A 72,089-nucleotide genomic window follows, 5' to 3' on the forward strand; every position below is an offset into this window, starting at 1 on the left:
ATCTCAGAGGCAATATGTTGCACTTTTTACTCGACTACAATGATTTGAAAACTTGAGTTACTATAGTTACTTTGAAGATTATTATTATTACAAAACATACATTGACCATGCACTTCAGTCTAATAATTTGGCAATTTGAAAATAGCCGATCTACTAAGCTCACACTGCTATTGTAATTGTATAATATTGTCATGCATTTGAAAACTTGTGAAATTCTACATAATGAGTACTTTCTGCTTTTGGTACTTTTTTTTAATACCGCTACTTTTGTACTTTTACTCAAGTACATTTTCAATTCCGGACTCTTACTGTACTTGCAATGAGTACTTCTACATTGCAGTATTGACAATATATGTGAGTACTTTTTTCCACCACTGGGAGCTTGTCTATACTCCTCTCATTTCCCCTGCCAGCCATCCTTTGATCTAGCTGTGCTCCCTCCATCATCAACATGTCCGTATGCGGACATACGTGTCAAAGACTTGGTCTTGTCCGTAGCAATTTCTTTTTTACACGCTATTATAATGTTCTTATTTTGATCTTAGCTCCCAATTACTGAATGTCCAGGATTTCTTCGATTTCCACTAGAGCAGGGGTCTCAACATTCATTTTAATGGCAAAAAAAAAAATCCAACATATTTTTATTGTCCACGCATATAACATTTGTCCTTTTAAAATATTTTCTTTCACATTGCTATAATGATCATTAGACTCAATGAAAATACCCCACCTATCTCCCAGACTGTAGAACGTGCAGGATGCAATTAGCAAACAAATGTGAGGGACTTCATTCTAAACCAAAAATGCCTAAGGTTGCCTATACCCTGCACTACAGTGCTGTAGCCTTGATTTTCTCAGACGGTATACAGTAATTAGTCCCTGCACGAGATACTGTATAGGTATATAGCACACGTATAGGCAATACACTTGCACGTGGTCAATATATATATTCTTTTTTTAACTTCGGCATGGCATGCTACGTACTACAGCTCATAACGGTATACTGCACCACTGGTTCTTAATGTTTTGTTTGCCAGGACCAACATAACTCTGAGAGTGTACAAATTCCTTCCATTTGTATACACTCTCAGTTACAGATCTGTTATGGTCATTCAGGGCTATAGCTCTTTATGTGTTTCGTATGGGAAAAAAAATATTTTGACAATCAGTAAATCACTCAATCTCTTTCCACCATGACTACCAGCCAGCATGGCGATATATGACCATTTGCTCCAGTCAGTCACTATCTCTCCATCTTTCTCCATATAGCGCTCTTCGCCAGCTCGGCCTGCTATCTCCAAGCTTCACCAATCTATTCACCTCTTTATCAGTCCATCGCTCTCTCGTTATCAGTTCATAGCACTATACTGTGCCACACTAGCACCCCACCCCGCTCTCCACATGCTGAAAGCAGCTATATCGTTGCCAAAATAGGACGGACATGCTATGCTTGAATGGAACAAAGGTTCACAACACAAACATGCATGTGCACAGTGCGCACGCACGCACACACGCACACACACGCGCGCGCACACACACACACACACACACACACACACACACACACACACACACACACACACACACACACACACACACACACACACACACACACACACACACACACACACACACACACACACACACACACACACACACACACACACACACACACACACACACACACACGGCCTTGTGTGTTCTCTTATTTACTTAATCACCATGATCTCTCTCGCATCCTGCATGGTTGCCTTCTTTCCCACCATCCTCCAGCAACTCACTCTCTTTCTCGCTCACTGTCTTTCTCTCTCACTGTCTCTTTCTCGCTTGCTTGCTCGCTCGCTCACTCACACACACTCTCTCTCCCTCCCCTCCCTCTCATTAAACCTCATTAAAACGAGACACGTTAATTCTCCATGTATCAAAAGTTGACTCATCCCTTGTTCTCATGCGTGCAGGAACATCCAACATATGTTGACATTTATGTGCACGCACAACTAGAAATATCCCCCACCCCCAACAACACTCACTCACACGCACGCACACACATGCACACGCACACACACCCCTCACACAAACATACGCATGCGAGCGTATATGTGCGTCAGTATAATATGGACGTGCTCATCACCTGAGGGTCTTTTCATGCAGTGTATAGTGAAGGTGCAGTGTAGCTCACTGCATGATGCTAGTCCAGCATCCATTAATAATCTCTATTTCTCTATGGAAAATACAGTAGTATGCCTGAAGAAAAAAAATACTTTTGAGAGCTATTGAGAACATTCACGTATGTAGCCTACAGACCACAGACATGTATACCGTATGCCTGCATTCATTGTCTCCACCAGGCCGAAGACATGGGAGAGAGTATGTTTTGCACTCCGTCCGTGTGTGTGTCCGTCCGTGGGTGTGTATGTGTACGTCCGTCCGTCCGTCCGTCCTTCCATCCGTCCGTCTGTCTGTCTGTGCACAGCTAATCTCCGGCACCGTTAACCACCGTGTTATAGCGCCACCAGGAGGCCGACTTTTGTAAAACACATGGATTTGTTTGGATATTACTCCTCCAAATTCTGTCAAATTCCTGTAAATCTATAGTTATGTGTTCAAGACAGATCTGTCCGATATTTCATATTCCATCCTAATTGGCTAACATTGGCTTTCAAAGTTTGCAGGATTGGCCCGTTTTGAACAAAAAGCCTCAAATCATGAACACGGCGTCCAATTTACGTGAAATCTTTCACAGACTTTCCTACTAGGCTGAGGAATGTATCCCACCCTTTTCACATTGGCCTGTTATAGCACCACAAACAGGTGGATTTTTGCAAAACACATTTTTGGAACAAAATGCCTCAAATCATCCAATTGCCATCCAAGGCGTAAGAAGAAATGGCACCATTTTCACATTGGCCTATTATAGCGCCACCAGGAGGCCACAACCTGACCTGCCCTGGAGGAGACCTGTACCGGAGGGGCACTTTAACTAGTTTATTGTGTTTTCTTCATAGTAGCCAATAATAATGAATTGCATTTTTATAGCGCTTTTCCAAGTGCTCAATTGCTCAAAGCACTTTACAATGGTTCATTCATTCATACATTGGGAGGTGAAGCGGCAAACAGTCGACGCCAGCGTCCTCACTTCCGACATTCACACACCAATGGTGGCAAGCTCACACCATTGGAGGCAATGTAGGGTTCAGTGTCTTGCCCAAGGACACTTCGACATGTGGATAGGAGGAGCCGGGATTCGAACCACCGACCCAGGGATCATTGGACGACTTGCTCTACCTCCTGAGCCACAGCCGCCCATTGGCTCTATCCACATAGAATAACTCTTATTAAACCAGAAACAGGACAGTCATTGCGTCAGCACGGATGTATAGCCTCGGAAATTTTATTTCCAGCACGGAGGTGGGGGGGTGGGGGATATCGTTTGGGGATAAAGTTTGCGCGCTTCTATCTGTTACTTCTCTGACACTGCGCAGTTCAAATTCAGCCAGTCAACAGTGGGACACAGCTGCAGTTAGGTTCTTAATTAAAGGCGCGTTCTGAATGCAATGCAAACTAATAGGCGAGTGCGCTCCGGTGCGGTGTATGCAAAGGGAAAGAACTTCTGTCCGTGACAATAATCAATGCTACAGTTTGAATTCTGTAGACACGCACACATAGAGCAAAATTATGATGGCCTATGGGGAAAACAATTGATTCTTTTTTTTTCTTTTTTTACTTTAGACTTCTCCTAATCTGAATTGACTTGTGTTAATGAAATCGATGCATCATTTTTTTTTAGTGACTGCCCTACATACACACACACACACACACACACACACACACGTGAATATTATAACGTGAAATGAATGGACATATTAAAAAGGAAATACAACGTGTGTTCTGATGCTTAATAATATCATTTTCCATAACTATCTTGGTTGATGGGGGCTGATTTGGAAATCATGGCCTTTTGACAGTGTGCAGCAAGTGCAATAACGTTCACATTCATAATCCGGTCATTCACACATGGCACCTGTGAAAGAAATACATGCTTTTCTATATAAAGACAAGTTTATATACCAGGCTGGCCGAGGCCTCTCTCTCTCTCTCTCTCTCTCTCTCTCTCTCAGTGCACAGGCCACAGTACCTGTTTGATTTTGCATTGTTTGAGTTAATTGGTTTCAGTTCCGTTGCTTTTTCCACTTGCACATACAGTATGTGTTCATGCACCCAGCCATATAATATACACTTTACACTACTGATACCACTGACCGTTCACATTTTATTGTATGCACAGTTTATGTCTTTATTTTAGTTAAACATAAAATAACGTTAAGTTTACGCCTGTGTGTTGCTCCCTTTTGTCATGATGTGAGCCAGGTCATGACACACGTAAAAATAGCAGATCTACAACCTCACAAAGACACGTCACAATGATGAATACAGAAGTTGTACACGCACCCTCAGATCCTCAGGTCTGGCCCTCCTGGAAGTTCCCTCGACTCGCTTAGTCACTATGGGCAACCGGGCTTTTGCTGCCCGAGCACCCAGACTCTGGAATAACCTACCTCTCGCTCTAAGGCTAGCTAACTCTGTGTCAACATTCAAATCACATTTGAAAACATATTTGTACACTAAAGCCTTTCCTTAGATTCATCATATTGCTCTTTTTTTTCTTTCATGTCCATGTATGTACTGTATATGTTCTATTATTGTCTTACACTGTTTATTTGTATGCATTTTCATTTTGATTGTTGTTTATCCTTTGACACTGTAAAGCACTTTGTAAACATTGTTTTCGAAAAGCGCTTTATAAATAAAGTTTATTATTATTATTATTATTACTTCTACATTGTGGCCTGCATGACTCCACTCGATCGATGCCGCCTTTGAGCAAGACAGAGAGTGCGGTAAACCTGTGAAACAGAAGCAACAATAACTTCCACTGCACCGTCCCTCCGCTCCCTCGGATGTGAGGAAAGCAGCCGTACATACTGTAGGAGCTTGTTCTGTTTCATCTCTTCCCGGGTTTAAAAAAAGGGGGTTCATATACAGAGATATACTTCCCAGTAAGAGGCTTAGAGAGTGCAGACGCCAGCAACTCTTCGTGCTGGCAGGACCCGAACATGCTCCCAGGCAGCTTTCAGCTATCCGCTGATATCCTGCTATTAGAAGTCACCCACTCTTAAATGTTGCGCTCAAGCACTTAATATGTGAAACACAGACTTGCTCGGAATACTGTAGGGAAGGGGGGATGCTCCTGAGACTTGTTTAGAGGAACAAAACCAAATTGGAAACTATATACCTGGACCTCGGTTGTTGGTCATAGTGGATTTAATGAGGATTGTGGAGAATGACAATGAAGTCCTTGGCCGACGAATGGATGGTGATCACTCTCCTATTAGCACAGCAGAGTTGGGTTCCTGGAGTATTTCCAATTTCCAATACATTAACTTCTACTCCACTCTCAGAGACAAATATTGTCCTTTTACTCCACTACAGTTATTTGAAAACTTGAATTACTAGTTACTTTATTATTAAAAAAACATACATCAACCACTTCAGCCCTACATTTATATACAAGCGAACTTGTATATCTGCTACTTTCAAAAGATTTGTATACATTTGAAAACTTGAAATGGGACATTCTGCATTATGAGTACTTTTGGTACTTTAAGTACATTTTGATACCAATGACTCATTGGCATCAAAATGTACTTAAAGTACCATATTGCAGTATTGATACTTTTACTTATGTAAACAAATGTAGTACTTTTTACACCACTGGAGAATAACACCTGCAACACTCCAGGAGAGACTACCAAATCAAATATACTGGAGTGCTCGACTGGTCTACTCTGCACATATAGTTCTTTGCCGTTACGTATTACTTCTCGCACCACTGAAAGAGAAGGGGAAGATGTGTGTGTTTTGCCAGTGTTGTGCTTTGTGGGAGTTGCCCTCAGGACGTCTGAGGGAACTTTGTAGTTGTAGTATTTTTGAAGCGTGTGGAGGCGGCCGTAGCCATGTTTGACCCGTTTCAATGGAAACCCCACCCACCCAAAGACCGCCGACTGAGTCAGACGCGGGCCCTCCCGCTGTGTAAAGTCAGCGACTGAAACACAAGATTAATTATTCATCTGCGCTGTGCTCGTACGGTAACGGAATCATCCGATTCATTCTTCTGGTTCTTGCTGTACCCTATTTGGCAGGCAAAGTCAGAGTCTCACTCGCAGATATTTTCAGGATGTGCATGGAATCCTGAAACCCGATATCTTTTTTTCTTAAAGTTATATTTGAACATAGGCTACTGCCAGAGTTTCTCTAGCTAGAACAATACAGCTAGTTACATTTTCACCAAAAAAGGCTGTCTGCATGGGAACAGAAAGCAGAGAACATTTTTTTTTTTTTACATCCTATACAGTCCCATCCCCTTCGTCTGTTCCGGGCTGACATCTGTAGGTACCTATCAATGTCAGTCAGCCCAAAAATACCTCTGGTAGCCACACCTCTGTTGGGTGGGGTTTAGCCTTAAGGGGTGTGTTTTTTCACCCACTGTGTAATATAATAAATGGACAGTAGGTCTGTGGGTGTGTCAGAGGTACAGAGGTACCTCTGGGTTCTGATAAATGTCACTTTGAGACTGAGGAAGAAAGATATGGGACCCCACTGTATTCCTATAACATTAGACTGGACATATATATATATATATATATATATATTTTTTAGATCACATTATTTCCGGGTGTACTCTTCTTCGTACTGTAAGTCCTAGGATCACTCGCAGGTCGCCTTCTATCGTAAGCACTGAAAACAAATATGAAATGCCTTCTAAACAAGTAGTTCTCAGACGTTTTCGTGCCACAGAATAGATCCCAAAAATGGGCAGACCCTTTGTCATACAGATACGATAAAATAGGTGTGATGCAGGAAGGAGCAGGACAGAAGGACAGAAGGCAGTATGAAACAAGTGGCATTCTACCTCCTCACCCCGGGTGGGACTTGAAGACAGGCCTTGGAATACACAGGCCAGACCTATGTAGGTTATACACAAGAACACATTTTCCAAGAATGTTGAATTATGAGCTATGTTGAATTATATGGTTCCATATGATACTTCAGTTCCAATATGGCAGCATATGTGGGGGTCCCCACGGAACCCCCGGGGACCCCCACATGGTAACTCTGTCATTTCTCGACCGTTTCGGACGTGGGGCGGCTCGCCGGAACCGGGCCGGCACCCTGGGCACGTTCCTGGGGGTCTGGATGTTCTGGGGACCCCCGCACAGTACACTACATTGACTGCAATACAGTACAGAGCACAGTAGAGTACAGTAACTATAACAATAAATGTATAGTTGCACCGTTCAGTTCACACAGGTGTGATTTTCCAAGTCCAATCCACTGGGGGTGGCATCAGAAGGACATAACCTGACCACTGCTGGACGGTTCTTCCAGCAGTGGCAATCTTAGATGCTAAATAAATAGCGCCAATGCTAGCGAGCTAAAATGAAGCCATCCTTGCTCTAGAAAGCGCCAATTTTCCCATCTAGATCACCGGATAATCAGCAAGGACCTGCGAACATCGCGGGTTTTATCCAAACCATGGAGAGCTCCGTAGATTTCGAGTTATTCAGCTTTTTAGTCAGCCTGTATAAAGGGAGGTGGACGGCAGGTTGCGCAATCCGGTCTAGGATGACTAAAGAAAGAAAGGCCAAGCCAAAATAAATAAATAAAAATAAATCAGCGATCCGGTTTGATATCAATAATAAAGCTCATCAGACGGAACGTTAAGCCAGGAGCAGTTGCCGGTTGGATTCCAACTAGCGGAACCTTCCGTCAGGAGCAGTTCATTTGTTAAGTCTTTTCCCAACCACCATTGTAAATGACAATGTGTTTGTTTTTTACCAGCTCATTCGAAGAATCGGCAGGTCAGTATTAGCATGGGAAACTTGCAACACTGGTAGTCGACCGGTAGATCATTCTGCTGAGTGTTGCCAAGTCTGCATATTTCCAGCCTGCATATTTCCAGCCTAACGTGGAGGCTGCTTAGCTTATTTCTGTCACGACAGTTGGCAACACTGGCAACCATACTGCCGAGTACTTCTGATTGCTCATTGGCTGCCTCGTCTCCAGCAAATTACTCCATCAAATTACTTCACCATACTGCCGAGTACTTCTGATTGCTGATTGGCTGCCTCGTCTCCAGCAAAAAGTCACAAACTCCAAACGCCAGCATTGAAAGCAACAACACAAGAGTCACATTGCCGTTCATTGCCTCGTCTCCAGCAAAAAGTCACAAACTCCAAGAGTAACGCCAGCGCCAGCAAAGCATTGAAAGCAACAACACACTGGGACTGGGAATTTGGCCAACAGTCACATTGACGTTCATAACCACAGGTTAGTGTGACATACATTCCTCCCTTCCAAATGCTATGTCCTGTTATAAATGACACACATCAACGGCGTCGACACACATCAACGGCGCGCCATTATTATGGTATTTACAATTGTACACTTCTCTAGTAATGCATTTCCAAGGGGCTGTGTTTGTGTGTGGTGCGCGTGTGTGTGTGTGCGCGCGCTGTCACGACAGAGGGTGTCGTGTGCATGCGTGTGTGTGTCTCATGGAAATTAGCCATTTACTGCTGTGAAACAATTGATCTACATGCTCACAACACTACACGTGGCCCTTAAATCATACCCATTCCATGCGTAACTTAGCGCGTGCGTGCGCCATTATTATGGTATTATGTACAATTGTACACTTCTCTAGTAATTCATTTCCAAGGGGCTGTGTTTGTCCGTGGTGCATGTGTGTGTGTGTGTGCGCGCGCGCGCTGTTACGGTTTCACGACAGCGAGGGTGTCCGTGTGCATGCGTGTGTGTGTCTCATGGAAATTAGCCATTTACTGCTGTGAAACAATTGATCTACACGCTCACAACACTACACGTGGCCCTTAAATCATATCCATTCCATGCGTAACTTAGCGCGGAGAGGATAGTGTGAGTCTGTCATTATGGACAATAAACGACACACATCAACGGCATGCGCCATTATTATGGTATGATGTACACTTCTCTAGTAATTAATTTTCAATGCCACCTGTGTTTGTCTCTGTGCGCACGGGGAAGTCGAGGGGCGTTTCCATTTGTACACAGAGTTAGAGACCTGTAAGGGGGGGGGGTGTGTGTCACAACACTACACGTGTCCCTTAAATAATATCCGTTAAATGCCTAAATTATATTTGTTAACCCTAGTTCAAATGTGACTGAGATACCTTGCACCAGGAGTGTTATGTTCCTCCACTGATAGTTGTATCGTTTTTGACACAGAGAGCCACACATAAAACTAACCATTATGCCTACAATACTGGGGAGACATTATCTGATCACACTAGTGTGACATTCCTCTCTGCAGATGAACAATATATAATTTGCTAATGTGTGTGTTGAGAGGAGTGGGGGAAGTGGAGAGGAGGAGAGGGGCTTCCACAACTGAGGTGTTTACATGACACTCCAGTCAAACTGTCTTTCAGCATTCCATCTATTCTAGGCTACAATTTGTGGTTACCTCTCATTTCGCCACTTTCTATCATTGGGAATATCTGCTAAATGCCTGAATTGTTACCTCTAGTTCAAAATGTGACTGACTACAATATATTTATATAACTGAACTGACCATAACAAGCTTACCGACCAAGGTTTGTTTACCATCACTAAACGTGTGTGTGTGTGTGTGTGTGTGTGTGTGTGTGTGTGTGTGTGTGTGTGTGTGTGTGTGTGTGTGTGTGTGTGTGTGTGTGTGTGTGTGTGTGTGTGTGTGCGTGACACAAGTTGCAACTTTGATCTGCTAGGTGGTTTGTAATGGCTTATGTTATTACAGTATGATGTACACTTCTCAAGTAATTCATCTCCAATGAGATCTTTGTCTCTGTGTGCACGGGGAAGTCGAGGGGCGCCGGTCCATTTGGACACTGTCAGAGTTACAGACCTGTAAGGGTCCATTTGGTTACATGTGTACATTCTCTCTGTGTGTGAGTGCAGTGTGTGTGCTGTCAAAGGTTTCAGGATAGGGGGGGGGGGGGGGGGGGGTTGAGAACTTATTCAGTCATGGAAATTAGCCATTTACAGTTTATCTACACGCTCACGACACTAAACATTGTTAACTTAAACTCAGTGTGCAAAAGGGGTGAAGTGGCCCTTTCATAACATCATACATACCTAAATGCTCCTCCACTGACAGTTGTGTAGTTTGAGACACAGATAGCCACAAATTTGAGTGTATACATGTGTGCCAATGTTTTATATAATTTCTTACAAAAATATTGATATGTACTGTGGAATCTGGAAATCATAATTCTATCCATAATGTGTGCTACTGTGCTCATAGCATATGGTGATCTGTTTAGTTGGTCAGACTAGCTGGCTGGCTTAATTGGGGTCTGTCTTTGATATTCAAGGACCACCTGGGGACAGGGGTTGTTTTTACTGTGCCTTTTGTTTGAGTCCTGAGATCCTGACTCACACCTAGGGCAATCAAATGCTAAACATGGGTTCAAAGTGGCCACTCAACAAATGGCTGATCAATGCGTAAGCTGGGGTTGACTTCAGGGGAACAGTGAACACGCCTCTATTCTCACCTCTTGTCTGTGGGATTGTACTTAATGTCATGCAATTGAATGTAACCAGTCAGTCAGTTGGCCAGTCACTACCTGGTGGCTGGTCAAGGCCAGCCAGGCCTATGCTATGCTATGCTGTGTACTTCGAAATAAACATCAAGGAACATCTTACTCTGTCTGCTGCCGTCTCACAATTATCTCCGCTCTCCCGTTTTGGTTAAGTGTTTTTGTAGGGTCTCGTGTCATAAGATACGACAGATGGTGCGCGATCCCGACCTTCATGGTGTTTACGCCAGTTAGGAGAAGAACCAGTTGGCTTTTTTATTCAGTCTAATCAGCGAGTTTTTGTGAGAGACGGCGACGACGGGTTCCAGCGGAACGAGGACGAGGATGACGACGGACCACCGCGATGAGGAGTGTTGCGCAGCGACGACGTGCGTCTCTTTCCAACTGGCCAGTGGACAGAGGAGCGGTCGACGAGGAGCGGACAGCCACACGGGGGCCTTCGATCGTCAACTCTACGCAGGGGACGGCGAGCAGTGGAGCGATGCAGCACGGCACGGGGACACCAGCGGAGGTCCACGACGGGGTGAGGCGACCACTCGACGCTTGGCGCGGCGGCGGTTTCCACTTTCCATGGCCGACTGACAACGCAAGCTGAGGGCCTTCACGGGCCTACGGGGTCTGTGATGAAGATGTTGCTTTTCTCTTCGTTTTCCCATCTCTGTTGTTTCAGAGCTGGGAGGGGGGAGGTGATGATGAGATGATTATGAGAACTTTCAGCGAAAACAGCGGTGAACATTTTCTCAACTTGGTCCGTGGCTGAAGCGAACTTTGAGGTAACGGAATGCAGAATACAGAAGAATTTCCTTTGTCCGTACAGAGAAAAGATGGACTTTCCTTCTTTCTGATTACAAAATTGTGCGTCGTGTTTGTTTCAACATGAATTAATAGGCCTCAAGTTGGTATGTTTTGTCGTATAATTAGGTAAGTTGGTTCATAAGTAGCCTAATTGTGAATCAAATAGGTGTTTTCCTAGAGACGTGAAGAGAGTATTAATTAGTTAAATATTGCTTAAACTCTGGCCTGTTAATGTATTTGTTTATGGTCAGGATAGGTCTGGAGACTTATTTTGATTTTGGTCCTGTGAAACTCCAAAGAGAGAGTTTCATGTGATTTGGTGTGTATGTTCTATATACCTTAGTGGAGCAGAGTTTTATTTAAAGCATTATAAACGTATAGATATGTTATGGCACGTCCTAAATTTCCTGAAAGCGGCAATGTCTTGTTTAAACGTCAGCTAATTGTAACTTACTAATCATTTTTCCATTATCCATTGTTTAAGATACTTGTCAGGATAGTGCAATTGGCAGTCGTTTGGTGCCGACAGTGTTAAAAGTCAGGATAGTGATTCAATTACAGGGTAATTAATTGGTAGTCGTGTAGTGCCGACAGTGTTAAAGAGGGTTTAATTTGACTCTGGTTCTCTAGGGCTTAAAATGCGATTTTCTTTGTTTGTGCGCAGACGTACAATCTGAGATATTGGTCTTTGCTTTTGTCGAAGTTGACGAGGTGACGGCAGTTTTCATGTTCATTGTTCTGTAACATTTTTAGCCATAAGAGTTTGAAATAACACAAAGAGAATTCTCCACTGATACGAAATTGTGTTTAACTTACTGTAATGGAAACCATTTATGAATTATCCACTGATACGAAATTGTATTTGTACTTACTGTAAATGAAATCATTTATGTCGAGTTGTGTAATCTTGAATGTCTGTGTTTGAAAACCATTTGGGAAGTTCTGTACTGTAATGCTGTTATTCAGGTGTCTTGAATGTATTGTTAAGCTGAGGGTCAAGGGGGGTGGTAACTGGTAAGAATTATGGTTCCATATTTTTTTATATGACATATATGTCATAAGGGGGGTTATGTGGAATCTGGAAATCATAATTCTATCCATAATGTGTGCTACTGTGCTCATAGCATATGGTGATCTGTTTAGTTGGTCAGACTAGCTGGCTGGCTTAATTGGGGTCTGTCTTTGATATTCAAGGACCACCTGGGGACAGGGGTTGTTTTTACTGTGCCTTTTGTTTGAGTCCTGAGATCCTGACTCACACCTAGGGCAATCAAATGCTAAACATGGGTTCAAAGTGGCCACTCAACAAATGGCTGATCAATGCGTAAGCTGGGGTTGACTTCAGGGGAACAGTGAACACGCCTCTATTCTCACCTCTTGTCTGTGGGATTGTACTTAATGTCATGCAATTGAATGTAACCAGTCAGTCAGTTGGCCAGTCACTACCTGGTGGCTGGTCAAGGCCAGCCAGGCCTATGCTATGCTATGCTGTGTACTTCGAAATAAACATCAAGGAACATCTTACTCTGTCTGCTGCCGTCTCACAATTATCTCCGCTCTCCCGTTTTGGTTAAGTGTTTTTGTAGGGTCTCGTGTCATAAGATACGACAGAACCCAGTGCAGTTATCGACAGAGGTACTAGTTGTTTGCACCAGTAATTGTGTAGTTTTCGAAAGGACATCACATTAGTGAAGTGTCTGGTTTTTCTCCTAGAAGCCAATAAGGACAACCAAATGAGCTTATAACAAAGAGTTTGTTCTAGGGTCCTTTGGTTCCATTTTGTACTAGGCTACACTCACCTGGACAGATCCTGTTGTTGTTTACACACACACACACACACACACACATAAACAGACACAGATATATACATTTCAGATAATAGCACAATTCTGAAGATAATGCATCAGCTGGTAATTAATTGATTTGAATCAATTCTTGTTTATTTGTTTTTAAGATATTTTTGGGGCTTTTTCTGCCTTTATTTGATACTGTACGGTAAGCTGACAGGAAATGAGGGCAGAGAGATGGGTTGATGAAGACATGCAAGTCATTGAGGAGTTTGTAGTACCCATGTACGATATTAGTAGCTCATACAAGGAAGTGAATGAGGCACGACTTGATTTTTTTGCAATAAAGCAGTGATCATGTGACTGCATTCCACCAATAAGTGCTGCTCGGAAGGAACACTGCAAGAGAGCTGCACATATGTGACTAAATTTGACTGAGGGACTGCCATTGGATTTTTTTGAATTTTCTTTTTTCATGTCATATGAAAGCAGAGAATCATAGCTTCAAATTGACATATTGGTTGTTCAGTTTGACCCACCAGTTTTGGAGATGTGGCTTATAGAGTAATGTCTTACAGAAAACAGCGAATTGAGAAAACAGGTTTGAAAGGTTCAACTTCTGTGGTCTCTAACATGACACCTAGCTACATGTTTAAGCATTTATTTCATGTCAATGTCAATTTCAGCTCTGACACTTATTTCAGACATGCTCTAGTATGCACTGGCGGAACTACTTTGGGCCGGGCCCGGGGGAGACAGCATGACCGGGCCTCGACGAACCTGACTCCCAACAGCACCCCCGGGAAAAAAAATATATACATTTACGCAAACAGTTGCTGAGATTGAGCAGGCGTGCATGCACGAGAGAGGAGTTATGTGTGTGAGGAGCTGATCACAGTCACAGATAGAGGGAAAGTGTTATATTTGGCCTATTATTGATTTATGCTATATATTATTGACCGCGTCTGTGTCACAGTCACAGACATTGCGCAGCAGTGCGCACACGAGAGAGAGAGAGAGAGAGAGAGACAGAGAGACAGAGAGACAGACAGAGAGACAGAGAGACAGAGAGAGACAGAGGTGCTGCGTGTTAAAAAATAAATAGGCTACTCATCTTTGTGTTCTGTTTCACCTTATTGCTGAGTGACGCACAGGGAAAAGCAACAAGGGGTTTAGAAGCGAAAAAGTCTGTTGTGGAGAAAAGCAACTCCACACATATGCACTCCTAAGTCCTCACAGAGTGATTAGCCTACTAATGAGTGACAGGTGCTGCCACTTTTGGAGCGTGGCTGAGGATGTCTTTTGGTGAGAGTGTGAGACAAACTCCACGGTGCTTGTGTCCAGCGCAGTACATTCTCATCAGACATGATATTTTGCTAAAGTGTAGGCTATTATAGGCTATAGCTATAAGCTCTGTATCTGGTTAATTGCAGGAGGATGCAGGATTTATCTGTTTTTATTTGTCGTGAGTGACTGTGTAAAAAATCGCCCATCGATCATCGGACAGCCCGGGCCCCCAGGAGGTCCGGGCCGGGGCGAGACCACCCCCCCTCCCCCCCGGTAGCTCCGCCCCTGCTAGTATGTGAATAGTCTGCCTGTGCTATAAACTCATTTTGAAAAAATTAGATGGCAGTCTCTCAGTCAAATCTGGTCACATATATGGGGCCAGTCACTCCTGTGGCCAAGTCCAATCCACTGAGGATGGCAAGAAGGAGAAGTAGTCCGCACACTGTTTTGTAGCTCCCACAGGGATTATTTATTTAATAATATGGATGACAACGTTTCGACCCCCTTATGGGTCTTAGAGATGTACATACTTTCCTTTGGATTCCGTTACCAGGAGGACAGAACCTGGCTTCCATTTTCCACACTGGATGGTTCTTCCAGCGGTGGCCAAATCATGCCAGGAGCTGACACAATGTGGATGTCAAAAGGAATGTTCTGGCCACTGCAAATGTTTTTTTTTTCTTTTCAACATTATATTTATTTTCCTTTTTTACACACAAATGACAATACAAATATACAAAAAACAACAACAATGAACAGTACAAGACAATTACTGAAATAAAGAAAGCAAAACAACAATAACCAAAAACAACAAAACAAAACAAAAAACAACAACAGCACTACTCCTCTTCAGCTCCATCCATTAAATGTGACAAATTATTGTTCTTTATGTATCTTGTAAAACGGCCCCACACCTCCTGAAACACTTCTTGTTTGTCCTTAAGAATGTATGCAATCTTTTCCAAAGGTAAACATAAAGACAATTCTCTGAACCACTGTGTAATACTTGGTTTGTCTGGCCTCTTCCAGGTCAATGCTATCACTCTCTTAGCTTGTAAAAGACATATATCTATAAACATTTGTTCATTACGCTTTATCTTGTGTCCCTCCGGGTATAGACCGAGCAGGAAGAACTTCGGTTCTGGTACAATATTTACTGACAAAATCTTCTGTATTTCCTGCCCGACCTTCCCCCAAAACTCAATACATTTTGGACAGGACCATAGACAGTGGAACAACACTGCAAATGTTTTAAGTCTGGACTCATCAGCACACCCCTATGTGGTTGCAATTGCTACTAGTACACTGGCCTGTTAACTTCCCAGCCACCATCGTAAATGAGAATGTGTTTATAATGACTTGCCTGCCCCCCTAAAAAAACAACAACAAAACAAAACAAGCACTAAGCTTTATAGGATCTGCGTTTGTGTATGTTCACCACATTTAAAAATAAGTCACTACTTTAAAATGTGCCATAATTGGATTCTGTGTATGGTAATTAATATTTCTGCAATTTATCGGCAGCCATATTGGGAAAATATGCCGCCGTATTGGAAACTAATGTTATTTTACTTGGTAGAAATACCTCCAGAACATATTTACATATCAAAATGAGGGGCAGGTATTGGCAAGGGCCATATTAGACCAATGCAGGTGTACTGCTGGAAAAACCTGTCTAAAATGGCCTTGCCAACCATGCAGAGGGAGATGGATTCCCCAAGCACATTTGTGTGTTGGGGGAAGATACATGGCTTAAAATAAACAAATGTGTTGTGGTAATGAGGGAAATACATTTCAAAATCATTAGGGATTCATTCTCTGACTGAAGTGTGCGTACCAGAGTCTTGCTTAGCAATTTATCATCACATTCAGCCAGGTTGTTTCTGAAATGAGCTCGGGTGGGCCCCAGCGGCAGGTTCCTTGCTGGCAGAGTCCTTTATACAATAATCTGGGGAATTATCAGCAGTATAGTGGAAAGTAAGTACTGTACTTAAGTAGGTTACATGTTGAGGTTTTTGTTTTTACATTACTTGAGTATTTACAATTTTCAATATGTTTAAGATACTCCACTGCATCAGTCAAATATTGCACTTACTCTAAAACTTAACTTTAGGCTTTGTAGATTTTGATTTTTTTGTATTACAAAACACATACTAACCACTTCAGCCCTGCATGCTTCGGCTATCTACAAGCTCACAACGCATGTGGATCTGTGGATCCAGTACTTTCTGCATATGGCACTTTAAGTACATCTTAATACCAATTTTGTTGTACCTACTTTTAATCAAGTACACCAGCGTATTTATATACATTGCAGGATTGATACTTGTTGTAAACAAAAAATAGTACATGTTCCATCACTGATTATCAGACAGTGCCTACAGTATTTGATGTTGTGAGAGAATCACCACTTGTCTCGAGACAAGTGGTGATTCTCTCACAACATCAAATACTGTAGCAGATCTGCTGCCTGTTGACTCTTTGTCAGTGCTGAAGGGCAGATGTTATTTTTATTATCAGAATGCGTGCTAAAGCTGAAGGGAGATGGTCTTTTTGTGTATCAGAATGTTAATGCATGCTGAGGGGAAATGGTATTTCATGTTTTTTAAAATGCTCATTGTACGGTACGGTACAGTACACTAGTTGATAACAATGTTGTGGTGGTTGGAGGTGGTGTTTGGAGGTGCATGGCTTTGCCAGCGATAAGGGCATGATTCACTGCTAGCGTGCAGCAGTGGGAATATGGGCTTCATCTATGGGGTTCTGTCTTGTTTCATTTCTTTCACATTCTCTCTTATTTGATATCGTTGATATCTTACGTCCTGCTGTTCTGTTTCTCCATTATAAATAACAGCAGTTGATTGGGGGGGAAAAAGAAAGAAACAGTTACTTTTATCTACCATCTACCATTATCTACTCTGCCATATTTAATGCAAACACAATTCATACATTTCTCATTAGTCTTTGAGAGCATGATGTACAGAACTAGACTTGCAAAGTAACATGTAAAAGCATCCTTTTGCTGTTTGATGGTGGCATCATGTACATGTACTGTATAGGCTACTCATGAATGCTCAAACAAGAAAATGATGAAAAGAGGCATCTGAATGGAGGGAGGGAGACGGGACGAGAGGGTATGGGAGCGAGGAAACAGGGCTTTTGTAGGAGACCAGAGCAAAGATGAATGTGTCTCCTATACAAAAGACCATCCATATGCATGGGCCTGGAGCGAAGAAGAGGTGAGGGAGAATGGTGCAGAGGATAACATTAGTAATTTTGCTTGTTATATTTTCGGAGCGGAACATGGGAGCGCAACCAAACAAGTACAAACAAAGTACAATGACAATGGATCTCTTTTCCACTAGTCCCCGCATTTTAGTCTAGTTTGTGTTTGTTGACAACATTGTCAATGTATTCAGTTTTAGTCATCATATAAGTTTTAATTTAGTCTTTGTCAGTAAAAAGAATCACACCCGTGTGAAGTGAGTGGTGCAACTCCGTGTGGGGGTCCCCGGAACTTCCAGACCCACAGGAACGAGGCCAGGGTGCCGACCCGGTTCCTGGCGAGTCGCCCTGTGTCCGAAACGTTCGAGAAATGACAGAGTCACCGTGTGGGGGTCCCCAGGGGGTCCCTCTACTGTACTGCACTGCACTGCAACTGTACTGTACTGTACTGTACTGTACTGTACTGTACTGTACTGTACTGTACTGTACTGTACTGTCACACCCAAAATCCTACAGTTTGTGTGTGTGTGTGTGTGTGTGTGTGTGTGCGTGTGCGTGTGTGTGTGCGTGTGCGTGTGCGTGTGTGTGTGTGCGCGTGCGCGCACACATACGGAGAGTCATTTCAATGACAGAGTCATTTAATGAAAATCAAGATTTTACGTCCTGTCTCGCTATAGCGCTATCACAACAAACATTTCGCCCTGTGTAGCCTGGCTATTCCTGGGTGTGGCATGCAGAGAGAGAGAGAGAGAGAGAGAGAGAGAGAGATGCGTCCTGTGTCGGTATCGCGCTTGTATCACGGTATCCTGCACGTGCGTGAGATGTCAAAATGAATTGGAATAAAAAACAAATGATGTAGCCTATGTATCACATCTTGGTGAACTCTTGCAGTGTGTGATCTGATCCCTAATCGGCGACCAATCGTTTAGTGTGAAAGCCACAAAAAAATATGACTGTCGATTTAAAAAAAAAAAAGAGACTCCTGTAGTGTGAAATACATAACGATCTGATGACTCACCGACAACTTTAAAACTCCTACAGTGTGAAACCAACCAAACACTATTTTTGTGCTCGGACACAGGGACACAGCCAATCCAGCCAGCCAGAGACACACAAAGCTCCATATAGGAGTGGTTGCACCACTAAAAAAAGGTAGTCGATGAACATTTTTCCACATAGTTTTAGTCCAGTCGACTATATTTACTCGGCCTGTAAGCAACACTTCTTAAATGAATTATCTACGTGTCTTGTTACAGACATGTCTTTGCATCTGGGAGGGAAAAAGAAAACTTACAGTGACACATACTGTATTTCCATGCCTTTCATTTCTCTCGGGGAAATGTTTTGTGCTCCCTCGCTGTGTTCGGAAGATTCAATGATGATGAATCACTTTCAGACAGCACTCCGCAGCGCCATCCATTACTCCTGCACCTCTTCACAGTTAGTCTAAGTTGGCACCTAGCTCCCCTAAGCCCCCCACCCACACGCAGGCCTCAAAAACAGCTCCACTACTCCCTGTCATCACCATTAGAGTAAAGTAAAGTAAAGTACGGTGTAAGTGCATGTACCAGCAAGACGCCCTGAGGGCTTGAAGCAACCTCCCTAAAGGGTGAGGTCGTGCTGAAACAACAGGTCTTGGAATGCTCATATAAGGACATTTTAACGTTTTCAGGCCGGGTAGGGTGGAAAATGTGTGCTAATAATAAGGCCAGGCAGGGCCTCGGGCCAGCCCAGTTAGGGCCCAGGTAGGGCCAGGCTTTAATTTTCGGGCCTGTTGAGAACTCTGCTCTGCGCTAATGACTGAGGCGGGCCCGTATAGTTTGAATGGACCGGTATCATTCAAAAGGGAGACATAGAAGAGGAAGGACGGGTTTAATTAATGAATGGATTTATACGGGCAAAAAGGAACGCGGGCTGCGGGCAGGTCAGGAATTCCCTTCACAATCATATAATATATAAGTTTGCACATCCTGGCGCCTATTCACTATTTCAGGAATAAATTGCCTTACACATGTTACCGTACACAATGGCCTCGGTTACATGCACACAATGATGAATTGTCTATTCTGTAGACTGTACGAGCTCATGGGTTCCAGTGACCCAGCTGTGTGACACTGTATTGTTCCACCACTTTTGCTTTGGCAATGTTTCCTATGCCAATAAAGCCCTTTGAATTGAATTGATACACGTCATAAGTGATCGCGGAATGTGCCGTCGCTTTGAAATGACAGCGTAGTACATTCCGATTCTAGAGGCAAATCCACACCACCTCGCATCGAATCCTCTCCTCCTCGCTGGGGGTGGAGCTAAGGAGCGAGTGGAGGACGCGAGGGGAGTGAGCGAGTGTGAAAGTTGCGGTATTGGAATTTGGCTTAAGGGTTTGATGAGGTCAGATCAACATAGTGCCCGTGAGGTCAGATGAGTTGCTCGCCGGCTCCATAAATATGCAGATCTAGGTGATGATCCAGTCTTCTCCATGTATGGCTATCCATATATGGAGCGTGTCACAAGGCGTGACGGACTGAATGACACAAGGCGTGACTGACAGACATGAAACGCAGGATTTCAGTATTTGTAGTACTGAACTTACGTCCAATTTTGGGGTATTTACAAACACAGGCCCCGTGAGCGAATACTGTCATCCACAGCGTTGAGCGTAATTTATGTGCAAATGACGGGCCACAAAATGGCCACATTACGACATGCTCCCCGACATGCTTTTTTCATTATGCAATACGCAGTCATGCATTTTTATGTGGAACATGTACGCTGTTTCTCCCACACGGTCAATGTAACGTAACGTTTCACTCACAAACTCACAATGTTGTCTACTCTAGACTCTACTCTATACTCAAGGTATGGTTCTTTAATAGTACACTTAATAATGCTCCTTCAAGAACTCATTGAACTCTCTCTCTCTCTCTCTAAGAAAGCCATGCTTATCAACCTAGTGGAGACAAAAACGTCAAAGGCTATACGAAAACCGAGAACTCCAGAACTTCAAAGACATAAATAAATTGTAAGAGGCTGACACAACAAAGGAAAGAATAATGAGTGACAGAAAGCATGGAAAAAGAACAAGACATTATGTCATCATATTATTATTATGGATGCAGACTGTCTTGTTTAATAACCTGAGAAGAAGCTGTGTGTGTGTGTGTGTGTGTGTGTGTGTGTGTGTGTGTGTGTGTGTGTGTGTGTGTGTGTGTGTGTGTGTGTGTGTGTGTGTGTGTGGGGGGGGGGGGGGGGGGGGGGGGGGGTCATACTAAATTTCGATCCATAGTTGATCTTTTACAGGTCAATGACCTGACAAAGGCTATTGACCAAGCAGGTAAATTATGGTAATTAGCCTGACGCAGGTGACTTGACCTGATGAAGGTCGGTGTCCTTGCAAAGACCTCTATGGATCGAAACATTTGATATTTAGTAAGTAATCACTATAGGATTCTTTTTGTACCACTCAGGCCTCATTCACACGTATCAAACACCAATCAAGCAAATGTTTGGTCGTTTTTTTTTTTTTTTTTGGGCCACCACGATGCTTTTCCAATGGCAGTCACATGGTTTGACCAAACATTTTTGTTTGATGAGGGGGGAGGGGCAGAACACCACCAGCAATCAGCAATCAAACACAAATGTTTGACAACCAAACATTTGCTTGATTGGTGTTTGATACGTGTGAATGAGGCCTCACTCCTACGGGTACGAGCAGCAACATGTTTAAAGACGTCATGAGATGGCTTTGTTGTCTCCACCAGGCCGACGGCATGGGGAGAGAGTATGTTTTGCACTCCGTCCGTGTGTGTGTGCGTCCGTCCGTCCGTCCTTCCTTCCTTCCTTCCGTCCGTCTGTTACCAGCTAATCTCCGGCACCGTTGGCCCGATCCATGCCAAACTTTGCACACACACTCCCTGAATGCCAACGACGAACCTCTGCCCCAAATATTCCTCAACGGCCTGTTATAGCGCCACCATGAGGCCGATTTAGGCAAAACACATTTCTGTAGATTACTCGTACACATTTTATCCATACATCACACAATTCGGTATACACTATCTCCATAGTCATGTGATCAACACGGATCTGCACCATTTCCCATCTTCCTTCCTGATTGGCTTCCAATTCGCTTCCAAAGCTCACATGATTGGTCCGTTTCGAACAAAATGCCACAAATCACAAACCCAGTGTGCAATTTCCGTGAAATTATACACGCACATTTCCACTAGGCTGAGGACGATTTTCCAAACCAGCCTCATGGTGGTGCTATAACAGGGCAATTCCTGTTTTTACCTATAACTGCATCGTTCTGTGTACAACTTTGTATGCGCACTCCCTAGACGCACATTTTCCCTGCATCCCTCCACATCTGCCGGTTATAGCGCCACCATGAGGCCGATTTCCGCAAAACACATTGTTTATATTAGTCGCACAGATTTCATCCAAATCTCATGCAAATCGGTATACATGATCTCTGTAGTCATGTGATCAAGACGAGTCTGTTTGATTTCTCAGATTCTACACTGATTGGCTAAGATTGCATTCCAAAGTCTTCAGGAGTGGCCCGTTTTGTACAAAATGCTGCACATGTCCTGCTCATCCAGAATTCTATCCTCAGAGATGCTATGAGTGATCTGACTCTGCATTTCCTCAACACAATGAAGAAAATTGTTGCAAAAAACAAACAAACATGTTTATAATATTACTCCTAAACATTTTGCCAAACATCACACACACTCCTATCCTCCTGGTGGAGACTTTTTCTAGTTTTCCCTCCTTTACACAAAATCTATGAACTAAGCTTGTCGATGAGGCTGTTTTCCTCCAAAATGTAAACCTTTATATGCCGAGTGGCAGAAAGGTGATGCAGCCCATCTGTGTTTGGCTCTCCTGCCGTTTCTGGGTCCTCTCCTGAAGTTCAGCTACTCAGGCTTCTGTTTCAGAAAGTCAGTGGTGGAAACAGTACTCAATTGTTTTACTTCAATCAATCAATCAAACTTTATTAAAGCCACAAGGTCCATAGTGACATAAAAAAAAACATACAAATACAGAGACAAGCAAAAGGCAGACATTGTCTACATAAAATCACAAATGCATACTATACAGGCTTACACGCCAATGGTTCCACAGTTTAGAAACAAACCTGACTGAACTCAACAAAAGGGTTAGTCAGAATAAGAATAATGCTGTTGACAGAACCAGACAGCCTACACATACATTTTGTACATGAGGTTCCTTCAGCACAGCTGAGCAGTTGTGTACGCCGATGCTGACAAACATTCCGCTTGCACTGCTGCAGCGTGGCACTTTAGGCTGCTTTAAGCAGCAGTCTGATGTCTCACTGCTGCACCGTGGCACTTTAAGCAGCAGTCTCATGGCATCATTATAAAAGACACACTGAGTCTCTGGCTGCATACTGCTCTTTTTGTAGCGCCGCCACAAGTGGGCAGTATACATAGGTGTGCAAAAAGATTTAAATAGATGGAGTGCCATGATTTTTTTCCACCCTAAAACAGGTCTTATTGTTATATAAGGAGGATGATTTTTTTCAAAAAAGTGTACAGTATTTGTTAAAATGTCGTTTTTATGTGGGCAACCCCACCAGTTCATTAAGTTTGCCTGGTGATGGGTGGTGATCCACCTGAACTGAAGCTGCACCCACAGCTGTAGTTGTATGATAAAGGGGGAGGGGTTAGGGGAGGGGCTGATAATGTGATGTCACTATATTACTGTTTTTTTCATTGGCACGTTTGACTGTCAAGGGTTCAGCCTCCAGGAAGAAACCCTAAATACAAAGGGAATACATCATTGCACATAAAAACGACTCCAGGGTGTCTAATGAAGTACTGTCACCTCATACACATGAAAATCTGGACAAATTAGAACTAGTAAACTACTAAAAATAGAACTACTCCGTTACAAGTAAAAGTACGGAATTTAAAATGTACTTGAGTAAAAGTACAAAAGTATCGGTATCAAAATGTACTTAAAGTACTAAAAGTAAAAGTACTCATAGGCGGAACCAGGGCGGGTTAAGTCAGAAAGAGCCTGCTGGTTAGTCAGTCAGGGACCAATCAGAAGTCTGACACAGGGTGTCCAAACTTTCCCATCCAATGACAGACAGTCATGTGAGGTGAGCAACTCTTCCACTCATTAGTGCTGATCATGAACAGCTGTGTGGGACCAGCAGCAAGCCTCAAAACCTCTGCTGATGGCCAGTCAGACACTCACTTCTTCAAAACCTCTGCTGAGGGCCAGTCAGACACTCACTTCTTCCTCAGAACCTCTGCTGAGGGCCAGTCAGACACTCACTTCTTCCTCAGACAGTGGCAGCCATGTTAGGCACTTTTGTTCTTGCTGGTCTTCTCGGTCTTCTTGCCCCAGGTAAAGAGCTTTAAATTGCTTTGTTTCCAATGTGCATTTTAATACTAAATTGTTTTAGAAAGTAAAAGATGAATGGACCCACATGTTCATTTCGGTTTATTGGTCTATTTGTACATTTTCGGGTCCTTGGTAGTTTTTGCACCTCTGTGCTACACACTAAATTAACAGAGCCTTAAAGCTGCTACGCTATGCACTTTCCTCTTGTACCCCAGATTTGAACCCTGTTGCTTGTGCAGTAGCCGCGTTGCAACACTTTTTTTTTCAGACAGTGGCAGCCATGTTAGGCACTTTTGTTCTTGCTGGTCTTCTCGGTCTTCTTGCCCCAGGTAAAGAGCTTTAAATTGCTTTGTTTCCAATGTGCATTTTAATACTAAATTGTTTTAGAAAGTAAAAGATTAGTGTTATTTTTTTCCATGTGCTGCTTTCTTTCATTTTAGCAATTTTAGATATTTTTGTGGTGGAGGCATTCAAACATGGGGCTAAATACATGTTTATTAAGTTTTACAGTGATTTCAGTATTATTTACTATAGTCCTACTAGACCCCAGGAAATTATATCTGGCCACATAAGATCATGGGATCTACTAAATGTGACATTCAATAGATCATGTGATCTTTTGTGGCCCGGTGTAATTTTCTGGGGTCTAGTAGGACTATAGTAAATATTTAAAAAATAAAACATTTTGTAAAAACATATACATATTTAGCCCCATGTTCGATTGCCCCCCTGTCAAAAGGCTAAAATCGCTAAAACAAAATAAAGCAGCAAATAAAAAAAATATATATACGCTCTTTACTAACAACCTAGCTGCAATTTGCAACGCTAGATTTTTGTATGATTGGATGAATCTAGAGTTGCAATACCCTCCATTGACTCCCCACTCATCCAATTTGGTTTGTGATCTGCTTGTGTTAAACAACGTTAACCTCACCAACATTGCAGCTGTAGTCCAAGCTTGAATTATCCTCTTTCAATCTGCCGAGCTTTTTTTTTCATAAAAATCCACCATAGAGATGTTATGAGCTACTTCTGTCAAGACATCCTCTGCAGGTGTTGCAGTTTGGAAGCACTCGTTTTTGTTAACGGGCCGTGCTGCTGCCTCCTGCATTGTGTTCAAATTCGAAACAGGTGGTACGCAGGGCCGTTCAGTGACATACGACGAGTGCTTCCAAACTCCAGCACTTAGAAAAATAATCACCTGCACAGAATTTCTTGACAAAGTAGCTCATAACATGTCTACGGTGGATTTTTATGAAAAACAAGCTCGGCAGATTGAAAGAGGATAATTCAAGCTTGGACTACAGCTGCAATGTTGGTGAGGTTAACGTTGTTTAAGACAAGCAGATCGCAAACCAAATTGGATGAGTGGGGAGTCAATGGAGGGTATTGCAACACTAGATTCATCCCATTATAAAAAAAATCTAGAGTTGCAAATTGCTAGCCTGGTTAATAAACCAGACCGAATCAGCCGTTGGCAAAAAAAAGTTGCCTACCAGCGGATTACGGTCTGGCGGCTCAGTAGCACGCCTCTTTCCTACAGCAGAGAACAGGTCGGACCAATCGGGACACGGTATGCAATATAGGCGGGCTTTGGTACAGTGACGTTCAATGCTTGAGACACTGAGAATCAAAACAAAGATGGATGCCGCCATGGACACTGCCATATCCTCTGTAGTAGATGGACTGGAAAATATATCTTCTCTAAAAGAAGAACAAACAATTGCCCTTAAGGCTTTTGTTGAAAAACAAGACGTGTTTGCCGTACTCGGGACAGGATTCGGAAAAAGCTTAATTTATCAACTGGCTCCGCTCGTCGGAAAGAAGTTGGGACTGAGTGAAAACCCAGTGGTAGTTGTAGTATCTCCATTGGTAGCTTTAATGAAGGAACAGGTCAGAGAAGCTACAAAACTCGGACTAACTGCCATTCAACTCGGAGTCCACGACGATGCTGAGATCCTTAGTGGACGCGGACAACTTATATTTGGCAGCCCGGAGCAATGGTTGTTGGATAAGAAGTGGCGAGACCTGTTAAAGTCGGATCTGTTCAACGACAATTTAATGGGAATTGCCATTGATGAGGTTCATCTTATGTACAAATGGTAAGTGTTTGCTGCTAAATGTTCTCATGCCTACGGTATGTGTATTGTGTTGAACTAGAAGCAGCATTAGCTTCGAGTGGATGCTTAGTTAGCATGTCTAAGCTAACGGACTCCTCCATCTCAGCTGCCTGCCAGCAGCAGCTGAGATGTAACAAAGCAATGTTCAGCCTTTTGATTCCCGGTGATACTAGTATTATAGTATTTGCCAACGGCTGATTCGGTCTGGCTTCTTTGTTTTCTAAATGGTCGCACATTCATTTGGCAAAACCAGTTACAATGAATGATTAGACCTATCGTCCCCCATTGTCCCAGTCTGGCTATTCCTAACCATTAACGGTAAACTTTCAAGTTGCCTTGGCCAACAACAATCGAAACACAATTTCGATTGTTTTCACTCGTCATTTCTTTGAAATGACTAGTAAATCTATATAAGCAGACTTTTATCATCAAAGTACATTATTGGATAGTGATAGGCCTGGTCCCAACTTCCAAGGCTATAATGCCATACATACCATTATAAACAAAGCTACAACGAAATTTGTACTGCAGTGTTAACATTGTTTACAAGATATTGTATGAGTTACAGATACTCCTGTGTTGTCCTGTTTACTTACACATATGCTAATTTACACATTCATGGTGAATTGTTGTTGGGTTTTTTTGTTGAGAGAATTAAGCACATAAGCCATAAATACATTCACCTTTTTTGGTACTGTTTAGCCCCTAACACAAGCTAATACACTATCATATCATCTGAGCTTTTTGTTTGTATTCTTGCAAGAAACATCTAAATGTAAGCATTCTATTGTTCTGGTATCTTTCCTAGGGGAGTGGGAAAAGGAGCGAAACCAGCCTTCAGAGAGTTTTTCCAAGTTGAAAGATTTGAGATCGCTCACCAAGCCGGGTCAGTACATTTAATATTTCCTTAACCACTTGAACCCTAGTTTTCCTATTCTGGGAGTTGCATGTACTGTAAATAGCAGAAATACACTCACAGCTCATGGCAATGCACTCTGAGCTTAAAGAATGGCTAATTTAATCGTAGAATGTTTGTGTGACATTAACCCATTTAGACCTATCGTCAAAGAAAAAAAGTATTCTAAATCTGGACAGTTTTCTGAAATACCTATGCTCAATATTTCATGTCAAGGATCCCAAAAATTATATGTAATTGAATGCCGACCCCATCTGAAAATATGTTGTTCCAGTGACCCCCCCCCGGAAGCAAAGATTTGAGTTAAAAACGTTTGCGGTGAATGAATATATATTCAAAGATTTGCGCCACATTTTCTCATAAATAGCAGACCTACAAGCTCGTAGTGCGGTGCTGCGCTATGAGCTTGTAGCTCTGCTATTGTTTCAATAGCTTAAGTATAACATAATGCTTAAAACACAAAGGGGTTCCCGACCCAGGTTAAGACATGATAGAATATGAAAATATTATGAATACAATTTATTTCTTTGCATATATGTAGTTAATTAATTTAAACCATTAGTTCATTCTAATTGGTTTACACAGTACTTAGTTATGTCTAAAAAATGATGTGTCAATGGAGTCTAACATCAGTGCATTCTTTGGTCTTTTCAGGTACACCAGTGCTGGCACTGACTGCGTCAGCTGATAAAGGGTCCAGATCAAGGGTGAAGAAAGACCTTCTCATGGACAATATCAATATGAAAAGTGTGACAGCTAGCCCCAACCGGACAAACATCAGACTTGGAGTGATTTCAGTCTCTGACGAAACGCTGGAGTGCCTAGATTGGGTTGTGAGAGAGGTCAAAGACAAGAACATTTCCATGTCTCACATCCTTATTTACTGCTGCAAAAGAGACACAGTTGCTAGAGTTTTTAACTATTTCCTAGGAGAGCTAGATGAAGACGCATGGATTGACAGAGACCCTGAGCATAAGTCGAAAAATCAACTGATAGGAATGTATCACAGGGACACAGGTGAAGATGACAAAAGCAGAATCCTGTCATCTCTCGGTGGAGAGGGCAATTGCAGAGTCGTGGTTGCTACTACTGTGCTTGGCTTGGGCTTGAACTTCAGAAATGTATCTCATGTGATAATGTTTGGTGTACCAGATGACGTTGAAGCTATTGTCCAGCAAGCAGGCCGGGCAGGCAGAGACGGCTCACAGTCACATGCAGCAGTGTATGTGGTTAGACAGCAAAAATACTGACGAGGGAGTAAAAGATTTGCTAAAGGGGAGAAAAGAACGCTGCTTTCGAGAGGCCCTTTACAAAACATTTGAGGAACATCCAACACGTGTACAGCCTAAACATTTATGTTGCACGTACTGCCACTCCCACTGTTTTTGCACTCCTGAAGGTTGTGAAGAACCGACGCCTATTTATGAGTTGTTGCAAGTCGAGGTTCCTACTAGATCTAGGCAGGTACTGCCAGAACAAAATATGTTGATCAGAGAGAAGCTGGAGTCATACAGGGATAGTTTGGTTCCTGCAAATGCTCATCTGTTCACCTCAAAGAAAGGCTGCACTGGGTTTGGCACAGAACTCATTGATGCTGTTGTAGAACATAGTCCCAAGATATTTGACATGTCATACATTAAACGCAATATCCCAGTATTCTTTCAGCGCTATGCAAATCAAATTCTAAAAACTATTGGCGAGGTATTTCAGGACATTGACGGCTTGGATACCAGTCACTTGGAGACCAGTGACTCTTCTCGCTTTGACGTGCCTGATATGTATTACACTGGTCACTTTGATGATGAGGCAGATGTTGACCAAATCATCCAAATGCAAACATCACCCAGCAGCTCAGATTCTGCAACGTCTATTGTGTCTGCAATGTCAGGACTGTCGCTAATCCATTCCTCTGACTGAAAATGTGTGTATTGTTGTTGCCCTGGTTTTTGTAAAATGCAGCTTCTGGAAATGTGAAAATTGGATAATATGCCAAAAGTTTGCACAAATAAAGTGACAAAATGTTTACAATGTTTTCCTGGATATTTTCACTACACAGACATGGCATCTAATGTGCATTTTGGAGCATGGACTTATGTATCTGATATAAACACAGAGGTTCTTTTACTTTTCCTGCAGCTCATCTGACATTTTAGAGAGTTGTCCTGATATAATTGTTCAGTCGTGATTTTATTTCAATCTAAAACATGTAGATATATTTAAGAACTAGAATATTTTGGTTAAATATGTACAATTATGTTGTGAATTTATTCTAGCCATGTGCAATCCATGGTAAAGTAGCTCATTGTCTATAAATCAATTTTCAATGATTCTTCATTCTAATACTCTAAAATCAGCCGATTTAGAGTACAGAATACCGGTACTTTTAAGGAGCAAGAGGTGAACACGTTCAACTCAGAATATCATCTTTAAGACCTACGAGCTTGTAGCTAAGCCATTTATGGAAAAAGGTTGAAATCAATGATTGTGTCGACAATGTCGAAATTAAAAAAGTCTTCATGACAGTTTTCTGAAAAACCTGTTTCTATATCAGTGGTGCTCAATATTTCATGTCAAGGACCCCAAAAATAATGTGTAATTGGCCACCGACCCCCATCTGAAAATATGTTATTCCAGGAACCCCTCAGAAGCAAAGAGTTGAGTTAAAAACTTTCGCTGTAAAATAATATTCAAAGATTTGAGCCACATTTTCTCAAAAATAGCAGACCTACAAGCTCGTAACGAGCTTGTAGATGTGCTATTTTTCAACAGCTAAAGTATAACATAATGCTTAAAACACAAAAAGGGGTTCCCGCCCTGAAGGGGTTAGTTTAAGCAAACCTTATTAATTCAATGTGTTGCTACCTGGAAAACTACCCTTTGAGATGGAGTCAGTGGCAAAATAGATGTAATTTTATGGGATCCGTCACAAGATTTGATATAATCAGCCTCAGGTCTTAATGGGTTAAAGTAAATACTGTCAATATGTAATGATTAGGACATATTTGACTACAAACTAATAAAGGTAAATACAGTTATGCTATCTATATAGTAAAGTAAGTATATATTTTCCAGCTTTTTCATCCGTTGAACAATGACAGGTGTACTACAGTAAATGTGGCATTATTATTATGCTTGTTGAAAATAATGCAGGCAATGTTCTCAAGGAATTTTTATTCATCTCGTCGGGTACAAAAGCTTAGTATGTCACAGCATTTTCAAAAATCGTCATGTAAAATGAGGTGTACAACAACAAGCAACAGCCGTCAATGTGCAAAGGCGGCCTCACTGACCTGGCCGAACAATATACAACTTTTTTTTTTAATGCTCGGGTAGATGGAGGAGCAGCAGTACTAAGATGTCCAGAAGTATCACAAACTAAATCTGGGTTTTCCTCCACTCTCTAAGCTTGTGCCTCATCCACTTACAGTAGTTGTCGTAGTGAAGGGTTTTCAACAAATCTCGACTGAATTTAGGGAATGCACCAAACTCTCTTCCGGCTTGAGGTCTGAATAAAGCTGCTTCCCTAAAAACCTTTACAAGGGTCAGAATATCTTCAGTGTCTTGTTTTGCTTTGTGAATGCCACTCGGCTTTGTCAGCTTCAGCTCTTTGTCCGTTTGGTCCATCACCCTGAGAGGACCTATGGACTGGCTGATCCTAGCTGCAGCCTGCTCTGACAGATTTGGCCCCAGCCCCTTTAAAAAGGACTTGAGGAAATTATTCTGGTGTTCTAGGTGCAGATCAAGAGGCATATTATTCCCCTGGCCACCCCTACCATTCCAGAAACGGTTCCACGTAAGAGTGAGCTAAGCAAGGAGCTAGTGTGGCCTTGAGCTGCAAAGTCATGAGAAACGTACTGCACGCATACTGTGTGATTAAATGCTTTGTAAAACTTTAGTCCCAGTAGGTACAGTCTCATCAGCCTCTCACCATCCCCCTCTTTCACTGCGTCCAACATGTTCAACAGAAAAAAGCTGAAGCTCAGTCTTGCTTCAGTGTGCTCCGTTTTGTGGTCCCGTTGGAGTGGCGTGGATGGTCCGGGAACTTGAGAAATACTGGGGTCATGGTCTAATTTAATAAACCTGTCAACTATATCTGCTATCATGTCAGAAAGAAACTTTCTTTGATCCTCCATGGTTCCAGCAAGAACCCTCGGCGGAATGAAGTCATCTGGGATTTCTGGTGAAATATAAAATAAATTGTTTGTCAAAAACAAAAAAAGTATTTACAAAATAAACATCACAATACAGAATCAGAATATCTGTATTGTCATTGTTCAGTGAGAACATATTGATTAGCAAACAAGCTCAGTGCATTAAAGACACAAGTCCATCCATAGTGTATAAATGAAAGTGTCAAGTGTCAGAGTTTAGAGATATGACAGCTCTGGTGTAGAAACAAACTTTCAGTATGTTTGTTCCTGCCTTAGTCCCTGAGCAGGGGCGCCTAACTTCGTTTCCAGGTGGGGGAGCACAGATTTGGACTCATGCGCAAAAATGCGCGTGCATGTGCATCGTGCACGCGCATTTTCGCGCATTTTCACAAGGAAAAGTGGCTTTCACTTTCCCTCTCCACACGCAAGTTATATGAACAAACTGACAAAATGCATCATAAAAAGGCATAGGCCTATTTAGGCTACACATGACATTGGCAAGGCGCCGATATCAAAACAAAACATATAAATTATAGCCCTATTATACAACAGACGAGCTGACAGCGCAGCGCGCTTGGGCTCGGCGACCCCGGTGTTGTATCGTCATCATAGATCCCTCCCCGTCAGAATCTAATATCTAACATTAAATTGCAGCAGCATTCAGCAGTTCAGTTGGCACGGGGGCCATAGTAATTAGTAAATACTATATTATTTCTCACTGCAATAGTGACTATTAGAGAAATAATATAGTTAAATTGTAAATGCTTTACCTTAAACCCCAAATGTGCTCTTGCGCTCCGGGGTGGTTAATTCCCTCATCATGGCATTTACTGTATATCCAACGTGAGTTACGTGTCCAGAATGTCATTATGTAGGCTACGTGAGATGGACACTGCTGCTTGCGCTGCTGCTGCTGCTGCTGTTGTTGTTTTTATTATTGTCCTCCTTCTCCTCCAACAACGTTAGCACTCGTTCCCTGCTGAACACTGCTGCTGGTGCCCATGAAGGCCAAGGGTTCATGAACTAGACTTGATTTGGGCTTGGACCCACCAAATAAATCACTCATTCTCTTCTGAGCCATGTTGACAACAACAACACACACATTCAGGCTGACCGGAGAAATTCAAATCCGTGCGCCCCGTGCGTAAAGGTAACCGGAAATAGCGTCAGCAGCAGAGCAGTAGCCTCGGAAACCCAGACGTTTTTATTTCCAGGGAGAAAAAGCAGAGCAGAGACGATGATGAAAAAAAATCAAAAAGTCACACAAATGTAGTTTAAGAATACTATTTATTTTATCCTCCAACCAGTCCACTTTTTATTTATATAAATAATAACGTGACATTATATCTTTTTTAAAATTTTGGTAGGCTACTGCACATTCATGTCATGAATAATAATTTAAGAAATCATAGCAGATTATATGAGTTAAAAAAAAAGGATCTCAATTCCACAGCTGTGGAAAAAACTTCCAGCTGTAGTACAGTCATGGCCGGCCTGTAGATGGCCACAAAAAAAAGAAAAAGCTTATTCTGGTATTTCACACAGGTGTTGCCAAATAACTAATTAACTTGCCAGTCAGCGCATATGACATATCTAGGTCATATCAATTTAATCAGCAGAGCAGTGCTGCTTCTCTCTCTGAGTCTGCACACACTGACTGACCAGCTAAAATGTATGCCTACTTTAAAACATAATATGACAAACCTTGGATTAATTCTTCTGAAAACTAGCAGCAAGCACAAAGTAAGTGATTCACACAGGTGGGCAAGCCGGGCATTATTGGATGCAATGCGCGAATTAGTAGCCTATTTATTTTTTAACACGCAGCATCCCACTCTCTCTCCGCGCGTGCCGCGCTCACGCACACATAGACAAACACCCTCTCCTCCTCTCTCTCTCTCTCTCGCTGTCGCGCACCGTGCGCTTCGAGCGTGGCGGGGGCCGGGGGGGGGGGGGGGGACTGAAAGTGGGGTCGCAATGCCCCCCCTCTTTTTAATCTGGTGTCGCAGCTGCTCCGTTTGCTCCATGGCTCAGGCGCGCCTGTCCCTGAGGATGCAGTTGGCTCTCCTGCTACAATGTGGATACATCTAATAGATATCAAAATCAAATACTGAATATACTAAAATTACAATTATTGTGCTGAGAGAATGCACTGTATGAAAAATGTAATGTACCTTCCATATCCGTCAACCCAAGGTGTTCCATTGCAGCTGCCAGGAACAGTGCCGTTGTCTCTTTGGAAACAAAGTCTTTGTAGGCATTGTATGCCTTCGTTGGTCCCTGCTTAGCATTGCTGCACCTGTTAATCAGAAATTGAATCTTTAATTTCAATCCTAAATGTCTTGGTATCCCTCACTCACCTCACACATAAAAACAGTTATTTGCATCCGTCATTCAGCTTCACTCAGCTCACCGTCTCTCACCCACAAACAGTCTCCTCAGTCACCTTCACTCAATTCACTATCTCTCTCACTCAGGTACACAGTATTTTTATGAAATGTATAACACAGGCAGTTGTTTTCCATTGTGCAGACTTCATGCACTTTACATAAAGGGCATTGCACTCTAACCCCACTATGTAAGTGTATTCCAGAGACCGTTACTTAATACTGTTCCGGGTTTTCTCAGTAAAATTATATTACCGTAATATTATCAAGAACACAAACAAGTATAGTTAATTGAATCAATTTCAATGTTATTTCTATAACTAGAGGGCATTCAAGAGTAATGGCTTTCTTGCCCACAATAACTAGTTATGCCCACTCTTGAATGGGCATAAGCATATTAGCCTCACAATGGCCAGACGTGAATCTGCCGGTGAAAGAAAAATGCTTATAGAAAAGCCAGAATATAAGCATCAAGTTTGGTTTCATCTAATTTACAGTATTTTAGAATGTATGGCATGGACATAAACCCTCAGTATGAAACAATCTGTGTTCTCATTGTCTTCTGCACAAAGTTACAACTGCCCAGTGCCCACATATTTGCTATCCATACCTCCCCAGGCAAGACTAGGGCAATTTCATGTTTGTAGCACTGCATTTCTCGTCCCAGTGTGCAGTACTACAATGCATTCATTATCCAGACATTATTATCCATGTTCAGTTTGCAGGTGACAAAACACTGAACAAAACAATTGGAGTGTGACGTCACTTATACTGATGGGGAAAACAGCAGATCTACAAGCTCAGAACACATGTGTAAAACGTTTGAGTTTATAGATATGTTTTGAAGCTATTTCAAGTTAAACTTACTTTAACATGTTCATGTTGGCAACAAGAGTTCCACGATCCTTTGCTGACGCGTCCTTGAAGAAAATCTTGTGATGGATCTAAAATGACATGACAATGGTTTGTTATAAATCACAGTGGACGTTACAATGGTATCACGCGTACGCCAACTGTACTAGATTTCTATATGTCTATTCCTAGTAAGATGACATTTACTAGAGTTGCGGTGCAGGTTATACTTTACTTTAGAGAGGACATTACAGTTAGAATGATCAATCATGCTATGTTTATGTATTTCACCATAGCATAAAGTAGTTTAACAATTCATTTAAATTGTTTGTAATACAATGGGTTTCCACTTAACATAACAGTTAAAATATAATATTCTCTCTTTAATGACACTCACTTCAAAAAGATTTCTGATGGCATGCCAGTCTTCAAACTTGAAGTGCATGCCCTCCAGTCTTTTCTCCGGGTTGTCTCCCTGATTGAAGGACCACTGTATATTTCGGGAGTTTGCCTCAGACAGCCGATCACCCCCGAAGAACACTGGAGAAAGCCCTCCCGGTACTTGTGGCACATACCTTAAGAAAATACACAAAAAGGAGGGGTTAAAAGTGAATCGACCGTCACACCTCGCTTGACAAAAAGCAACAGTGGAGCCTGATAAGATACTTACTTTTTATGAAGTTGGAACAGTACATCAGTCAATTCTTCAGTTTTATTTTCATTTTTGAAAAAGAGACCCAGGGGATACTGTGAACAAAGACAGACAGAGATTAATGTTTGTCCCCATGGTGTAGGATACACATAATATGATGGGATATATGCAACATTTAGGTTAGCCTGGGATGTCCAGAGAAATGGCAGGCTGCTTTTGTTTCAAGACTACATGTAGGTCGGAGTTCTTACGTCTTTCTGATGAAAAAGTCCAAGTTGTCAAAAATGATGGAATACGTCGGGGGAGGCAGTCGGACAGTGGGCAGTCCGACAGTCATCGTTGGTGGTGGGGGCAGTCCGACAGTCAACAACAGTTCTCCGTTAGTGAGGTCACTGAATGCGGCATTGTCAAGTGGGCTTCGTGTCTCTTCGCCACCCTCATTAGAGTCTGTTGGATAAACACAACAAACATTTAGAAATGTGAACCTTTTAATTTTTGGTTCATTTTAACACTGAAAATAAACCAATTTGAAAACTGTAATCTCACCAAAAATGTCAATGCTTTGAAAGAGGTTCTCCACGTCCTCCACCAACTCTGGGACGACAGCTTCCAAATCCGATCCCTGCTCCTTCTGGTATTCCTCAATGGACAGCTTTAGGGCTTGGACAGCCTCTCCACACGTCTTAGCCAACTCCTTCTGCTTCCCTACAGCACAACTGTGACTGGTTGTGATGGACATTTTGCTCAGCCTGTCAAAGACAGCCTTCTTAGCTCCCCCATACTGTAGTATGCTGTTTAAATAATAAGAAAAAGCTGACATGCGGTTCTCTCTTCCTCTCACAGCTATAGCGGCTGCAGCACAAGTAACAGGCCGAGAATCTTTGGTGACAGTGTTCAAAATGGATAGCAAGAATGGTGATAGGCGTCTGAGATCTGACTCCAAGTGTTCAAAAGAAAAGGCTTTAAGATCCCCAGCTGCTGTCTTCAACAACATGCAACCATTGTCATGCTTACAGAGGGCCTGGCATTCAATGTCAAATGTAAAATCTGTTCCTTGACCTCTTCTGCTAGCTCCTTGTGTTTAAGAATTTGCTTAGCAGCTGTCGTCCAATTTTTATTGGTGATGTTGGTCACAATCCCAGCCTCTTCTGGTTGACTGACCTTGGTAACAGTTTTTGAAGGGAACCTTGTGACCACCTGGAAAAAGATGAAAATTCCATTAAACAACATCCCAGTTTTAGAAATTCCACCATCCTGATTCAATCTAAAATTAAGAGTAAAGCAGTCCAAGTCAGTGAAGTCACTGCCCAACCCCCCCCCCCCCCCCCCCCCCCCATCTCTGAACATGTAAAGAAAGGGAAGCAACACCACCCTCCCATCTCTCACAACAGCCCTGTCCTTTTGTTGTACTGAACAGTTTCTACCTACATCTGCTGTATTATTTGCTCAATTTACCGTTTTTAATAAGAATGTAGGTGGCAACATTTCTATTGTTGCCACCTACATGTTTGATCAAATGCATGTGTAGATACACTGATGTTTTCTTTCCTTTTTCACACATTGTCCCTTTCTTTTTAAATCATTTTAGTCATTAATATTCTTGTTTGTACAAAGACGTTATGGCACAACAAAAGCCAACCTGTGTCCCACACAGGTTGGCTATCATGGGATGGCCACTGTATTGTAGTGTCTTTGTTTAAGTAATAAAACATGTAACTACTAACTACATACAGTTCAAATACAGTAGTCCAAATACAGTAGTAGTTATGATTTTATTTCACAGTATGTAGAATGGGTACGTCCAAGTACGTCCAAGTAAATGTAACACCAAGGATAAGCATACACTAACAAAGAATAATCTTACCTCAGTAATACTTCGCCTTGCGGTTGGTGGGGCTTGATGAGGACTAGGTGGAGTTGGGCGAAGTTTTTTTACTGCCCTGGGCGTTTTGGTTGGTGTCACTAGTAGTCGAGACCTTTTATCTGAAGAAGATAAATCATAGCTGGATGGTGTTGGTGATGGCGAGGCGCCTGATGACAACGCTGGATCCGAACCATAGCTACATGTTGCGCGCCAGTTAGCTGCGGCTTCTTCGTTCGAACCATGGCTAGTTGATGATGATATTGAAGCTGCTGCGGCGGCCGCCACCGGCGCTGCTGGATTCGACGAAACGGATACTTTTTCAGCCTGTTCCCATCTTCTGAAATCCGGTAATGCACTTACTAACCGGTTTACCTTTGTATCACACTTAACACAGGAGCGAAATGACACATCCCGACGTTTCGTTAAAGTCAAGCTTAAACCCTGAAGTCGCTCAAAAATAGTCGTGTCCTTGCCTTTTTTCTCAAATGTTTTTAGAGTGCTGAATTTGTCCAGCGATTCTTAGAGGCGCACTGCAGAAACGACAATAATCATTCACATCCATTGGTCGGTCCATTGTTCTTCTCCAGGTCTTTCTAAGAGCAGACTATTGTAATGTTTTCTCCACGTATTTCTAAGACAGACTAGTAGTGCTGCTTTGTTTACAAGTACATAGTGTAGGGACACCGGCGCATAAGTGTGACGTAGAGGCTGCGCTGCTCTGATTGGTTCTCGCATGGCCAGCCACGAACCAATTGTGGACAAGAGACATTGTATGAACCCGCCCCCCGGGAAATGAAATCCAAGTGGAGCCAGCCCAGACTGATATACCGCGACAGTGTTGTGTGATATTAGTCTGGCTTATTAGCCAGGCTAGCAAATTGCGGCTACTAACAACCTAAAACAAGAACCTTGGTTGAAAAAACTAAAGTTGTCCTAAGCTTTAATTCTAAGAATGGGCAAAGCAGCCATGATTAAATTGCTTCTCTTCCTTCACATGTCTGGCCAAAGTTGCCAATTATAGAGTCTCTGTTCCATTCTGGTCAGAGTCAGTCCTCATTCACACATATCAAACAAATGTTTGGTCTTTTTTTGAGGCCACCACAATGCTTTTCAATGCTGGTCAAAACATGGGACTCCCATTGGAAAAGCATTGTGGTGGCCTAAAAAAACCAGACCAAACGTTTGATCGGTGTTTGATATGTGTGACTGAGGCCTCAGGGTGCTGATATGGTGCATGTTTTCTCACTCCAGGTACCCTGATGGTTCTTTGAGGTGGTTCCAAATGGACCCACATGTTCATTTCGGTTTATTGGTCTATTTGTACATTTTCGGGTCCTTGGTAGTTTTTGCACCTCTGTGCTACACACTAAATTAACAGAGCCTTAAAGCTGCTACGCTATGCACTTTCCTCTTGTACCCCAGATTTGAACCCTGTTGCTTGTGCAGTAGCCGCGTTGCAACACTTTTTTTTTGTTTAAATAATGGGATGAATCTAGAGTTTCAATACCCTCCATTGACATCCCATTGATCCAAATTGCATTTCCCATCTGCTTGTGTTAAACAACGTTAACCTCACCAACATTGCAGCTGTAGGCAAAGCTTGAATGTTCCAAACTGCAAATCCACCAATGTTATCAGCTTCTTTCTGTCAAGAAATTATGTGCAGGTGATTCTTTTTCTAAGTGTTGGGTTTTGGAAAAGCTTGTCGAATAAGTAATTGGAAAGAAAAACAAACCAGTGTTGTACCCTGCCCTTTGTTTGTCAAGATACACCAGCTGAGTTGTTGTGTCCGAGGCTTAAAGGTTTTTAAATACTTTTTGAAATGTCTACGGAAAAATGAATGGGGAAATTATCTCCCGGACCGGTGCCCTCGAAGGGGGAAAATATTGGATGGCTCTAACTTAATTTGTCTATTCCCTTGTTTGTTTTTTTAAGTCATTAGCTGTATTAAAAACTCCATATCTTGTGCCAACAGGATTCTACACGACCATGGTTGACATGAGTGCTGGGACCAACACGACCATGGTTGACGACATGAGTGCTGGGACCAACACGACCATGGTTGACGACATGAGTGCTGGGACCAACACGACCATGGTTGACGACATGAGTGCTGGGACCAACACGACCATGGTTGATGACATGAGTGCTGGGACCAACACGACCATGGTTGATGTCATGAGTGCTGGGACCAACACGACCATGGTTGATGTCATGAGTGCTGGGACCAACGTGGCCTGGAAGGAGGCCTGGATAGCGGTCTGGAATAAAGGATGGAAAAGGGTCGTTGAGGAGACCGTGAAGGCGGCGGAGGAGAAGGCTGAGAATTCGGCGGCCTGGAAGGAGGCCTGGATGGAGGCCTGGATGGAGGCCTGGATGGAGGCCATTAGTGAGACCCCAAATAGCATCGAGAAGGCGTTCTGGATGGAGCTCTCGCATGGGGCCTGGATTGAGGCAGAGGAAGCCGAGAAGGCCCAGAAGGAGACGCCAGAAGACGCCAGGCCCAACGTGGCCTGGAAGGAGGCCTGGATGGCGGGCTGGAATACGCGATTCAATAAGGACGAGGAGGAGATCGTGAATGCGGCTGAGAAGGCAGCGGCGAAGGCTGAGAATTCGGCGTCCTGGAAAGAGGCCTGGAAAGAGGCCTGGATGGAGGCCTGGCTGGAGGCCGGGGTGGAGTGGAGAGGGTCTCACGCCACTGGGGTCGAGAAGGCGTACTGGATGGAGCGCTCGCATGAGGCCTGGATTGAGGCAGAGAAGGCCCAGAATGAGACGCCAGAAGACGTTGAGAAGTGAATGAAATCATGATGAGCGGCCGGCAACATCTGACTTCCTCATCACTTTATTTTTTATTTGTTTTATTTTTTTAAGTTTTTTTTTTTTTTGTGGCTTTCGCCTTATTTTATATTTGTTATGGAGGGACAGACAGTAGGCTGACAGGAAATGGGGAAAGAGATGGGGGGGTGACATGCAGTAAAGGCCGTCAGGATCGGGAGTCGAACCCGCAGCACACTGCCAGACTGGATTACCAGCCAAGGTGCCTGGACCACTGAGCCACGGCCCAGGCCACTTTATCACGATGTTCAGCAATAATCATGTCTTGACTGCAATTAAAGGTTTTTAAACTTATCATTGTGTCCTCCTTCTTCCCCATGTTTAACGTGAGACAATTTACTAAAATGTGGGTTCAAGCTGTAGCATTTGAATATTCGAGGTTGAGTAAATCCCATCTTAAAACGTCCAGTTAACCACTTAGACCAGGGGTGGGCAACTTTGACAATGGAGAGGGCCACTATATTTCCACACTCCCTGCATATCAGTTTAGTTTATTTTGGTCATAGAATGAACATTGACTTCATTCATTTCATTTGATCATCATAACTTTGCATTTAGGATAGGCATTATGCCTATCCTATTTACACCTAGAGACTTGTAAGGGAAGAAATTATAGATTACTGTTGTTGCAAAAATAGCTGATCTACAAGCTCAATGTGCTATTTTTGAATTGGAATCCTGAATAATCTTTTGCTATTTTTGAATTGGAATCCTGACATTTTTTATTTCATTTCAAATGCATTTAGTTAACTTTATGAACTACTGGTAAATACATTGGACAAAAACAATACTAACATTTTAATACTAGTAATTAGCTGAAATCATATCAATGTTCGGATATTAACCTGAGGGCCACATGTGGCCCCCGGGCCGCCAGTTGCCCATGTATGACTTGTCTTGGACCCTCAATACTTAGTGAAATGGTTAGCACTATATACTTAATGCATTTGTTGTCTCCACCAGGCCGAAGGCATGGGGAGAGAGTATGTTTTGCACTCCGTGTGTGTGCGTCCGTCCGTCCGTCCGTCCTTCCGTCCGTCTGTTACCAGCTAATCTCCGGCACCGTTGGCCCGATCCATGCCAAACTTTGCACACACACTCCCTGAATGCCAACGACGAACCTCTGCCCCAAATATTCCTCAACGACCTGTTATAGCGCCACCATGAGGCCGATTTAGGCAAAACACATTTCTGTAGATTACTCGTACACATTTTATCCATACATCACACAATTCGGTATACACTATCTCCATAGTCATGTGATCAACACGGATCTGCACCATTTCCCATCTTCCTTCCTGATTGGCTTCCAATTTGCTTCCAAAGCTCACATTGGTCCGTTTCGAACAAAATGCCACAAATCACAGTGTGCAATTTCCGTGAAATTATACACGCACATTTCCACTAGGCTGAGGACGATTTTCCAAACCAGCCTCATGGTGGTGCTATAACAGGGCAATTCCTTTTTTTACCTATAACTGCATCGTTCTGTGTACAACTTTGTATGCGCACTCCCTAGACGCACATTTTCCCTGCATCCCTCCACATCTGCCGGTTATAGCACCACCATGAGGCCGATTTCTGCAAAACACATTGTTTATATTAGTCGCACAGATTTCATCCAAATCTCATGCAAATCGGTATACATGATCTCTGTAGTCATGTGATCAAGACGAGTCTGTTTGATTTCTCAGATTCTACACTGATTGGCTAAGATTGCCTTCCAAAGTCTTCAGGAGTGGCCCGTTTTGTACAAAATGCTGCACATGTCCTGCTCATCCAGAATTCTATCCTCAGAGATGCTATGAGTGATCTGACTGCATTTCCTCAACACAATGAAGAAAATTGTTGCAAAAAACAAACAAACATGTTTATATTACTCCTAAACATTTTGCCAAACATCACACTCACTCCTATCCTCCTGGTGGAGACCTGTGCCCAGAAGGGCACTTTTTCTAGTTGCCAATGTTTTTGCTAAGATTAGCTCAGAAACATGTGTGTGTTTTTGGTTGACCAATCAAAGTGTCAGCTGATGGTCTAGTCCCCCTCCAGGCTATGGGATCTCTGGACTAGTCTACACTGCACTGATCAGAGAGCACAGCGCAGCTGTGTGCCTGAGAAGAGAGCAATGCTAGTGGCACTTGAGTTGAGTTGCAGTTACTTCCCAGTTCTCAGCTTAGCTGTTTTCAGATACCTATCGTAAAGTACTCTTTAGTTTTAAACGAGTAATGCACCGTCTGGCCGTCGTCTTGAGTTAGATAAAGTACGTACTGTATAGCAGACCAAGAGTGTCTCCCTAATTAAAATCATGTGTGAGTGGAGGAACGTGAGCTATGGGAAACAGGTGAATGAAATCAAGATTAATTTATAGGTATTCATAGGGGTATATCACAAATTATGTTTGCGTTCACAGGAAGTTTATTAAAATTATTAAAAAAAAGAAAGAGAGAGGGAGGGAGGGAGAGAAAGACACTAGCAGAGTTAGCAGAGTAAACTATTAAAACCGGGAAAGCATCTCCGCCATTTTCGATTTTTGGCAGTTAAAACATAGTTTTAGGTTTAACATATAATTCACCTCTAGGGTGATTGACGACCTCCGCTTTGCGTCGGTGATTAAACCCCCTGTCAGTGAATTATCTCCCAACAATGACCACCTAGGCAGACATTATCCCTTACACTGCATATACTACAGGGCAGGCATTATCAGTGGTTGTATGGCATTTTCATTGCATGGTTTCATGTGGAGACACGTTTCTTGTGTACGGTAAATTACTTTCAAGATTATTAAAGAAATGTTCAAAAATAGCAGACGTACAAGCTCACAGCAAGCTTGCATATCCGGTAGGCTATGTTTTAACTGCCAAAAATCAAAAATGGCGCAGATGCTTTCCCGGATTTAATAGTTTAAACTCTGTCTGTGACTTTCTCTCTCTCTTTCTTTCTCTCTCTGCCTCGCTCTTTCTCCCCCCTCTCTCACCCTCCTCTCTCACTCCCCCTCTCCCCCCCGTTGAGGAAGATATTTTCTCACACTAGCTACCTTTCTTTCGTTAGACCTACTGCAGACTGACACATCCAACCAAACAGACATGCTGACTGAGAGGCATATGTGCGGCAAGTGAGAGCAAAAGCGCAGAGAAGAGAGAGAGAGAGAGTCAGAGACAAAGGGTTAAAGGACAGTATAGTTTATGTAATATTTATACAGCACGCTACTGATGAGGAGGTGGTGGAGAACACAGAATGATGATGTGAAGAGATCACGTCAGAGAGAGAGAACGCACCAATATGAAAGAGACCGTGTGCGGGAGGTGAAGGGAAGGATGCAGCCAGAGAGAGAGAGAGAGAGAATGCAGCCAGAGAGAGAGAAGAGAGAGAGAGAAGAGAGAGAGAGAGAGAGAAGGTGCCTGCACTTTTAAAGCTCCATTAATAATTGACCAATTATCCACAGACACATAATCCAGTCCTACAATTATCATCAAATATACTATGACCGCACGCACGCATGCACGCGCGCACACGCACACGCACAAACTTGCACATGTGTGTTCACTGTTCCTGAAGTGTCATGATGTCCAATGGTGCAGAATCCTAATTGGCAAAACGACTTAATAGCCCCTATAAAAGACTAAATTGTGTGTGTGTGTGTGCATGTGTGCGTGTGTGCGTGCGTGCGTGCGTGCGTGCGTGCGTGCGCTCGTATCAAAGTGTTGCTGGAGGCTGGTGGAATTTGTAGAGTAGACCTCGAACTCACACACACACACTCAGAGATAATAACCCTATTGTAAATAAATAAAAATGTCTGTCATTCTGTATACATTTAACACTAATACGAATTTTTACCGCTTAAGCCCCTATTAACTATTTGCAGACCGCAGCCATCTTGCCATCAGAGTTTGGAAGCACTCGTTTTCATTAAAGCAACGTCCTGCTGCCTCCTGCATTATGTGCAGGAGGCACAGGTGGTACGCAGGGCAGTTGAGTGATATCTAACGAGCGCTTCCAAACTGCAACACTTAGAAAAATAATAACCTGCAAGGACAGAAAGAAGCTCATAACATGTCTACAGTGGACTTTTATGAAACAAACACTTTGAGGATAGAAAGAGGATAATTCAAGCTTTTCCTACAGGTGCAATGTTGGTGAGTGTGACGTTGTGTAATACAATCAGATAGGACTTTTCTGTTTGGATGAATGGGCCGTCTAAGGGAAGTTGCACCTTGTTAGCACCTTGCCATTAACTTATGGTAAGATGGCCATGGTCTGCATATGGTCCATAGTCCATTATCCAACAAATTGCTAAAATAGTTCATCTATACAACATATCACTTAAGCATGTTCTTGTGAGTGTGTACGCAGATTGTCTATTTAGAGATGTTCACGCTATATTTTTCATCCCTGTCATCCACAGATGACAGAAGCAAAGACACAAGAGAAAGATAGTAGAAATGTAGTCGCTGTCAGGGATTGAATCCAAAACTGTGATTAGGCTATTTTTTAGAAGAAAGAAAAGTGGGAAAAAAAGTGTTCTATGGATCCAATAAAGTTACTATATAATAGTCACAAGCTCGTGGCATAAGCTCATGTGACCTTGTATTCTAACTTAATTTGCATGACACACTTGCATGACCCTTTTTTTGTGGAAAGAGATACAAGGTTTCAACAATGGGGACATGGATGGTCTGTGATCCCATTCTCTCCCGTGTGCTGCATGGCCCTCCTCCGCTGCCTGTTCCAACACTGACAGGTGTTTAGCGATGACAAAAAGACCCCTGGAGAGTGTTCCATTCCATCCTGCTGCTATATGGTTCACAACTCGTCTGTCCCCAGCCTCAGGCACACACATGCTCCTCTCCTCTCCTCTCCTCTCCTCTCCTCTCCTCGCCTCTCCTCTCCTCTCCTCTCCTCTCCTCGCCTCCTCTCGTCATTGCAGCTGCTTTCAATCACTGTCCTGCATGGGGGAGCTCTGGTTTTGGTCATATCTTTTGCTGGTGTCACGTTGTCAGTCGTTCAGATTTTATTGGTTTGTTTTAGTTTATGAACCCGAAGGTTGACATGCTCAACGTTGTTGGATTCTCTCAGGACGCTTCACTACTAAGAAAGACTGTACTTGGCACATGTGCCCCCCCCCCACACACACACACACACACACTTCTGTGTGCCTCTGACGCCATGTTAAGATGAATTAATTTGCCGCTTTGGTTCATAATATGACAATCGACTTGACAAAAGTCTTGACTCTTTGAAATGAATGGACTGGGATGTTAATTTCATCTGGAGCTAAGCCTATACTGGGAGATTTACAGTATAATATAAGACATGTTTATTTTCCCTGCTGCATGTGAGCTCTGGTGTGGAGCCCAGTAGATTGCAAGATTAGCCGTATAAGAGTTACAGTATATACAATCGTCTGGAATGCAGAAATATCAATTTATGACGAGGTATAACCCGACAATTTATTCTGCACACTCCCCATCTATGCTTTGAACGGTTAGCGACTATCAGTTTCATATTGCTGGGCGTTGGTTTGGACGCAGTGTAGAACTCCAAAATGTCAGCCATTTCAGTAGCCTATAAGGACCAGCCTCTCCTCTGTTGCAAAAATATAAAGAACGTTTTAGCAACTCACCAATACAAAGGCAGCTTGTGTTATTAGAAAGCTTACTTTTCCTTGCAATCTGGGCCCCCCACCACACACATAAAATGCACTTTTTGGCCAGAAAGGGATTGCGTCAACTAAGGAAAGTAGGCCGCCTTTGTATTGGTGAGTAGCAAAAACTTTCTTTATATTTTCGCTACAGATGAGAGGCTGGTCTGCATTTCATGTGAGCGCAGGAAGAGAAGAGTACCATAGCTATGATTAGACTATCTGTGCCGATGCTGCTCAACTTTGAAAAAACTATGGTGTAAAAAATAAACGCCTCTGTCGGGTGGAAACTCATTATGTAACCAAAACTGTTACTTTTCAGGATTTTAATTGAAAAGCATAAAACAGTAGCAGATCGACAACCTCAAAATGCATCGCTTAGACAGAGAGAGAGAGAGAGAGAGAGAGAGACAGAGAGAGAGAGAGACAGAGAGAGAGACAGAGAGAGAGACAGAGAGAGAGACAGAGAGAGACACAGAGAGAGAGAGACAGAGAGAGAGACACAGAGAGAGAGAGAGACAGAGAGAGATTTAGAAGTGTACAGTAATGGGAGAGTAAATAAGGACATCCAAAACAGAGAGCAGAGGACAGACAGACAGACAGACAGACAGACAGACAGACAGACACATACAGTACGCATGTATATATGCACATTCAGTATGTATGAACAAATCCATGTCATTTCAAACCACAATTATTACTCTTGTGCCTTGCACACGCACGCACACACGCACGCACGCACGCACGCACACACGCTCAAACAAGGATTATCTACAGTATACGCAGCAGAGGTGGTCATGCATTCATTTTATTTTTTCTATTATTGATTTAAATAAATCCTGCCATTTTATGGCCGCAGGGGGAGTGAGTGAGAGAGAGAGCGCGAGAGAGAGAGAGAGAGAGAGAGAGAGCGAGCGAGAGAGAGAGGGATGGGGGGGTTGTTTTGCTGGAACATAATTTATAATTTTTCTGTTTTCTGTGTTCCGAAGCAGGAGGTAACCTCAATTCCCTCAACATACTGAGATGCTATCTGGTTTCCAAACCCATGATGTATTGTCCCAGTTTTCTGGGAGACAAAGATTGAGATAAATTAGGGTGATAAAAGAAAAATAAATAAGTTTTTATCCCAGAGTAACTGTTTTGGGGTCTACTTTTCACAGATGCTATACTGTCAAATTGATTGCCATTGGCGTACGTTGGCGCATGTCAATCCAACGCACAGACCGTCACAGAAGGCGCTCTTCCGCAACATGCAAGTCAATACAAAACCTTCGAAGAAGATTCCACCCGAAAATAACGTCATCACAATATCAAAGGATATATAAAAAAAAAGACATAAACATCTCTGCTTTCTGTTGCTATAGACAGCGCTTTAGGTGAAAACTATACATTCAACTAATAACTAGGGAACGGAGCATTGCGGTGGCACGCTTTCTCCCCTCAATGAAAACAGAAACTCTCCTTTTTATGAGACAATAGTGTCAATCGTCATGGAGCGACATTTTCGGTGGGTCTTGAAAGGTTAGTAAAAAATCACACCCGTGTGAACTGAGTGGTGTAAGGTCTTATATAGACTGATCAGCTGTGGTCTGATGTAATGAAATAACACCCGTGTGAACTGGGTGACCATAGCAACCATGCTCATTTTTTGGTACGAACAGACAGACACACAGACAGACAGACAGACACGTAAACTAACAAAGCCAGTTGTAGGAGTGGTTTACACCACTCAAAAAAACGCTCAAACGCTGGCAAGGGCTGCAATACGATTTGAACTCTTGCAGTTGACTGAGTGCTACAACTCTCAGCTTAAAACAACCTTCAACTCTACGTATATTTGAGTTCCCATATTTTTGTGCGGCGGCACAGTCGGTAGTGCTGTCGCCTCACAGCTAGAAGGTCCTGGGTTCGATTCCCGCTGGGGATACTGGGCGCTGGGGACGTGTCCTCTCCTACTCTTCATCAGTGCCCATACCCGAGGCGGAGTTGGCGAAAGGGCCTTTCTGTCTGGAGTTTGCATGTTCTCCCCGTGTCCCCTAGGGTAGGTACCCTCACAAAAAAACATGGAGTAATCCTGGTCTCAAAACTACCACCTGATGGATGGAGGGGAAAGGAATGGAGGGGAAAGGAACTGGTCGGAATAACGTGTTCCTCCCACGCACTACGTCCAACCGGGGAAACTCTCCCCTGTCAGGTGAAAAGAAGCAGCTTGGACTCCTCATGCTTATAAAGGAAGCACGAGGCTTCCCCCTAGGTTGGCAGATGAAGTGTAGCGCCCAGGATTACATTAGATAATAAGACACTGGGTGAAAAAATGGGTTGCAAAATCGTGGGATAAAATTTTAAGTTAAAAAAAATAGTTCCCATATTTGCAGCGTGATGAGTGCTTGTAGATCGGCTATTTCTGCCGTGCAACATTGCTGACAAAGTATAACAATGGAACAGTGCAGTGTAGTTTGACCTATACACTGTAAGTGTGTTCAGTAGCACAGAGCAGAACTAGATAAAGTGCCCCTCGGGGCACAGGTCTCCACCAGGGCAGGTCAGGTTGTTTCCTCCTGGTGGCGCTATAATAGGCCAATGTGAAAAAGGTGCCATTTCTTCTTACGCCTTGGATGGCAATTGGATGATTTGAGGCATTTTGTTCCAAAAATGTGTTTTGCAAAAATCCACCTGTTGGTGGCGCTATAACACAATGTGAAAAGGGTCCTCAGCCTAGTAGGAAAGTTTGTGAAAGATTTCATGTAAATTGCACGCTGTGTTCATGATTCGATTTTTGTTCAAAACGGGCCAGTCCTGCAAACTTTGAAAGACAATGTTAGGATGGAATATAAAATATCGGAAAGAACTGGCTTGAACACATGACTATAGAGATAGTGTGTAACGATTTGCGGGATTTTTGGACATAATCTGGAGGAGTAATATCAAAAAATGTGTTTTTCAAAAGTCGGCCTCCTGGTGGCACTATAACAGGCCGTTCTGGACAATTTGGGGTAGAGGTTCATTGTTAGCATCCAGGGAATGTGTATGCTAAATTTGGCATTGACCGGGTTTAACGGTGCTGGAGATTAGCTGTACACAGACGGACGGATGGACACACTACACGGACGTCGGACGGAGTGCAAAACATACTCTCCCCATGCCTTCGGCCTGGTGGAGACAATGACAGAAAGCAGCTACAGTACTTGCCAACTGATTTGGGTTAAGCAGGTCATGCATAGGGCTCAGCGTTGTTATGTAAAATCAACATAAGAACAGAGACTTAAACACACAGGCATGCGCGCAAGCACGCACACGCACAGTCGCACGCACGCACGCACGCGCACACACACACACACACACACACAGAAACGGAGCTAATTAGGGCTACAGTATGTAAGTGTAACATGTCCATGCATATTGCAGCCATTGACATAACATCACACACACACACACACACACACACACTGTTGCCGTGACATACATACTGTATTGCATCGTTGCTGTCAGGCATGAAACCTTGTATCTCCATATTCTTTTTTGTATTATTCCCTAGCCTGGCTCCAGCCCTGAATCGCTACCATTAAAAAAATATGTCTGGGCGATTCAGGTCTGGTGACTCTGCCTACGACGGCGTCAGTCTCGATCGGAAATCTGATCGCAAGAGCAGCTGATTGGCCATCAGCCCCGTCACTCACTTAGTGACTAAGACATCTACAATACCCTTACTTTAAAATCCCCAAAATCTCCAATGTGGTTGGGCGGAGGTCTTTCTGCTACAAAGCCCCATTCGATTGGAACAACCTCCCTCTATCTCTTAGATCCATTTCATCATTTAGTAGCTTCAGGACCTCCTTACATTCACATCTAGACTCAACTTGCCTATGCTTCTAACCTGACTGTAACCAATTATGAAATATTGTCACTGTCCATTGTGTATTATGTGGTGGTTGGTGGTGTAGGTGGAAGAGGGTGAGCAAGCTATTTGTGTATATATGTATGTATCTGTATATCTGTTTGTATCTGTGTACTGCATGTTTTGTGTATTTGTGTACAGTATGCTTTTCTGTATTTTGTATGTTTATGGGTCCCTCTTGAAAATGAGATGATGCATCTCAAGGGGCTGTCCCTTCAATACAAATCTGAAATCTATATTGTTATAGTAATCATTGCTATAGAGTGTTTAACAGTGTTAAATAGCTCTATATTGTGATAGTATATTGCTATAGAGTCTTTGTTCAGTAACAGTGTTACTGTAAATAGCTCTGTATTGTGATAGTAATCATTATAGTGTTTGTGTTAAATTGGCTATTTGGCTATAATACTTTCTAGATATGCTAATTTGGAACTCCATGTGGATCTAGACGACTGGCATTGCCATTGTGACAAGCATTCAGCCAAGCCCCATATACAGTTGGGTGCCACCGATATTGTCCCTTATCATTTGACCCATTTAGGCCTGACCTCAAAATTAAAAAAAAATCCTTCTAAATCCTCCAGTTTTCTGAAATAAATATTTTCACGATTTAAAAAAAATAGCAGACCTACAAGCTCGTAGCGCTATGAGCTTGTAGATCTGCTATTTTTCAATAGCTAAATTATAACAATGTTTAAAACACCAAAAGGGGTTCCCGCCCAAAATGGGTTAACTGTCCTTTTGCGCAGATCACGCAAACCTCAGCAAAAAGAAAAGGACAATATCGATGGCCTCCAACTGTAAAGAGTGGTTATTACCCTTGGGGTCAGATGCAAGCAGTATAGTACTCCTCTCTTCGCCTCTCTACAAGACACGACAATCCAAGACGATATTAAAATTCAACCTTCCAGCACCTCCATTAGTCTTCACTCCATCAAGTTCCGTGCTAGTCAGGATATAGATATCTCCGCATTATACAGGGATCTAGAAAGTTCTTACCAGACACCACTGCGGCGGGGGAAGGCATACTATGGTCCGACGGAGCATTGGTTCGACATGCGTCCGCACCTCGGACTAGCGCCTGCTCCCGTGCTTGCGGTTATGGTTAGGTTAGGGTTTGAGGTGGGTTGTCGTTTTTCGGACCAATGACTAGTCGGACCAAACACATGCACCCCTGCGGCAGGGGGAGTAGTATTTTAGAATTATTACCAGTAAGACGCCATGAGGGCGAGAAGAGACCTCGCCCTAAAGGGTAAGGTCACGTGCACGCATCCGCCTGGGTGACAGCAGACATATGAATGGCTTAGGATCAACATATGAATGGCTTAGGATCAACATATGAATGGCTTAGGATCTCCATCCCTGATGATGTTGTGGTGTATTATGAAAATGTCATGTGATGTCACGAGGCATGACCATATATGGGGGTGACCAACCAACCAACAGACTGACTGACTGACAGGAAATGCACGATTTTCATAGTAAATAAATTTCATAGCAACAACTTCTATGACGATAACTCCATTGGAGCCATTGGAACACAGGTCCTTTTTTTTTCTATTTCCTGAAAAGTAATGGCTTCGGACATACAGGGTTTCTGCCTGCCAGCGATGATTATGCACATCCCGACAAAACACAGCCCACGCCACGCGAGCACACGCGCCTATGGAATGCAAGCCCATTGTGTTTCATGCTTGCGTTCACACACTCACACAGAATTAACCGGAGGTCATCCTCCCATGACCTCATTTCATAACCCGGATTCGATGAAGATGGCGCGCGCATGTGTGTGTGTGTGTGTGTAACTTGGTAATGCCTCACTGAATCCTGTGGAGCCAATCTAATTAGATTTACAGAAATTGAAAGCATTCATGGGCGCAAGTTCATATGTGTGTCATGTGTGTGCATGTGTGTGCGTGCGTGTGTGGCTGCGTGTGTGTGGGATGGGTGGTTGTGTGGATAGAGCATATTGAGTGTGCATCTGGGCAACTGTGCGTGCATGTTCATATGTCTGTCTGTGTGTGCATGTGTGCATGCGTGTGCATGTGATTGAGTTTCTGGTACAGGAAATTAGACATATGCTATCAAAAGCTGATCTATTAGGAAATGTAATTGAATGCGACTTATGTATTCAGCTCAATCAAATCAAGTGTGTGTGTGTTTGGTGCGTGCGTGCGTGCGTGCGTGCGTGTGCGTGTGTACATATATTTACTGTATACGTGCATGCATGCATATTTGTGCAAATATGCATGTGCATACGTGTGCATGTGTGCATGTGTGCATGTGTGTGAGTGTCTGAACAGGAAATGAGACATGCTATCGAAAGCTGATCTATTAATAATAAATATAATTTAATGTGAATATTTTTGTCAGATGAATCAAATGGTGTGTGTGCATGTGCGTGTGCGTGTGTGGAAGTGAAAATTCCGCTGGCATATGCTGTCTATATGGGAACGCAGTTTTTGGACCAGAACAAGCTTGATTTGAAACGATATGATCCCCGGTGACAAAATGTATGTTTGACAAAATGTAAGTAAATAACATTTGTGGGACCTGTTTGATGTGTAATTTGTATGCTAATTATGAATATTAATAAACCATAGGCGTTCAAAGCCATTAACCACACAGATACTCTTCTTTGAGTAGAAGAATGTGAGTTCCACCATTCATCTAGTGTGGAGAAGGGTAGTGGTTCAAATGTAATAGAATAAATGTACTCAAGTCAAAATGTACATTGTATCTTACAGGCATGTAAGACCTTTATCCAAGTAACTATTAAACCTTAACTTTAATGGTATAATGTTAACCTTAGCCTTATAGAAAAATGTATATTATAATGATAAACCTTTTAAGGATGGAAATATACTAAAGACTACAATACTTACAATGAGAGAATAGGAACAGGGTCACCTTAAGGATGGAAAAACCAAGAACCTTTGACACGACGCAATGAAAGGAGTCGACACGCATACGGCAGTCAACGGCATACGTTTTTAAATGATAAATATTCCATTATATATTTTGGGGAGAAGGAATGTACGGCCTCGAAGAAGTATCCCACTGCATATCTCTGCAGTATGCACCATTCACAAACAACAATGTATCGAAATACCTATCACCGTTACATAGCGATAATTCACTTCCTGACTCGGTTTCCGAGTGAAACGGCTTTCAAACTATGTACGTGCGTGCGTGCGTGCGTGCGTGCGTGCGTGCGTGCGTGTCCAGGCATGTGCACACCTAGACATCAAAGGGCGCTTCTTGAGCCCCTGCTCTTTTACCATCTGTAAAAAAAACTGCAGACCATGAATACAACATTTACTATGGTGAAAGAAATGCAAATGCCCCCCTTTTCCATACCATACCCAAAGGCAGAATTCAGGAGAATTGTCTTTTTCCGAACTCTTCCGAACTGCAACAATTTGCGCTGAAGGAATTGAATTGTCCCTCTGTGTAGAAATCCATGTTGTTCAGCCTACTGCCTCTGCCTCTCTAGCATTCTCCAGCATGTCCCGTCCCCCCCCCCCCGCCCCCGTGTGTGTGTGTGTGTGTGTGTGTGTGTGTGTGTGTGTGTGTGTGTGTGTGTGTGTGTGTGTGTGTGTGTGTGTGTGTGTGTGTGTGCGCGCGCGTTGGTTGCACTCAAGTGGTGTTATGCTCGTACAATGCAGTAGGGCCTACCATGCTGTGGTACTCACTACTGTAACTAAAATCTTAAACAAAACGAAAACAAAACAATCAACTATTAAAATGTCCTCTTATCTCACGAATACTGTGCAAACAAGCAATGTGCAAACAAGCAGCGTACAAAGAGGGTATGCACGTGACATCATCGCACCTGGAAGTTATGCGGGAACGCCCACTGAGTGGCAAAAAACTACTTTCTAGCCTTGACAGCCCATTCATCCAAACAGAAAAGTCCTGTCTGATTGCATTAAACAATGTTAAACTCACCAACATTGCAGCTGTACGAAAAGCTTGAATGATGCTCTTTCTGTCTGCAAAGTTTTTGTTTCATAAAAATCCACCATTAGAAACGTTATGAGCTACTTTCTGTCAAGACATGCCCTGCATTTGATTATTTTTCTAAGTGTCAGAGTTTGGAAGTGCTTGTTTTCAATAACACAACAGTTTGCTGTCTCCTGCATTATGTGACATTTAGAAACGGACGGTTGAGTGATTTCCAACGAGCGCTTCCAAACTCCAACACTCCATGCTGCTCAATGTTTTGCCACTCAGTCTAGATGAGGGGGGCGTGTCCTGATGGGATAATCATGCATGTGCCTACTCTCTATACTGCGGTTGGGTACTTACAGGCGAGACGGTCACGGCCACACAGCCAACTCAAGGTACGGCCACGGAGCCGACTTGGGGACCCAACGCAGCTCCTCCAAGGAAAACAAACAAATTAACGGAGCTGAACGTGAATCCCCCCCACCGCCCACCCCTTTTTTTCCCCTCACTGTATATGTTTCTTTTCCCTTTTTACCTCCTTTATGATGAATTCCTGTTCTGTCTATAGAAGTGTCTATTTGTACGTCTCTAAATGTTTTGATGATTTGAACATGGTGGACCCTATTGGAAACAAGTGTAATGCTTAATTGGGTCGTCCACTCACAGTTAACAGCCTTTGTATTGAGTTTGTGCTTGAAATGTACTGTAATTCTGCAAACTGTTAATAAATTCTTCAATCAATCAATCAAAAAAACCCAGGCGTTCACCTGGGCCCATCTGTCTTCGGCTTGCAGTATCGCAACCTCTCTTCCGCCGCGTCTCTGTCTCGTCCAAGAACCACTCGTCTCTGGCTCCTCTCGAACGGCTGCTCCGGAGCTTCTCGTTTCAGCTCTAAAGTGCGGAGTGCAACCCACAAAAGCACAACAAACGCACAAAAATCACAATAAAACCAGAAAATTCAAAAATTCCACCGGCTCACAACTGCACGTGCGTGCGCGTGACGTGCCGTGGTACCGGGGAAAAAAATCACCATTACACCACTGGTTGCACTGCACATTACGTATGTTCAGTAGTAGGCTGCCGCTACTTTAGGATCAATAGAACTAAACAATGTGAACAAGCTTAGGACCTCCAGCCGTGGGTGATCTGAAGCAGGGGTGGGCAACTTTGAATATGGAGAGGGCCACTATAGTTCCACACTCACTCCAGAGGGCCACTATATTTCCACCCTCACTCCAGAGGGCTACCTTGCATAGCCGATCTACAAGATCATAACATAATTGTAATAGCTGTATTTCAATGTGTGTTTGTAAAATGGAAAATGGTGCAATGGTGTTTTAATGGTGTATCAATACTGTAATGTTGTATAAATATTCTATTCTCTTAATTTACTTGGGTACAAAAGTATTCATCAAGAAAAACTATACCCATGTAGAATGTGCCATTTGACAGGGTTCAAATGTATGTATTTTTAATACAGCAGATCCACAAGCTCAGAATGCGACACAATGTGAGCTTGTAGATCAGATATGTTCAGATAGAAGTTTGAATAGGGCTGAAATGGCTAATGTGTGTTGTAATAATAATCCAACTAACTCAAATGTTCTCATAATTATAGTGAAATAAAAGTGCAATATTTTAACCTTCTGAAATCCAAGCTCCTGAGTCACTGGCACCCCTATTTGCTAGCCACGCGTTGCGATACTAATATACCACTACCGCTACTTAATCCGCCTCGGGGCATATGCATATGCAATAGGGGCGGGTGAAGTGTGGCTGCGCCAGGCTACATATGTGCTTGTGTGTGTGTGTGTGTGTGTGTGCGTGTGCGTGTGCGTGCGCGTGCGTGCGTGCGTGCGTGCGTGCGTGCGTGCGTGCGTGCGTGCGTGCGTGCGTGTGTGCATGTACTGTACACATCCACATTACCACCATTCAGTGAGGCCCATGTGATATTGAAAACACATTTAGATTGAAAAGAGTTATAATTTATAACTTCAAGTTAAGTGCTTAAAATGCCTCAATTAAGCAGAATAATCTTCCGGCTCAATGAATCACAACAAAATAATCCTCTCTGAAGGCCTGGAGAAAATAGTTGGAAGGGCGAAAAGGGGAGAGAGAGAGAGAGAGAGAGAGAGAGAGAGAGAGAGAGGTGGGGGGGGTGGGGGGATGAAATGAAAGATGTGAACGCTAGAAGATTGGAAGAGGAAGTTGTAATGGGCTCATGACATCAAAGGGCAGTGTGTGTGTGTGTGTGTGTGTGTGTGTGTGTGTGTGTGTGCGTGTGTGCGTGCGTGCGTGCGTGTGTGCGTGCGTGCATTTGCGCTATAGTGAGTTGATAAACTAAAGGACCGTTCACATCAAGCATTATTGGAGGTGCTGGGCTTTAGTTCAGTCAGATATACTCGAGGGGGTTCATGCCATGCTTAAGGGCGCATTCTATACTCAAGGGGTTAATATGTTGCATTACTATGTGGGTGTACAGTGTGTGCAAGTCCCACACGTCATTCGCTGACGTGGCAGTCAGCTGACCAATTGGGCAGGCTACTTAAGCTCACTAGACGGCATGCTCTTCCTGCCTTCCTCTGCATATTGCATAATATGGTTCCTGGTTGTTATGTGATGTTTGCTCACACCACCACCCCAGCACCACCGGTGGGCTCTGTTATATTCATGTTCCCCATGGGGGGTTTTATTGTATATCTATCTCCCTTCTCTTAATGTTTTATGATGGTGTTTAATTGTGCCGAGGAGGGAGAAAATGCAGCAGAGCTGAACGCCAAGATAAATATCTATATGCACACTTGTATTCTCATTCTATAATTAATATTGGTTAAATCTATTCATGAGTTGTCTGACTGAAATGGTTGTTACTGTAATACAGTGGTTCTCAATCCCCCCAAATAATCATATTTGAACTGGGGACCTCCTCCCGTGACAAACATTTAGAATGATATTCGATTCCTTAGCCGTTCCCTTTAACAATTCCTATACTAAAATAATCCATATAACGTAATTAAATGATCTTTAAACAAATACCTTTGATCGACGTGCTGAACAAACGTTATTTCATTTCCATTCCATACGAAGAAAGCAAAAAGAGGAGGTGCTCAACCATGGACAGAAAAGGCTCTGGGGCGTATGTCTCTCTTCAGTCTCTTGACACGCTAGGCCAGACCTACACTGTAGACGGTCTAATGTTTGGGGGGCGGAAGTTGCAGGATTTTGGCAGAAGTACCGCTCAAGGAAATGACGGTGACGCTTTACAAATCAGTTTAGATTCTCCGTGAATGAAACAAGTGTTGTGATTGGTTGAAAAAAATATCTTATCCGGGGGAAAATACATCTGACGGGTGTTCCGGTCCGAACTTCCGCTGATATCGTCTCTGCCTTAGGTTGTGACCATGCAGGCTTTTTCTCTTCAGAGATGAGCAAGGCGCCTGGGCCATGGCTCAGTGGTCCAGGCACCTTGGCTGGTAATCCAGTCTGGCAGTGTGCCGCGGGTTCGACTCCCGATCCCGACGGCCTTTACTGCATGTCTTCCCCCCCATCTCTCTCCCCATTTCCTGTCAGCCTACTGTCTGTCCCTCCATACAAAATATAAAATAAAGGCGAAAGCCACAAAAACAAACATTAAAAAAAAAAAAGAAAAGAGATGATCAAGGCTGGGACCGAGGCTAGTCTCTTGAAGGCAACATGGATGCATCCCTTGGATTGAATTGATAAGACCCGGAAAAGACATGCTGTGATTGGCCAGTAGTCACTTGAGTGGCAGCGAGAGACATGGAGGAGTCGCATGAGTGACGTCACTTGGGCAGCGACGCAGCGTGCCTTCAGCACTTCCGCTTGACTTCCTGCCTTCAATGGAGACACGTCGCTCCAATGAACTGCAGCGGCCAATGAGGCATCTATTTTTTTAATATCTATGTGCTCTACACATAGATATTAACAAAATAGATGCCTCATGGCGACTACACAGTGCCAGATCTGCCCGATCTGTTTCACAGACATGTCTGGCCCATGTACGTCAAACACAAGAACATTTGCTATTGATTTGCTATCAATCTGTCAATCCTTTCCGTGTCCAGGCCGGGCAAGCTTCTCTGTGTTGAGTCAAATTAAGCCGCAGGCTCCACTGCTGGTGTTGCCCTTCCGTCAATTCCTTTAAGTTTCAGCTTTGCAACCACACTCCACCCGGAACCCAAGGACGGTTCGGAAGTGGAAGGACGGGTAGGCTACTGTCGCTTTACTTTAGTCATTTGTCATTTGTCATCATACATATAGTTGAAGTTGGGCGAAGGCACAAAGTTGTGGACTAAACAATAATAAAATGATCTCTGTGTCATTATGGTGCAAACCACTTCAAAAAGGTAATAATATGCAAAGTCAGAAGTCACCCAAGCAAAAACCCAATCTACTGTAAACATCCATAATTAAAACACATTATGAAACAAACCTTTGGTTGATAATCACACGCACATGCACCCACACACACACACACACACACACACACACACACACACACACACACACACACACACACACACACACACACACACACACACGTCTTAACCAGTTGATTGAAGTCATTTTATCCAAGGTGATTTCATGGTTTAGTAGTTCCCCATATAGGGTGCAAGGGAACAAGCTAAACGGTATAGCATGATCATTGTGGTCCGAGAAAGAGAGTCTTAAATTGAGTGGAGTGAATGGAGAGAGATGATATTGATTGATTGATTGATTGATTGAAGAATTTATTAACAGTTTGCAGAATTACAGTACATTTCAAGCACAAACTCAATACAAAGGCTGTTAACTGTGAGTGGACGACCCAATTAAGCATTACACTTGTTTCCAATAGGGTCCACCATGTTCAAATCATCAAAACATTTAGAGACGTACAAATAGACACTTCTATAGACAGAACAGGAATTCATCATAAAGGAGGTAAAAAGGGAAAAGAAACATATACAGTGAGGGAAAAAAGGGGTGGGCGGTGGGGGGGATTCACGCTCAGCTCCGTTAATTTGTTTGTTTTCCTTGGAGGAGCTGCGTTGGGTCCCCAAGTCGGCTCCGTGGCCGTACCTTGAGTTGGCTGTGTGGCCGTGACCGTCTCTTGTGTTGTCCTTGTGTTGGGTCCCCAAGTCGGCTCCGTGGCCGTACCTTGAGTTGGCTGTGTGGCCGTGAGTTGGATAGAAGTGGTGAAGATGAAAAACACAATAGGACTCTACAGTAATCACATGGTCTTCAGCTCAATGGTAATGACTTGAGACATAATTGTGCGTGAACTGGATGCCATCCTGCAGTGCCCTAGTTATATTTGTGAGGCATAGGCCTACGGCTTTTTTGTCCTGAACTAATTGTCACATTTGCCATTGACAATGAAAGCAGAATTTACGTGTCTGAACAAATCAGCTTTTTGTGGAAACACAAACTGTGTAAAACTTGTAATAGTATTTCTACATTGCAGTATTTGTATACTTTAATACTTCAGTAAAAAAAAGTACTATTTCCACCACTGGAATTCACACATTAGTTGGGTTGTTTATGGCAGTTCTGTGACCACGGAGAGCAAAGGTCCGTTTCTCAATGGATTTGTCATCGGTTATTAAACAAATTTGGCCGGGGTGTAAATTATAAAAGGGCAGGGACATTTTTTTCAAATCCAAAATGGCTACCACCAGCTATGATGAAAATGATTTGGCCTTCAGTGATGTGTAGAACTTGTTTTCTGTGACTTCTTGGGCAGAGGAATCCATAATTTATGTTAATTTAATAATTTAACCTGTTTTTGCATTTCTTATCCAAAATGGCCGCCAATTCAGCTCTGAAAGGTCGTAGAACCTTCATATTAGGTTCAAATGAAAGCTCTGCTCAAGCTGATGGCAGTACAACTGGCAACTAAGTACACAGAGGTCATCTCAGAGGTCAAAAGGTCAACATATGTACATAGTTGAAGATAAAGTAACTGCACTCCAGAGTGCGTCCTGCTCTGGAGGCTCTTATCCACCAACTAACCTCAATGCTCTCAGCGACACACAGGAGGCTCTACAAGAAGCTCACACCAATCTTGAGGATGATGGTGAAGGTTATAATCAGCAGAATGTATGAGGAACCTGGCACAGACATGGGGGGCTTCTGGCTCTCATTTTTATAATTGTCTGACCCTCTTGTCCAAAATATTGATGCATGTCGATGTCATGCAAGAAATGCCCCAAAGTACCTATCCTCAACATACAACATGCTGGCTGTACTGATGACATATTGTCACACTCTTTCCCCGAGTGTGCCATGCCTGGGTCGCCTCCCTGACTTTGCCCCTCTGTTGCCTCCCTTCCCCTGGCTGATTGTGAGACTGTGTCCACCTGTGCTTCTAAGCTGAACAGACTTTGGTTAATGAGTATGGAGGTATATTAGGGACTCTGTGTTATTGGTTAGGTTGCTCGATTGTGACAGCTCTCACGACTCACACGCCCCGAAGGAGAGGGATGACGGTCTACCTGGCGTACTCACCTGCTGTATCGGTGGAGGAATTGGACAAGGAAGGCAATGACTTGGAGGAACTGAGAGGGCACCGAAACCAAAAGAAAGAAAGGAGGAAGCCTGGCAGAAAGTGATGAAGGAAGTGAGGGTTATGCGGTCGGGATGATAGCGAAGGAGCAGGCTGACGGGCTGTTTGGTGATCCAAGAGAGGTAGGGAAAGCTTTGGAGGAAATCGAAGGAAGAAGGGAGTGATAGGGGGCGTTCCACTATCAGTGAAATGTGAACAGTTTTTGGAAGTGGAAGGAGTTTGCGAGGCAAGGAGGCTGACGCGATTCAAGGAAGGAAAACGGGAGGACAGTAACGCAGTGTGTCTAACGTTTGAGGGGGAGATACCAGAGAGAATATATGTGGAGTATATGAGTTATTATGTCAGACCTTTCGAGAGAGCTCCACTGAGATGCTACTGCTGTCAGCAGTATGGACAGTATAGCGGCTGTGTGCAGGGGAAATAAAGTATGTGGAAGGTGTGGGAAAGACAACTGCAATGAGTACTGCAAAGAGGCGAAAGCAAATTGTATTCACTGTGGAGGAGAGCATCATGCAGGTTCGGCCCAGTGCTCCAGGAAGATCAAGGAGAGGACGGTGCATAAGATGAGAGGAGAATGGGGCATGTCATATGCGGAAGCGGTAAAGAAAGTGGAAGGATGCAGTAAAGAGAGTGGGGCCGAAAGAAGGCAGCAGGTGGAAAAAGGGAATGTGCACGCAAATGAGATCTGTATGGACAAAACAAAATTCCTAGCCTTTATAGCTATGGTAATAAACTGTGCGGTGGAAATAAAGAGGAAGTCGGAGAGGATCAAAATGGTACTGGAAGCAGCAAAAAGGTTTTTAAATGTCGATGACGTCACTGGGGAAGATCTGGATAGTGTGCTGAGGGAGGAATTCACGGTGACTCAGACTCAAGTGTCTGAGTAACTGAATGGACTGAATGGACTATAAGGGATGGGATCACTGGGTGGACAATGTTTGATTTTAAGTCACAGATAAGTGTATGGTGAAAGAAACCAGTAGGTGGCGGTAATGCACAATATTGTGCCAACTGCCAATAAACCCCACAAGAAGAAGAAGAAGGTTGCTCGATTATAATGCTGTGTTTCCAGAGAGATTGTACGTTATGTTATATTGCCCTGGGAGGGCTTTCTGAGTTCATTAAAAGGAGTGTTTGAGTACAAGTCGGTGTTGCCTGGGTTATTCTGCATAAGGGTCCAAATACTGTCTCCGGGTGATAGAGAAAGGAGAATGAAAGAGAAACTTTGTTTGTTTTGTGCCCAATTTGGTCATTTTTTCTCTGCTTGCCCTGAGAGAGAGAGAAGGGTTTAGCCTAGTTGTAGATTTCTTTTCTCCTTTGAGTTTTTGTTTTGCCTTGTGGTTCAGTCTCTCACTACTGTGTGTTTCCCCCCCGTCTGACTGTGTGTGAGGGTTGTGTGTGTTTGGTATGGGTTTGCATGACTGTTATTGAGTGCTTGGTATGCCTGGTGCTCTTTAGTGTTTCCCTTCCTCCCGGGTCAGCGATGACAGATAGATAGATAGATAGCTTTATTGTCATTCAGCAGATACATAACATGCATAAGAGAACGAAATGTCGTTTCACTGGCTTTTAGTATGCTAGTTAAAAGAGAGCTAAAATACTATATCTAAAATCCACTTTAAAAACAAATAAATTAAAAAGCACCATTAGTTCATTGAGAGACAGATATTGCACAACAGGAGTCCTTATAGCAGCATAGGGGGAAAAGGTTAGGGGATATTGCACTTGTTCAAAAGTCTAATGGCTTGGGGGAAAAAGCTCTTGGAAGCTCTCTGCTGAGGTCTTCGCTCTGGGGTAGCGGTCCTCGCCTCGTCCCCTGTGTCTCGACTGAAGGGGGCCCGCCCTCGGCAGTCTGAGGGGGGCCCGCCCTCGGCAGTCTGCTTCAGGCCGTCTAGGACTCACTGCTGCCCGGTCCCCTCCCCGATGGTTCTCGTTCTGTATAGTGTCCACCTGTGCTTCTAAGCTGAAGAGACTTTGGTTAATGAGTATGGAGGTATATTAGGGACTCTGTGTTATTGGTTAGGTTGCTCGATTATAATGCTGTGTTTCCAGAGATATTGTATGTTATGTTATATTGCCCTGGGAGGGCTTTCTGAGTTCATTAAAAGGAGTGTTTGAGTACAAGTCGGTGTTGCCTGGGTTATTCTGCATAAGGGTCCAAATACTGAGGTGTTCCTGACACATATGACAACCATGACTACGGGAGGTGGTTGCCAGATATATATATATATATATATATATATATATATATATATATATATATATATATATATATATCCAGGGCATCCATTAGTTTGATAATTGTTATCTGATCCACGGGGAAATGGAACAGGTTTGTGTTGGGTGCTTGCATGTGGGTGCTTGCACGCGTGTGTGTGTGCGTGCATGCGTGCGTGCGTGCGTGCGGGTATCATGGCCTTTCTAGTCGAATAAATGGCAGCTCTAAATAGAGGGAATACATGAATGTTGATGAATGACTGGAAGGGAGAGATGGTTGGAGAGCTATTATAGAATTTGCCTTATGTAGGCCACACTTTGTATCCACAATAAAAGTGCAGACAGTCAAAGCATTCAAATGAGGTGGCATTTGAACCTTCTGGACAAGAAACTGAGAACAAAGCCTTTTTTATCTCACACCTGTGAGAGACTGCCACTTGCTGGTTCAAGAGCTTTTTATTTAACGTCCACAATAATGCAACGTTTCGGTCTTTCGACCTTCCTCAGGCATGATTCAGAATAGGCTGACATGTCACTAAACACATTTCATACGTATAGACAGATAATCAGAAACACATGCAATCATCTAAACAGGTAGCAGCTCTATAGTCCACAGTCAAGTGCTTCTGTGACATTCCTCAAATACTATTGAAAATAACAAATTACAATAATACAGGGACAAATATATAAACATGTCATACCATACAAAACAAGAAAATCAACATACAATAAATACGCAAATTAATGTCACATATAAGGTCCTACTACCGTGACAGGAGTGGACAACAAGTACAAACAACACTGCTGGCAAGAAGTTTGATCAATAGGGAAGTGACAGAGTTATTTAGTATGGATAGCATAACGTTTAGTTGTAATTCATCATTCAGTCCTTTGGGGTGAAGGCTTATTGTAATCCAATAAGCCTCACGTTGTTTAACCCATTTAGACATGGGGACGATTCTACAAATGCCTTCAGAATCCTGACAGTTTTCTGAAATACCCTATGTTTCTTTGTCAGTCGTTCTCAAACATTTTCATGTCAAGGACCCCCAAGATTATATGTAATTGGCTGCCGACCCCCCATCTGAAAAGATGTTGTTCCAGGGACCTCCCAGAAGCAAAGATTTGAGTTAAAAACATTCACTCTGAAAGAATATAATTATATTCAAAGATTAGCGCTACATTTTCACGATTTTTCAAAAATAGCAGATCTACAAGCTCGTAGCGCGGCACTCGGTGCCGCGCTATGAGCTTGTAGATCTGCTAAAGAATAGCTAAAGCATAACATAATGCTTAAAACACCTGTCGTGTTCGAACGAACAGAGACACCACTAAACTATACTAAACTGGAGTTCTCTAAAACAAACTTGTAGACTGTACTGTAGTGAAAACCTTGCATCAAAGCATCGGATGATCGGATGAAGAAACACAGGCAGAGAGATGAACTGAAGATCCCATCAGAGTTGTAGTTATTGAAACAAAGACAAAGACAGGGAGAGCTTCGCCGTGGCCATGCCGGCCCACGGGAGCACACAGACTGCCTGACCGTGCTGGCCAAAGCATGGAACCTACAAACAGATTGGGTGGGGTTAAGATTTTACATACAGATCAACATATGGCACAGAGATAGCAGATTGCTGTCTCCACTGTGTTTTGGGTTCACACCTGAGGCGAGCTTCAAAGACTTGGAAGATGGAATTCTCTACAGGGTACTCAGGGTACCTGGCTGAGGTGATGAGCTTCTCAGACCAGGCTCTGACTAGGACCATGTGTCTCCATACACAATCTCCTTAGCAGTCGAATAAACACAGTGACCAAAATGTAGCCTAGTTGAACATTTGACATAGCCTATAGTTATTATGAATATTATGAAATATATGGATACCACACACCAAAGGGGGTTCCCGCCCAAAATGGGTTAAGAAGGGCATCATGGTTACCACCTCTTCTTGGTAGTTTGACTTGTTCTATACCAATGAAACGGAAAGTGGAAATGTCATGTTTAAGATCATTAAAATGAACGACAACAGGGTATTCACGGTAATTTCTTCGAATAGAACGCTTATGTTCACTCATTCTCTGTTTTAGCTGTCATATACATCACATTGAGACACAGGTTATAATACTATTGATCTTGAACTTCTTGCCGGTATGGGGATGATTAAAAAAGGAGGTCTTGTGTGTATTGCCACACTGAGCACAATGGCCACATGGAAAGTTGCCCTGTGGCATAGAACTTAATAAGGTCTGTCTGAGTGAAACCTTAGGAGACTAAAAGTCAGAGTGCACAAGTTGGTCCTTGAAGTTCTTTCCCCGTTTAAAATAAAACAGGGGAGGGTATTTAAACAATGATGATAATTCAGGGTCAGAGTACTGCCAGTACTTTTTAAAAGTGGCCTTTATCTTATAGAGGTGAGGAGAGTATGTAGTGACAGCTTACAGAAAACTTTTTCTCCTTCTTAGTTTTAGTCAGCAGCTCAGAACGGGGCTTATTTAGAGCCACCGTGTATGCTTTCTCAATACATTCAATAGAGTACACTCTCTGTGCAAACTTGACCTTCATCTCTTGACGATTTGTCAATAAAATCCTCAGCAGAGGAACAAACTCGTCTATAGAACTGACTAATAGGTAATGACTGGATGAGAGCAGGGGGGTGATTACTAGTGGCCAATAAAAAAAAATTCCGATCTGTTTCTTTCTGATATAGGGTAGTCGATAAGTTACCTCCAATTAAAATTATCCACATATCTAGAAAGTGTACCCGGGCTTGGCTACACTCCATAGTGAACTTTAGATTAGTGTACCCGGGCTTGGCTACACTCCATAGTGAACTTTAGATTAGTGTACCCGGGCTTGGCTACACTCCATAGTGAACTTTAGATTAGTGTACCCGGGCTTGGCTACGCTCCATAGTGAACTTTAGATTAGTGTACCCGGGCTTGGCTACACTCCATAGTGAACTTTAGATTAGTGTACCCGGGCTTGGCTACACTCCATAGTGAACTTTAGATTAGTGTACCCGGGCTTGGCTACACTACATAGTGAACTTTAGATTAGTGTTCCCGGGCTTGGCTACACTCCATAGTGAACTTTAGATTAGTGTACCCGGGCTTGGCTACACTCCATAGTGAACTTTAGATTAGTGTACCTGGGCTTGGCTACACTCCATAGTGAACTTTAGATTAGTGTACCCGGGCTTGGCTACACTACATAGTGAACTTTAGATTAGTGTAACGGGCTTGGCTATACACTCCATAGTGAACTTTAGATTAGTGTACCTGGGCTTGGCTACACTCCATAGTGAACTTTAGATTAGTGTAACGGGCTTGGCTATACACTCCATAGTGAACTTTAGATTAGTGTACGCGGGCTTGGCTACACTCCATAGTGAACTTTAGATTAGAGTCAAAACCATTGAATAGTGTCACAAAGTGTTGGACTTCATCTGAACTGCCTTTAAAGACACCCGAAAATATCACCGATAAAGCGATACCATTTAATGATGTTTTGTTGGTACATATTCTTTTCAGAATTATACACATAGTTTTCTTCAAAGTGCCCCATAACCGGGCGTGACGGACAGTTGCGATAGATGTTCACAATCACCAGGAAATCTGTCCCATATGTTCTGGTCTTGCCCCAAATTGTTACCATTCTGGAAATCTTTCTTTGACATAATTTCTGAGGTGTTGGAGACAACCATTTTGCCTTGCCCCCAAATTGCAATTTTTGGAATCCCGGAGGAGGATGTAGTTTTACCCAAAAAGCAACTTAATGTTATTGCCTTCGCCTCATTAATCGCCCGCAGGACGATACTTTTACAGTGGAAGGCAGAGTCCCCTCCCTCGGCTAAATCATGGTTGATTGACGTTATGTCCTTTCTGAAATTCACGATTCGAGGGTCCTCTAATACATTGTATAACCATTGGCAACCTTTAATATCATATGTAAGCAGTTTGGAATCACTTTCACCTGACACATGGTGTTGGTGTGGTGTGCTCTGGTGGTGCAGATCTCTACTTGGTGCAAGATATATAGCCTAATATATCAGAAATCATTACACATGAGGGTCGAGAAATGAGCCAATTAAGCTCTTACAAGTATAAGTATTATTATTATTATTATTTGTATTATTATTTGTATTTATTACTTTTTTTTTGTTTTTGTTTTTTTATTATTAATTGTATGTCTCTTATTTTACCCCCTTTTAAGTTGTTTATTAATTATTTCTGTGAACATAACCATGTGATCCCTTTCTTTGTATATTGGTTTTATACCTGTATTGTATATATGTTGTGTGTATCTTAGTTATGTACTCAACTTATTGGTTTTATACCTGTATATAATTGATGTTGTTTGTATGTCTGGCCTCGTGGGGAAAGATGGTGGGTGGGTGGGGAGGATTGGGAAAGGAGTTGTGGGAGAAAATATAAAAACAAAGAGTTGTATTTTCTTTCTGTGAAACTTGCATAATATGATGTCATACTCTTTGAATAAAATGTATTTAAAAAAAAAAAGTGCCCCATAAACAGATTAGCAAAATTAGGTGCAAAAATGGAACCCATCGATGTACCAGACACTTGCAAGTAAAATTCATTGTCAAAGCTAAAATAGTTGTATTTAAATACATAAGAAGCTAAATTAGTAGGATCACTTTTTAACCTTTTTATAAAACTTTTTATCTTCCAACTGAGACAAAATATCTAATCGACACGTGTGTGTATCCTGAACCACTAGGCCACCGCCTTTGTCTGCGGGATTAAACCAAAGCAACTCCACAAGGGCTTTTTTCTCCTCTTGAAACAAATTACTAGACACTCGAACCGGTTGTTCATTAGCTTTTAAAGCATCCTGTTCTACAAGTCTACAAAATGTACTAATAGAATGATTAGAAACAAAAAAGAAAAAAAATCAGAATATTCTTCTCTCGTTTGATATAATTGAAGATGCGCTAGGACGTGTACACACTTCATTGCAACCCGTCGATTGGATTGCTTATGAGTGAGTGGACTGAACCAATTAACATGGGAGATTTAGAAAAAAAGTGTTTCATTTGATCCGACACAAAGGAAATGCAACTATACCAATAATCAAACTAACAGACATCCATGAATCATCTTCTACCACATAGTCCTGTGTAGCCAGACAACTATTCCACAATCTACGAATGCTATATTGAGTCTGGAACGACCTCCCGAATTCAGTTTGTGAAAATTATATTTAAGATGATCTGTACATTTTATGCATGATTGTGATTTATATTAGGATACATGAAATAGGGGGGCACGGTGGCACAGTTGGTAGTGCTGTCGCCTCACAGCTAGAAGGTCCTGGGTTCGATTCCCGCTCGGGGCGCTGTGGGTGCTGGCGGCGTGTTTCCTCCTCCACGCCATCAGTGCCCATACCCGAGGCGGGGTTGGCGAAAGGGCCCTTCTGTGTGGAGTTTGCATGTTCTCCCCGTGTCCCCTAGGGTAGGTACCCTCACAAAAAACATGCAGTAATCCTGGTCTCTAAACTGCCTCCCCCTGGCCAGCCGGGGCGCCTGATGGAGGGGAAAGGAACTGGTTGGAATAAGTTGTTCCTTCCACGCGCTACGTCCAACCAGGGAAACTCCCCCCTGTCAGGTGCAAAGGAGCAACTTGGACACTCAGGCATGAAGGAAGCATGAGTTCAAGTCCGTTGCTCTCCCCATGTCCCCCATATATGGGGACTAGGTTGGCGGAGGGTGTGTAGAGCCCAGGATCACATTAGATAATTGACACAGGGGTGAAAAATGGGTTACAAAATCGTGGGATAAAAATGATTAAGTAAAAAAAAAAAAAAGGATACATGAAATGGGTAACTGTAAAGACAAAACAGAAGTGGGGAGGAGGCATCACATCCGCTTTATCGCTTGCTCCAGACTGCATGCCTCATCTTCTTGACCTCCAGGAAGAAAGAATGAATTCAGGGACAGAGAAAGATGGATCTACAGCTTGAGATTGATGGCTGTGTGTGTGTGTGTGTGTGTGTGTGTGTGTGTGTGTGTGTTAGTTAAGTGTCTGTCCTACAAAATGACCGGTGTATTTCATCACCAAATCCAGACTCCTGCAGGGACATTTATGGTTTCTGTGAGGACAGCTGCATCCATCATTCCAGGCAGGCAGTGTGGCTTTTCTAAAACAGCGGTTCTCAACCTGTGTTACTTTTGTCAACTAAAACTAAACAATGTTCGTCGACGACCCTTTTTCATCAAAAACTAAGCTGTGATGACTACCGGTATATACAGTGCTTTTGCTTAAGTCAGAACCAAAAGATTGTGTGTGGTTGTGTGCAGGTGTCACGCTTAACGTGTCAACTTAACGTGCTTGCTGCCTGTCTCACTCTCAAATCAAGTTGTTTGCAGCTGCAACAAGGTTATAGGTTAACGAGGTCACGACAACATGGTGGTAAGGCAGTCAGGGCACGTACTTGACATCTCTGCATCAGGTGAAAAGTGAACCTAAAACTGGCACATTAAAATTACAATTATAAGTGGAATTATCATTACGTAAAATGTTCATCTTTGAGGCAAAAGGGCGGGGGCCCAAGGGCAAGCCCCCCTAGCTCTAAAATATCAGCCCACTGGCATCTATGAGTTGATGGGCAAGGTGTGTGTGCTGTCTTCTATGACTTTTAAGCTTATTTTAGGCTCACATTATTAATTAGTTTGGGCTCTGTGGCTCGATCTCTCTCTGTCATGGGCGACTTCTCCAGGACTGTGCAGCTTGCGTCCGAGCGATTCCCAAACAGGTTCTCAGGGAAGGAGCGCTCGTTGTACCACGCCCCGCCCTACTACTAGTAGCCAAGGAAAGCGCCGCCCGCGCGGGCGGAACCTCACCTTCTAATACAAACACAAAACACCATTCTGCCAGCTGCCTCGCTAGCCTAGTGGATTACTACACCGACTTGTAATACCATGCGTTAGCGCCCCACTGCCGCCACCTCTTTTACTACCGCAGACTTTTTAATAGTTTTTGGATTAAGGTTGGTGAGGGTTTCGTTAATAGTTTTTGGATTAAGGTTGGTGAGGGGTACGTTAATAGTTTTTGGATTAAGGTTGGTGAGGGGTACGTTAATAGTTTTTGGATTAAGGTTGGTGAGGGGTACGCTAATAGTTTTTGGATTAAGGTTGGTGAGGGGTACGTTAATATTTTTTGGATTAAGGTTGGTGAGGGGTACGTTAATATTTTTTGGATTAAGGTTGGTGAGGGGTGCTGGACTACCAGCGGGGTTCAACGCGGTTCTCAACGAGGAAGCGGGGAAGGAGAGGAGGAGTGAGGCAGAGGCTAAAAAGACTCAGCGGTAAGAACATGAAGAAGTGTCCGCCACTCCCTTCCATACTACTCGCAAATGTACGATCGTTGCGATATAAAGTGGATGAACTCCAGGCGAATGTACGATGCCAATGGGCATACAAGGAAGCGCATCTCATTTGCATAACAGAGAGCGATCTGAATGACACGATCCCGGACTCACAGCTCTCAATTGATGGCTTTGGAGTGCCGCTCAGGCTCGATCGTGATCTTAACAGGAGTGGGAAAAAAAGTGGGGGCGGGCTATGCATGTACATACATGAAGCATGGTGTAAAACTGTCAAAATACGGGAGTCATATTGTTCACCTGACATCGAACTGCTCTCTGTGAATCTGAGACCCAGATATCTCCCCCGTGAATTTGGCCAGCTGAACATTGTTCTGGTTTACATCCCTCCCTCTGGCAATGACACCCGCGCAGCGGAGGTTATCGCTGCGTGCGTTCACCGCATAGAGAATGATGCTCCAGACTCTCCGGTGCTCGTTCTGGGCGATTTTAATCAGTGTCGGCTCAAAAAAACTCTTCCTACATATCAGCAATATGTAAAATGTGCCACCAGAGGTAACAACACACTTGATCTCTGTTATGGTAACGTGAAGAATGCATATAAGGCATATAAGAAACCCCCGTTAAAAACAGCTGATCATAACGTTATTCACTTAGTCCCCGCCTACCGCACCACACTACAGAGAGAGGGAGCTGTCAAAAGGCAAGTGCAGCAGTGGAATGAGGAGGCTAGTGAGACCCTGCAGGCATGCTATGACTGCACTGACTGGGAAACATTCACAGAAGGGACAAGTCTGGAGGAGGCTACTGAGGTCATCACTGACTACATTCTTTTTTGTGAAGACATGATTATTCCAAAAAAGACAGTTAAAGTATTTTCAAACAATAAACCCTGGATCACAAAGAAGCTAAAATACACACTCAATCAGAAAAAAATAGCATTTACCTCCGGTAACAGGATTGAGGCTAAATTGATTCAGGCAAGGCTAAATAAAGAGATTAAAGAGGCCAAAAGGGACTACAAGGAGAAAATGGAAAGGCTCTTTGAGGAGGGCAAAGCCAGAGATGCCTGGAAAGGTGTCAAGACACTCGCTGGCCTGCAAAACAACAGACCCTCATCCCATCTAAGAGCAGAGGAATGTGTGGAGTTTGCAGAGAACCTGAACAGCTTCTACTGCAGGTTTGATACACACACCTTCACTCAGGAGAAGGAGGAGCTGACCACCAAACTCCTGTGTAACGCAGTGACTGACACCAACCTAGAGCTCCACCCAAGGGAGGTGGAAAAGGTGTTCAAGAGAACAAACCCTTATAAGGCCCCGGGCCCCGACAACATTAGTGGGCGCCTGCTGAAGGTCTGTCATGAACAACTGGCTGAGGTCTTCTGCAATCTCTTTAATCGCTCCTTGTCTGAACACTCCATACCAACCATATGGAAGTCCTCCATCATCTGCCCAGTCCCCCAGCTACAGAGGGAGGTTAGTGGGTTCACAGACCCACTCCAGTTTGCATACAAACAGCAGAGAGGTACGGATGATGCAGTGATAACCCTGCTGCATCACACCTACGCACAGCTGGAGAAGCCCAAGTCCTTTGTCAGGATGGTATTTGTGGACTTCTCGAGTGCATTTAACACGGTGCAGCCTCACTTGATGGGACAGAAACTCCTCCGGATGAATGTCAACTCCCACCTCATACTGCTCATTCTGTCTTTCCTCACAGACAGACAACAGACCGTCAGATTCAATGGCAACTACAGCTCTAACAGGACTGTGTCCACCGGGGCACCACAAGGATCTGTCATCTCACCAGTCCTGTTCACCCTGTACACAGATGACTGCAGCAGCCCAGACCCTGACATGCTATTCATAAAATATTCAGATGACACGGTTATTGTCGATACCACCAACACCAATAACCGCATCATTGGGGTAATGGACAGATTTGCGGAGTGGTGCAATAACAATTTCCTGGACCTAAACCCCAGCAAAACTAAGGAGCTGCTGGTGGACTTTAGGCAGGGCCCGCCCACTCCACCTCCGGTCCTAGAGATAAATGGCCAGGCAATAGAACGTGTCGAGGAATACAAATACCTCGGCACCACCATCGACCATAAACTCACATTTAAGACCAACGCGGAGAACATTCACTCCAAATGTCAACAAAGGCTGTTCTTCCTCAGGAAGATGAGGAAGCTTCAGGTCCGACCATCGATCCTGCAGGCCTTCTACAAGTCCTTTGTAGAATCAATAATGACCTTCAACATCACATCATGGTTTGGTGTGATGCGTGCCATCAACCGGAACCCTCTCGATAGGGTGGTTAGGATCAGCGGCAAGATCATTGGGAGGGACCAGGAGTCACTCAGCAGCATCCATAAAAAACGGACAATAAAGAAGGCCTCTCAAATAGTTGAGGACAACACACACACCCTCCATAACCACTACGAACTAATGCCCTCAGGCCGGCGATACAGAGCATCAAAACTCACAAAAAGGGGCTCAGCTAGCTTTGTGCCCACCTCCATCAGACTCTTGAACGCCTAGGCTG

The 72,089-nt window shown here is 43.2% G+C and overlaps 1 protein-coding gene and 1 long non-coding RNA gene across 3 annotated transcripts; one reads left to right on the forward strand and one right to left on the reverse strand.

Moving 5' to 3' along the window:
* Positions 1–23,967: 23,967 nt before the first annotated feature.
* Positions 23,968–40,219, forward strand: LOC306914630 (uncharacterized protein). Of its 2 annotated transcripts, none has more exons than XM_079491762.1 (2): positions 23,968–24,151; positions 39,066–40,219. In XM_079491762.1, exons 1-2 carry the CDS (start codon positions 24,103–24,105, stop codon positions 39,884–39,886), a joined length of 870 nt encoding a protein of 289 aa, XP_079347888.1. In that variant the 5' UTR covers positions 23,968–24,102; the 3' UTR covers positions 39,887–40,219. The 2 variants fall into 2 exon arrangements, with proteins under 2 accessions (XP_079347888.1, XP_079347889.1); XM_079491763.1 differs by lacking the exon at positions 23,968–24,151 and adding an exon at positions 24,334–24,477.
* LOC306914173 lies at positions 34,366–35,077 on the reverse strand. The gene is made up of 3 exons (XR_013788661.1): positions 34,972–35,077; positions 34,590–34,666; positions 34,366–34,458 (listed from the first exon to the last, which is right to left on the reverse strand). It is a non-coding gene; the product is annotated as an uncharacterized lncRNA (long non-coding RNA).
* Positions 40,220–72,089: the final 31,870 nt, after the last annotated feature.

Source organism: Electrona antarctica, assembly GCF_951216825.1.
Source record: "Electrona antarctica genome assembly, chromosome: 21".
Lineage (NCBI taxonomy): Eukaryota > Metazoa > Chordata > Actinopteri > Myctophiformes > Myctophidae > Electrona > Electrona antarctica.

Excerpts from the sequence above, each read along its gene's own strand:
- LOC306914630 (XM_079491762.1), top strand. The coding sequence starts at position 24,103 with ATGTTAGGCACTTTTGTTCTTGCTGGTCTTCTCGGTCTTCTTGCCCCA. Across the intron at positions 24,152-39,065 it reads TCTCGGTCTTCTTGCCCCAG|GATTCTACACGACCATGGTT; the intron begins GTAAAGAGCTTT and ends TTGTGCCAACAG.